This window comes from Hemitrygon akajei, chromosome 8, assembly GCF_048418815.1.
Source record: "Hemitrygon akajei chromosome 8, sHemAka1.3, whole genome shotgun sequence".
NCBI classification, from domain to species: Eukaryota; Metazoa; Chordata; class Chondrichthyes; order Myliobatiformes; family Dasyatidae; genus Hemitrygon; species Hemitrygon akajei.
In genome coordinates, this window is record NC_133131.1 from 16,940,275 (window position 1) to 17,001,222 (window position 60,948).

Sequence of the window (60,948 nt, forward strand, 5' to 3'; positions counted from 1 at the left end):
CCCTCCCATCGGTGCTGCTCTCCAGAGTTCAGTTGGTGGAAGATAAACTGGATTGTGTTTGTCTGTGGGCTTGTTCTTGCTAGCGACATGTATGGACTCAAGGACTTGGGCTATATATTTTTTTATTTGTATGACTATGTTTATTTCTATCTTATATGTGCTAAATGTACCTTGTGCTGTGCATGACTGTTAGTACTTTGATTGCACTTTGGCCTCGGAGTAATGCTATTTCGCTTGGCAATATTCGTGGGTGGTTGAATGACAATTAAGCTTGAACTTGAGCTGACTGCTTGGAGTTTCAAGCAGAGCGGTCCAGAGACGGTGACAAAAACCAATCCACCCACCTACTGGGACAAAAGCCCCCAGGGTTGTTGGCATCCAGCTGTGCATACAACGTCTCAGGCACATGAAAAGAGAAATTAGAGAGAGATTATGCACACAAGAAGCTAGAGGAACTCAGCAGGCCAGGCAGCATCTATGGAAAAGTGTAAATTGACAGGTCTCGGCCTGAAACGTCGAGTGTACTTTTTTTCCATAGGTGCTGCCTGGCCTGCTGAGTTCCTCCAGCATTTTGTGTGTGTTGCTGGGATTTCCAGCAACTGCAGATTTTCTTGTTTGTTTTTAGAGAGAAATTAGTTTCATTTGTCACAGGTACATCAAAGCATACAGTAAAAGGCACTGTTTTGTGCAGAATCAAATCAGAGAGGATTGTGCTGGGTACATGTTGCCACCCTTCTGGTGCCAACGTAGCATATCTGCAATTCACTGACCCTAACCGGTACACGTTTTTGGAATGTGGAACGAAACCCACGTGGTCACGGAGAGAGCGTACAGACAGCAGTGGGAGTCGTACCCCACTTGGTGATCGCTGGCGCTAACCGCGCCACTGGAGAACCCATCCAGTTGGTGCTTGGAGAGAATCAGTGGACGGGATTTCGGTTTGCCCAACAGGATTGCATCGTGAGTGCCAGTGCAGGTGATCTTTTAACGGAGTTGAAATCAAATCCCAACCTGGTTCTCTTTAACTTATTATCTAATTGAATAAAAGATTTGGCGTGGGAAGAGTGAACGCACGTGTACCAACTCTTTGAAATTTACTAGCATGGAACGAGGCCATTCAGTCCGACTCCTCAATACAATTGAAGCTCCACAAGAGGCTCCCACAGCCCTTTTGTTTGAGTTGCCTCATGTTCATGATGGTGCTGTGGTTACGTTGCTGGACTTGACGACAGAGTTCAAATCTCACCATGCTGATTGGGGGACTTGTTACTAAGTATAAACTTTTGAATTAAAAGGCTGGTGTCAATGGATTATAGTGATAACCTGTGCGTGGACTTGTGTACTTTAAGGAACTAAATTTATGACCTTACCCAGGTCTTCCCCATTGTAACTCATAGGAGTTCCCCTGCCTCTGGAAGATGTTGGAATTCAGAAGGGTGAGGGGGGATCTCATTGAAACCTTTTGAATGTTGAAAGGCCTAGACAGAGAAGATGTGGAAAGGATGTTTTCCATGGTGGGAGTCTAGGACAAGAGGGTACTGTATAGCCTCAGGATAGAGGGGCGCCCTTTCAAAACAGAGACGCAGGGAAACTTCTTTAGCCAAGGGGTGGTGAATTTGTGGAATTTGTTGTCACATGCAGCTGTGGAGGCCAGGTCGTTGGGTGTATTTAAGGCAGAGATTGATAGGTTCTTGATTGGACATGGCATCAAAGGTTATGGTGAGAAGCTCGGGAACTGGGGTTGAGGAGATAGAAAAAAGGATCGGCCATGATTGAATGGCAGAGCAGACTTGATGGGCCAGATGGCCTAATTCTGCTACTATGTCTTATGTTGGAATTCTGAAATAAAAACAGAGACACCCAGTAGGTCAGGCGGCATCTGCGGAAAGAGAAATAGTTAACGTTTCAGGTCGAAGATCTTCTGTCAGAATCCTCCCCTCGGTTCAAGGGTAATTAACACAGCACGCTGACTGCTTGGTTTCTGAGGGGCGCTCCAGAGATGAGAACATATCCCAGCCCTCACACCAACTGGGATTGGTACTCAGGTGTACATACAATGTCTCAAGCACCTAAAGAGCCGTGCCCCACCTGGAAAGTCCAGCCGAATCATGGTTGGAAGGCATCAGTAGACATGACTGGTGCTGCTGGTGATTCTCAAATTCCCACAATATAAAAAAACCTTCTTCCCTTTTGAGTGTCAAGTAGCCCGACAAGTTGGATGTGGTGGTACAGTGGTTAAGTTACCAAAGTGACAGCCTGAATTTTTTATCATTGATCCAAAGACATGAGTTCAAATCCCATCACAGCAGCTGTTGAAATCAAATAATTAAGGATTTAAAGGAAAACCCTGGTACTGGGACAGGTATCCATCAAACCTACTTGGTTCAGCAGCAACATCAGAGAAAGAAGTTTGCCTCTTTTACCCAGTTTGGTTTTCTGGGTGACGGATTGGAGATATGTCTCTGCCAAAGGAGGTGTAAGCCGTTTCTTCCCTCCACTAGCCTGTAGGTCACCCTTGGGCAAGGTGTAGCACCTGCTTAGCACCACCTCCCCCTCCCTGATCAGGGTTACATGACGCCATGGCAGCAGGTGGTGGATGGTCGTATGAACAGCTGGTGCACATCACACATCCTGGTTACGTGACCACTGATGCCAGGCAGACAATCTCTGAAGAGTATTGATAATGGCTAAGGCGACCTGTAAGACACTGTCCAGAAGAAGGCAGTGGCAAACTACTTCTGTAGAAAATTTGCCAAGAACCATCATGGAAAGACCATGAATGCCCGCCTCGTATGACATGGCGCATAATGATGATGTCATACAACATAACGCATCACTAACAAATCCAATTCAACTTATATGGACACACTGTCATGGTTGATCTGAACTGCCCCTCATTACAGGGGTAACTTAGAATGGGCAATGCATGCTGGTATTTCTCATGATGTCCATTCCCTGTGAATGAATAGATAAACATTCAAACTTTCAAATTTGACAAAGCAAAACTTCAATGATAACTATTTCTTTTTTGGTCACGCTGGCATTTTTTTTGTGGATTAGCATAACATCTTTACTAAGAGAGAACTTGTTGCGGGAATAGTGGCTTCATGGTTTATCTGCTGAGGTGCAGTAGTGTAATCTCTTTACAGCAACAGCGACCAGCGATCAGAGATCAATTCCTGCCGCTGTCTGTAAGGAGTTTGTACGTTCTCCCAGTGACTGCCAAGATTTCCTCCGGGTGCTCCGGTTTCCTCCAACATTCCAAAGATGTGCAGCTAGGGTTAAGGTTAATAAGTCGTGGGCATGCAAGGATGGCATTGGAAGCATGGCGACACTTGTGGGCTCTCCTCAAAACACAATTCTCGTTGACTTGATTTGATGCCAATGATGCATTTCGCTGTATGCTTTAAAGTTTTGGTATACATATGACAAATAAAGCTAATAGACAATAGGTGCAGAAGTAGACCATTCGGCCCTTCGAGCCTGCACCACCATTCTGAGATCATGGCTGATCATCTACTATCAATACCCGGTTCCTGCCGTCCCCATATCCCTTGATTCCCCTATCCATAAGATACCTATCTAGCTCCTTCTTGAAAGCATCCAGAGAATTGGCCTCCACTGCCTTCTGAGGCAGTGCATTCCACACCCCCACAACTCTCTGGGAGAAGAAGTTTTTCCTTAACTCTGTCCAAAATGACCTACCCCTTATTCTTAAACCATGCCCTCTGGTACCGGACTCTCCCAGCATCTGGAACATATTTCCTGCCTCTACCTTGTCCAATCCCTTAATAATCTTATATGTTGCAATCAGATCCCCTCTCAATCTCTTTAATTCCAGCGTGTACAAGCCCAGTCTCTCTAACCTCTCTGCATAAGACAGTCCAGACATCCCAGGAATTAACCTTGTGAATCTACGCTGCACTTCCTCTACAGCCAGGATGTCCTTCCTTAACCCTGGAGACCAAAACTGTACACAGTACTCCAGGTGTGGTCTCACCAGGGCCCTGTACAAATGCAAAAGGATTTCCTTGCTCTTGTACTCAATTCCCTTTGTAATAAAGGCCAACATTCCATTAGCCTTCTTCACTGCTTGCTGCACTTGCTCATTCACCTTCAGTGACTGATGAACAAGGACTCCTAGATCTCTTTGTATTTCTCCCTTACCTAACTCTACCCTGTTCAGATAATAATCTGCCTTCCTGTTCTTACTCCCAAAGTGGATAACTTATTCACATTAAACGTCATCTGCCAAGTATCTGCCCACTCACCCAGCCTATCCAAGTCACCCTGAATTCTCCTAACATCCTCATCACATGTCACACTGCCACCCAGCTTAGTATCATCAGCAAACTTGCTGATGTTATTCTCAATGCCTTCATCTAAATTGTTGATGTAAATCATAAACAGCTGTGGTCCCAATACCGAGCCCTGTGGCACCCCACTAGTCACCACCTGCCATTCCGAGAAACACCCATTCACCGCTACCCTTTGCTTTCTATCTGCCAACCAGTTTTCTATCCATGTCAATGTCTTCCCCCCCATTGCCATGAGCTCTGATTTTACCCACCAATCTCCTATGTGGGACCTTATCAAATGCCTTCTGAAAATCGAGGTACACTACATCCACTGGATCTCCCTTGTCTAACTTCCTGGTTACATCCTCGAAAAACTCCAATAGATTAGTCAAGCATGATTTACCCTTGGTAAATCCATGTTGGCTCAGCCCAATCCTATCACTGCTATCTAGATATGCCACTATTTCATCTTTAATAATGGACTCTAGCATCTTCCCCACTACTGATGTTAGGCTGACAGGACGATAGTTCTCTGTTTTCTCCCTCCCTCCTTTCTTAAAAAGTGGGATAACATTAGCCATTCTCCAATCCTCAGGAACTGATCCTGAATCTAAGGAACATTGGAAAATGATTACCAATGCATCCGCAATTTCCAGAGCCACCTCCTTTAGTACCCTAGGATGCAGACCATCTGGACCTGGGGATTTGTTAACCTTCAGTCCCATCAGTCTACTCATCACCGTTTCCTTCCTAATGTCAATCTGTTTCATTTCCTCTGTTACCCTATGTCCTTGGCCCATCCATACATCTGGGAGATTGCTTGTGTCTTCCCTAGTGAAGACAGATCTAAAGTACTTATTAAATTCTTCTGCCATTTCTCTGTTTCTCATAACAATTTCACCCAATTCATTCTTCAAGGGCCCAACATTGTTCTTAACTATCTTCTTTCTCTTCACATACCTAAAAAAAGCTTTTGCTATCCTCCTTTATATTCCTGGCTAGCTTGCGTTCGTACCTCATTTTTTCTCCCCGTATTGCCTTTTTAGTTAAGTTCTGTTGTTCCTTAAAAATTTCCCAATCATCTGTCTTCCCACTCACCTTAGTTCTGTCATACTTCCTTTTTTTTAATACTATGCAATCTCTGACTTCCTTTGTCAACCGCTGTGGCCCCTTTCCCCCCTTTGAATCCTTCCTTCTCTGGGGGATGAACTGATTTTGCACCTGGTGTATTATTCCCAAGAATACCTGCTATTGCTGTTCCACTGTCTTGTCTGCTAGGATATCTGTCCATTTAACTTTGGCCAGCTCCTCCGTCATGGCTCCATAGTCTCCTTTGTTCAACTGCAACACTGACACCTCCGATCTGCCCCTTATCCTTCTCAAATTGCAGATAAAAATTTATCATATTATGGTCACTACCTCCTAATGGCTCCTTCAAGATCGCTTATCAAATCCCGTTCAAATCTTTAAAGATGATGAGAAATCATATTTAGGCCTTACCTCAGATGTGGATTGGCTATTGTTTTGAGTTCTCTGTCTTATCTGGCCACTCAGGAACCAGCAGTTTGACCTCAGTCAGAGACAGCTGGGGAACAGACAACATTCTGGTGTCCCGGTGACTTGTGACACCCCCTCGAAGTTGCCAGAGAGAAATATCCCCCAGGCGTTCTTCTGAAATGGATGCTTCTCTTTGTGGGCCTTCTGAATGAAGAAAGCTGCATGAAGGAACATGGATGAGCATCAAGTTTTGTTGACTCATGAAAGCTTAAGGCGAGACAATTGAGTACAATACCGCACCTAGTCTTAAGTTTTGAATTATTGCCAAGATATACAGAAGCTTGTGTGATCTCTCAGCTGAAATATACTTAACATGAATGTCAGCCTTCCCTGGGTGCAAAGTGAGTGGTGTTTTGATAAAGAGACATTTTTGCATATCAGTACAAATCAAAAGGTCCAGAGGTTATGTACACTCAGTGGCCATTTTATTAGTTACACCTGTTATACCTGCTCGTCAATGCAAATATCTAATCAGCTAATCATGTGGCAACCATTCTATGCATAAAAGAATGAAGGCCTGGTCAAATGGTTCAGACTAAACATCAGAATGGGGAAGAAATGTGATCTAAGTGGCTTTGACAATGGAATGATTGTTGGTGCCAGATGGGGTGGTTTGAGTATCTCAGAAATTGCTGATGTCCTGGGATTTTCACACACAGCAGTCTCTAGAGTTTACAGAGAATGGTGTGAAAAACATCAAGTGAGTAGCAGTTCCGTGGGTGAAAACGCCTTGTTAATGAGAGAGGTCAGAGGAGAATGGCCAGACTGGTTCAAGCTGACAGGACAGTGACAGTAACTCAAATAACCACATGTTACAACAGTGGTGTGCAGAAGAGCATCTCTGAATGAACAACACATTAAACCTTGAAGTGGATGGGCTACAGCAGCAGAAGACCACAAACTTACACTCAGTGGCCACTTTATTAGACCCAGGAGGTATCTTATAAAGTGGGCACAGAGTGTACACTATATAATCAAAGAATTCCTGTGTTTATGGAAGGTTTTTTGAGTAATTCTGTCACCCCTTGGTTGTCTTTTGAAGAGGGAAGCTCTTGTTTCCTCATCACAAGGAACATGCTCAGAAACAACCCAACAGAAAAATTTAAAACTGCTCTGAAGCAAAGTTCAGATAAAGAATTTTGGCCAAAATGCAACAGTCTTTTTCCTTCCACGGTCACTACCTGACTCGGTGAGTTTCTCCGGCAGTTTGCTCTTTGCACCAGGTTCTAGCAGCTGCAGACTCCTGTAACTCCCCTTAAAAATGGTTTCTCTGGGTCTGAAAATGAGCAACACACTCAAAATGCTGGAGAAACTCCGCAGGTCAGGCAGCATCTATGGAAGTGACTAAAGATTCAGCATTTCAGGCTGAGATCCTCCATCAGGACACTGGAATTAATGATTTTGTGCTTTGGACATTGGCAAACAAAGAGCAGGCTAATAATCACAAACACGGATCTGCTGGAAATCCAAAGCAACACACTCAAAATGCTGGAGGAACTCAGCAGGTCAGGCAGCATCCATGGAAAATAGTAAACAGTCAACATTTCAGGTGGGCTGCTTTAATGACTATCGGCCAGTAACACTCACATCAACAGTGATGAAATATTTTGAGAGATTGGTCATGACTAGACTGAATTCCTGCCTCAGCAAGGACCTGGACCCATTGTAATTTGCCTATCGCCACAATAGGTCAACGGCAGACACAATATCAATGGCTCTCCACATGGTTTTAGACCGCCTGGACAACACAAACACCTATATCAGGATGCTGTTCATCGACTATAGCTCAGCATTTAATACCATCATTCCCACAATCCCGATTGAGAAGTTGCAGAACCTGGGCCTCTGTACTTCCCTCTGCAATTGGATCCTTGACTTCCTAACCGGAAGACCACAATCTGTGCAGATTGGTGATAAAATCTCCTCCTTGCTGACGATCAACACTGGTGCGCCTCAGGGGTGAGTGCTTAGCCCACTGCTCTACTCTCTATATACACATGACTGTGTGGCTAGGCATAGCTCAAATACCATCTATAAATTTGCTGACGATACAACTATTGTTGGTAGAATTTCAGGTGGTGACGAGAGGGCGTAGAGGAGTGAGATATGCTAACTAGTGGAATGGTGCTGCAACAACAACCTGGCACTCAACGTCAGTAAGATGAAAGAGCTGATTGTGGACTTCAGGAAGGGTAAGACGAAGGAACACATACCAATCCTCATAGAGGGATCAGAAGTGGAGAGAGTGAGCAGCTTCAAGTTCCTATGTGTCAAGATTGCTGAGGATCCAATCTGGTCCCAACATATCGATGTAGTTATAAAGAAGGCAAGACAGCGACTATACTTTATTAGGAGCTTGAAGAGATTTGGCATGTCAACAAATACACTCAAAAACTTCTACAGTTGCACCATAGAGAGCATTCTGACAGGCTGCATCACTGTCTGGTATGGAGGGGCTACTGCACAGGACCGAAAGAAGCTGCAGAAGATTGTAAATCTAGTCATCTCCATCTTGGGTACCAGCCTACAAAGTACCCAGGACATCTTCAGGGAGCAGTGTCACAAAAAGGCAGCGTCCATTATTAAGGACCTGCAGCTCCCAGGGCATGCCCTTTTCTCACTGTAACCATCAGGTAGGAGGTACAGAAGCCTGAAGGCACACACTCAGTGATTCAGGAACAGCTTCTTCCCCTCCGCCACCCGATTCCTAAATGGACATTGAATCTTTGGACTCTACCTCACTTTTTTTTAATATACAATATTTCTGTTTTTGCACTTTAAAAAAATATTTTGAATATATGTAATTGGTTTACTCATTTAATTATTTTTTAAATTTATTATATTTTTTTCTCTGCTAGATTAGGTATTGCATTGAACTGCTGCTGCTAAGTTAACAAAGTTCAAGTCACATGCCGGTGATAATAAACCTGATTCTAATTCTGATGAAAGGTCTCAGCCCGAAATATCTACAATTTATTTTTTTCCCATAGGGGCTGCCTTGTCTGGTGAGTTCCTCCAGCATTTTGTGTGTATTGCGGTTGGCTAATAACGCTTTGTAATATTTGACACCCTGCAATGTACATAATCACAGAACACTGCTAAGCACCTTTAATGCGTTGCCTTTACTGTATTTATATAGAAACAAAATTAAACTGTTGTATCGATGATTATCTTTCTGCATTTTTTATCCACATGAAAAGAAGACCCACAGAACTCCCCACCATGCGATTAAAGTAATTAACCCCAGTTCACTTGCTGCCCCTTCTTTTATATCAATGACAAATGGTTATTGAGAGCTCTGAAGAATGTGAGGGAAATTGTTTAACAATGGATAATAAATCAAATTTACACTGAATATCACAATAGACCTGTCCCTGGTGCATGAAATGCTTCCAGTGTGTTACCAACACCATTATGTTGGCAGCTAGATGATCTTGCTTACACCAGCAAATTACAACCATCCTATTTGAGTAGAGGTCACTCAGCTGTGATTTGGGCTTGGAAATTTCTCTCTCTGCAGGGCTGCTGACCTTTGAGCTGTGGGTGACTGGTGCTGCAGGACACGGGGCAGTCACTCAACAAAGCCAGATTTCAGCTGGATGCGTGCTGCCTTTCGTGCTGCGGGAGGGACCTGCCTGAACTTTTTGCTGCAAATATAAGACACGCATATAAGCTCTTCTTAGGTAGTTGTATTTATTGAGTTTTTGAAATTGTGTTCTCTGTGCTCATTCTGTTTATTTTTTATGCTGCACCGGATCTGGGGTAACAATCATTTTGTTCTACTTTGCACTTGCATACTGACGAATGACAACAAACAATCTTGAATCCTGACTTTCTATCAGAGTGATCAGGAGCTGGAGTAATTCTCACAAGATTACAGAGTGACATAGAAATCTTTTCTTCCCAGATCCCAAATAAGCACCCTTTGACACTAATCCCATTTGTTCTCCCCATATTACCATTAACTGACCCTGGATTCTGCCATTTACTTATAGATTATGACCAGTATGCCAATTAAGCTGCCAACCCAGCTTCTTCCTATTACATTTTGTATCTCCAGAACATAAAACTAATCAAAAGAGAAAATTGTGGAGACCAGGAGAACGGGTACATTCATTTCTTTACTTTAAGTGAGGCACACACTTATGGGTGGTGGCATAATGACGTATGCCATTCACGTACTTTTACATATAACCCATAATGAGTTATTTAAATGAGCAAAGAGAGCTTATTCAAACAATATGTTTACAATATTAATTATTACTGGAATATTAAATGTACAATGGTCCTCCCTGCTTAGCTATAAATGCCAATTCAATATAGAATGCATCTCAACTTTCATAATTATACTATATATAGACTATATAAAACATCCCCAGCATAGTAAATTTTAAATGGACCCATTCAGGTCTAAAGGTTTAATTGCTGTGGAGGATTTCTTACTCTTGTGGGATAACATCTTTCCTGACCAGAGAGGTCACTCTGGTTGGCATTTGAGACTTGTGGCTCTGAAGCAATCTCAGGATCTGGTGCCTTATCCTTGGTGCTTGTAAGAGTTGACCCTGAGACTGCAGGGAAAGGCTCTAACAGTCTCTATACCTTTCTTCTGGATGTGTTGGCATCCTGAACAGTTCATGACAAGCTGCTGAGTCTGCTGATCTATCCCAGGCCACCAGACCAAGCTTCAAGCCAACACTTCCATTTTGACCATGCCTAGATAACCAGCTTGTAGCTCCTCCGGCACTTTAGCTCTCAGCTTGGATGGTACGACAACTCTCAATCCCCACATGAGGCAACCTCCATCAAGTGCGTTCACTCAGCACTGGTAAAAATGGGGGAACTGGGATTTCTGCTGCATAAACCAACCATGTAGACCTGAGGCAGTGTGGGGTGGGTCTTCCCTGGTTTCCCTCTGGATCATATCTGCTGTAATAGGGAGATTTTCAATTTGCATTAGGGAGAATACGTCAAGCGAAGTGTCCTCTTTTGTAAATTGCTCAGGTATTTCCTTTTCCAAGGCTAAACAGGACAATCCATCAGCATTTCCATGGTTAGTCGTTCTCTTGAATTCAATCTTATAATTGTGCCATCGAAGAAACCAGAGCCCAGCTCTGCATTCGTGCCGCTGCTGTTAGTGGAAGACTCTTCCGTGGATTGAAAATGGACAGTAGTGGTTGATGATCAGTAAACTCTCTCCCATACAAGCACTAGTTGAAGGGTTTTATACCCCAAACCAGACTCAAGAGCTTTCTGTCAATCTGTACATAATTTTCTCTGCAGCGGTAAGGGAACATGATGCAAAAGCTATGGGGTGTTCACTTCCATCACTCATACCATGTGACATGACCGCACATATATCATCAGGTGAGGCGTTGCAGGCAAGCCTCAGTGGACCATGCGGATAATAATGTGCGAGTACAGTATCTGATGTCACCATTTCCTATATATTTTGGAAAGCCACCTCATACTGTTTTGTCCATTGTTACTTCTTTTAGATCTGATTTGGCTGGAGCCTGTTATAGTAATTTATAGATCCTAAAAAGCATCACAGCTGCGTCATGTCCTTTGACCTTCGGGCATCAACCACTACTTGGACTTTCTCGGTACCAGTGTAATCCTTATGGGTCAATGGTGTGCCCACAGTAGGTGATGCTTGGTTTAAATAATTCATGCTTGTCACATTGTGCTCTGAGCCCACAATGTTTTAATCTGTTTTACACTGTCTTGAGATTTTGGAGATATTCCTTGTCATTGCTACTAGTAACAATGATGTCATCCAGGTAACACTGAGTGCCTGGGCAGCTTTGCAGCTCCTGGTCCATAGCTTTCTCCCAGAGTTCACTCCAGAAAGGTTTGCAAAGATATCCTCTATCCTGCGCAGAGGTATTGATCTACTTTCCGTACTGGATTTATGGTGATCTTAACACCACAAATCCTGACAGACCTACTCTTCGTGGCTACTGGGACTACTGGCAATGCCCATGGGCTCCACTCAGCCTTGGAAAGAATTCCTTCAGCCTCCATGCAATGTAGCTCACTGGCTACTTTATCACGGATGGTATATGGAACTGGATAGGCTTTGTAAAACCTGTTTGTGCCATTTTTATTTAACACTATTTTACCCTCGATATGTTTGAGTTTTCCAAGTGCCATTCTTGAACACTGCTGTGGCATCATCCAGTACCATTCTTAATTCACCTTCAGTGATTCTATTGCAGTGGATGTGCCATGCAAATAGTGGTTGGAACACTAATCAAGTTGTATTTGTCTCAGCCAATCACGTCCCCACATTGCTGACTCTCCAGTTTTTTACCACGTACAAGTTCGATGTGACTTGTTGGTTGTTGTGTTTCACTGTTACAAATATCATTCCCACAGGAGTTATCTTTTCTCCAGGATAAGCCCTTAGTTGAATAATTGCAGGTTTCAATTCCTTTAGGTTGTTATACCGGGGATGGCAATGGGGACAAGCTCCCAGTACCTATTAAATACTTCCAATGGAGTGCACCTTAAGTAGCCTCTGACAATCACGTCCAGCTCCTGGCCTTCACGTAGTTTAGTTATTAAGCCTGGTGGAGCCATTTCTACTGACAGGAGAAGGGACAAAGGCAGGTTATTGGCGCCTTAAAACAAGTCGCTTCAGGCAGATGGGGCTCATCAGCCATGGTTCACAACTCATCTAGGAGAAGGAAAACTCTGATCTCAAACTTGTACTGCCTTGTGGCTATAGGGAAGGCTTTGAGGGAAAAATCTGGAGCTGGCGTTTTTAATGCAGTCCTACATTGAGTTCAACACTGACTGGCAACTCCTGCGACACTGCTGGTACCAAACTGTATCGGACTCTGCCGTTCCTTTGGGTTCATCAGATGCGTGGAGAGTTGGAGCTTGCTACATGGGCAAACAGAAAGTTCACTGAAGATGCTGTGGTCAAATCAAGACGTACAAAAAAGCTGGATGAACTCAGCAGGTCGGGCAGCATCCGTTGAAAGAAGCAGTCAACATTTCGGGTCGAAACCCTTCGTCGGAACTAAAGAAGGAGGGGGCAGGGGCTCTATAAAGAAGGTGGGGAGAGGGTGGAAAACCAATCAGAGGAAAGATCAAGGGGTGGGGGAGGGGAAGCAGGGAGGGGATAGGCAGGAGAGGTGAAGAAGGAATCTAAGGGGAAAGCACTATGGGTAGTAGAAGAAGGCAGAGTCATGAGAGGTGATAGGCAGCTAGAAGAGGAGACATTCTGATTGGTTTTCCACCCTCTCCATATTGTACTACCTGGGCTTGCATATCTAGGCAGCTAGGATGCATCATCCATGGCCAGCCTTGACCTACGGAGGCCTCACTCACTCAATTCAGTATCTTTGAAATGCCTTTCAAACTCATTTTGGGGAATGACTGAAACAGCCCAACCACTGTTCAATTCCATTTTAATTAATTTGCTGTTCAGTTCTGGTATAAGCCATATTGCTTGCCTATTGTTAGTTTTCACATTGTAAATTACAAGGCTACTCAGTCCTGTGTCACTCTCATCATCATCAGATTTTTCATCAACAGCGTGCAGATTAGAGCTCTTCTTGAAGATGCAACTTGACTTTTTATCTTTGTCTCTGCTGTGCAGTCCGTTTATTTTTGTCTGCCCAACGTGCTCTTCTGTTTTCTGTTTCCACATTGAAATTATTTTCACGTTCGCTTTCATTCCTGGCTGCAACTCATTTCTGTCCCCAGCTGCCATTTCCATTGTTACAATGATTTCAACTGCTGCTTTAACTGTGAGTTGTGCTTCAGTTGGGAGCCAGTTTTGAATGCTTTCTTGTCAGATTCCACAAACTAATCGATCTCTCGTTGCATCATTAAGTCCCTCACTGAACTGACAATTCTCAGACAATCTCTTCAATTTAGACATGTAAACTGAAATGGGCTTGCCTTCTTTTTGATTCTGCTTAAGAAGCCTAAAGCATTCTGCAATCAACGATAGTGTTGGTTCCAAATGTTCCTGCATTGATTTGATGATATCAGCAAAGCTCATTTCAGCTGGTTTGGTTCAATCATTTAAACTTCTGAGCAAACTGTGTGCCTTTCCACCCAATGCACCCAGCAAAAGTGGCACTTACTTTTCATTTGCTTCAAAATACTGCCTAATTTGCTCAGTATATAATATCCAGTTATCTTTTGTGTAATCAAATGCAAATATCTTTCCAACGTAGCCAGACATCTCTGCTCTTTTTTTCACTTATGATTATCATCACCCGGTACTCAATGTTTATGAACCCATGAATTCATTCGTTTTCTGCCTTTTTAAAAAAAAACTTGACATCATTCTCTTCCCTTTGTGTTACATTATCTTTAAACTCGAACATCTCACTTTTTTTACTTCAATGTCTCACTGAGCTTTATTTTAAACTCAATCATTTCACTGTGCATCAACAGGTGGGTAGCCATCTCCAGTTCATTTAAAACTTTCTCATCACCGCTGTTGTGCTTTGTAACTCCAAGACATACAACTAATCAAAAGAAAAACACGGTGAGGCCAGAACATAATACTTCCCATCCACCATCAGATTTCTGAATGGACAATGAACCAACTCTTTAACTGAATAACTGCTGCCTGAAAACAACAAATTTCCTGCCATATGGCAAAGATATTGAACCTGATTATGATTCTGTGTTTTTGGTATGTGAGAGGAAACTGCAGTGCCTGGAGGAAACCCAGTTAGGCAAGGAAGACGTGCAAACTCCACACAGTCAGCACCAGAGTTCAGGAGCCACTGGAGCTGTGAAACAGCAGCTCCATTAGCTGAGCCACTGTGATCCTTTCCTATCCTACCCAGTCCATCTCCTTCCAGCGGCAGTCGGAAATAATAACGGGAAAATCCAGAGGTTTCTTTCATTCATTGACAAAATGTGGATGGCATTGACAATGCCAGAATTAATTGTCTTTTGCTAATTCCCACTGAACTGAGGAAGGAAATAATGAGCCAACCACATTGGTGGATCTGGGATTCCTTTTAGACCCTCCCTAGCATAAGATAGGTTTTCATCTGCAGTCCAGTGGTTTAAACTTCACAATTACTAATGCTAACTTTTCAAACTATATTTTTAGTTGCTGTAATTCAAATTCCCCCCCCCCCCCCCCATTATGATGGGCTTCAAACTCATATTTCTGGATTAATGGTCCAGTCCATTGGTCATGGAATCTGGATACACTTACAGAAGAATAAGACCAACCTTGGGGGGTTTACCACAACAAAGACGGCACTCATGTTTGAAATTATAAAGAACTTACCAAAGAGAGTTATATTCCATGGAATAATATATGAGGGAGTATTAAGATGCTGGATGTTTTGAGGGTCCAGATCTGAGGTGGATAATATAACAACTTTCAGGAGTATAAATAGAAAAAAAAATGTGTTCCAGAAAAGAATGGTAAACTCCTCTGCAAATAAGAATGATTCTTCATCCATTATCAAATTGAAATCTGAGACTAATGGAATGTTGATAGCTACAGGTAGTAAGTAACACAGCAAAAAGTGCTCTGTATATTTAGGGTTTATACCCAGGAAAATATATCAAAACTGGGCACTTAGCACACAGAACAGGCTGGAGAGTTAAACAGTTTATTCCGTGTTTCCATGTTCATAACCACTGAGACAAACTACTCCACCAGAGAGATCAGCCTTGTGTCATGACAGAGAACACTAGTGTCTGCATTCACAGAAGGATAAGGTAATTCCTGATTTCCATGCCCAGAAGGGATGGATTAGAATGAGTCAACCTTAGTTTAGAACATTACTCTAAAGCTATGTTAAATCTATAACCACAAACCAGTGCATGTTACAGAGTATGAGCAGGAAATACAAGACTGATTGTAAATCCTCTGCACCTTTTACAATGAGTTTATCTTTCAATAGCAGGATGAGAAGGTAGAAACTTAACTCAACCAGAAAGTAAGTTCAACTAAGAGAGCTGAGAGTCTGTTGCTACTGCTTTTATGCACTAACTACACTTCTCCGTGGATTGTCACCTTGTCGTGGTGGAGAAGCTTGTGTGGTCCTGAGATCCCGAGAGTGATGCCGTCTGGAGCTATGCTCCTGGTAAGGGCACCCATGCCAATAAGGTCGAGGGTGAGGTCCCTGACAAAGAACAATCCAACCAAGACCTCAATGGTGGAACAGACGGATGAAGTTACTTCAAACTCAATGGCTGTGAAGGCGGATGAAGGCTGCAACAAATCCATCAGCTCCAATCATCGTGGTTTCCATGCCATTGGAATCAGTTGGTTGATTTGTGAAGTATCGTGTGCTCCTTGGAGTGCAACATCAAGTACACGTTAAACAAATACACGCACAGGCGTCTTCACTCTGTGATAGATCAACGGACTGAAGACCATCATCCTCGACCTCGAGGGATTGCCACGACGACGACTGACTACATCAGCATGGAAACCAGAATCAGTATATTCCAGGTTTAGATCTGTGCAGGATTAGTTCTAAATTCTTATGTGATTGATTTAAATTCTTTTCTTATTCTTTTTGGTTCTAGCAGAGTAGCCTGTTCCAAGGTGCTATCACAGCTGAGGCCAAGCTTCCACTCTGCAGGTATGTACAACCCCGAACTTCCGAAAACTCAGCCAGTCCTTATTCATAATTGAAGTCAGAATTAGAATCAGGTTTAATACCACTGGCACAAATTTGTTGCTTTGCTGCAGCAGTACAGAATTCTGGCAAATATCAACTGTTTATTCCTTTCCATGGATGCTGTCTGACCTGCTAATTTCCTCCAGCATTCCAGCAGAGTGTGTTACTTTGGATTTCTAGCATCTGTAGAATCTCTTGTGTTTACTATAAATTACTACAAGAAATATGTACATAAGTATATACATATATATGCATATGGATTGGTTCATTGTCCATTTGGAAATTTGATAGAAGCTGATCCTTAAATGTTGAGCGTGTATCCTCGGGCTCCTGTACCTCCCCCCTGATAGTAGCAATGAGAAGAAGGCACATTCTCTTCTCATAGATCAAACACTTGCAGAATTCGTATGTGGCAAAGAAAAATCAAGTCGCAAGCAATTAGTTCTGCTGTTGAGATTTTCTGGGTATGTATTTTTTTTGTCCTTATTACAGCATCTAACAGTCCCATGAATGATTGCTTCCTTTTAGTTTGTGCCACTGCAGATTATTCCGGGTTATATGACTCCTTCAGGTAATTCATCCTCTATGTATGATGAGCAATATTAAAGAGGCTGGCTAACATACATCCCATCAAATATAGCTTTATGGAGAAGAGATATTAGCTAATTCCATAATTGCCTACCATCAGTGAAAGTTAAAGTGATTTCTCCCCAACACATCTGCGTTGTTTTTTTTTTGCCCTGTCACCCCTACAGGGGCATAGGCTGCCGACAGCAGCTCATCAGTGTCTTCTGTCCTGGGCAGTCTTTCATGTTGTCCCCAGGCGTCTTCTGTCTCGGAAGATTCTTCCTCTCCCAGGGATGAGGTCTTTGGAGCTTCTGTTGGTGTTTCTGTTACTCTGGGTTTTTATGGGATGGGGTTGCTAGCTCCATGCCCAACCCTCCTCCTCCTGCAGCCAGGCTTGAGACCGTCCATGGTGGAATTAACTATGTTAAAAGTTGCTAATTTGTTTGTGGGCAATCAACATTCAAAGACTGTCACCCACAAAGGCGATGGATGTTCTCCTCAGGGTTTGAGGCAAACAGGGAAAGGCATTATCCTCATAGATTTTTCAACCCTGATCCTCATCCTGGGGGTGACAAGCTGGAAATGTGATCCAATTCTCAAAGTGACATTGTTTAGAACAGGGGGTCACCACCTTTTCGTTTAACACCATGGACCCCTACCATTAACTGAGGGGTCCGTGAAGCCCAGGTTGGCAACCCCTGGCTTAGAAGGATCAAAAGTGAAATATAATGCATGGTGTTGGCAACATGAAAGCAACAGGTGGGGCTCACTTTAAGGTAAATCTGCTCCAAAATGCACCTGATGGAAATCGCAATACATGCTGTGCTTGGTAGACTGTTTCCATCCAAGGGACACGCCCTTCCCACACCACCCTTTTCCTCAGGCAGAAAGAGATCATAAGGACTGTTGGAACCTGGTAAGTTTGCAATCCAAAGGTTCTCTGGAAGCCAAGAATAATGCATAAAACATGTTGGTTTTGGCTGTTTATTAAGTGTTATAAGAGCGAAGAACAAAGAGAAAAGACAAACAACAATGGAGCCGTGGTCACCTTAGTCTAAAAACTATCTCAAGCTAGAAAGATAACAAGACTTTGCATGACAATAAATAACCTATGCAATAGCCAGATTCAAGTGGCGTAATACCTGCTGCAGAGAAGCTTCTAGAAAAATACTAAATTAGCTGCACTACAGTGACTGAAAATTCACCAAACAACTACACCTATATGCTGTAGGTGATGATATAAAAATAGGAGCAGGCATGGGAAAGGTTAAACTATGAGAGAAATAACAGTTTCACACTCTAATCCAACAGAACCATGAGGAAATGAATCCATAAGACCATAAGACATTGGAGCAGAATTAGGCCACTTGGCCCATCAAGTCAGTTCCACTATTCAATCATGGCTGTTTCATTGATTACTGATTGTATATTGTGATTTGTCAGTACATAAATGTAAAGGAAAATGAAAAGATTGTTACTCTGGATCTGATGCAGCTTAAAAAACACAATAAGCATAAAGAACACAGTAAATATAAATACATAAGGTTAGTTTATATGCATAGACTGACTGTATGTCCATAAAGTGATGCTAGGCACAAGAGTGACTGTACATAAAGTGACTCTGACAGGAAATGATGAAGTAGTGTTGGTAGGGAGTGTGTCGGGATGGGTTTAACCCCGTCAACCCCATTATCCTGCAACCTTAATCTGGATATGGAATAAAAATTAGGGTAGCTTTATTTATTGTGCCTTTATCGGCCGATACCAACAACAGAGGATTTAAAATGCTTCAGCTAATGGATGAAGTGTTATATCTGCTCTATCGGTTGCCTTCAGGCAATTTAGAAGGAACATTACAATGTGCTGTCAGCCGTAGGAGGCCTTTGGTGTGGCGAGGTCTGTCTTGTAACTCTGTGACAGAACTAATGAAGACCACAACCAGAGTTTCAAGGTGCTACTTCTCCCCGTCATCCGCATTTAAATGTGTGCTCTATTTAATGGCACTGTCCACCGTTCTTTATTGAGTGACTAGTTCATAGAGGACCAAACTCATAATTCAGTTGAACTCGTTGATTTTTATTTACAGCAAAATCCCAATAAAGGTTATCACCAAGGTTGGAGAGGGTATTAACCCAATCAAGAAGAGTCATTTAATTCCTTCATGGCTTGGCTGCATCTCAGTGTCGACATTTCTGAACGTGGCAGATAAATAGAATTTGTTGAGCAAGACACACAAAATGCTGGAGGAACCCAGCAAGTCAGGCAGCACCCGTTGATGTTTCGCAGCCCAAAACGCCATTTATTCCCCTCCAGAGGTGCTGTCTGACCTGCTGAGTTCCTCCAGCTTTTTGTGTGTGCTGCTCAAGACTTCCAGTATCTGCAGAGTCTCTCGTGTTTAGAATTCGTTGTGCAGTTTGATCAAACGAGGACCTCCTTCCCCTCACCTACCCCCCACTCATACACAACCGGTAGATTCGCTCTCAACAGCTGCACCCAGGGTTTGTTCCTGAATATCAGTGGTTAAAACCATTAAACAGGGTCATGTTTTGTTTAATTTGTTAATCCCTATAAAATCTATCTCCTGCTGCCTTGAAATCAATTTATTTTTATGAGGTAGTTCATGCTGGAGCCCCGCCTGCCCCAAGATGGAATGCCTTAAGAACAGAATCTCTTTGTTGCCATCTATGTGGGAGTCCAAGACTGCTCCAGGAGTCACTGCTCACCTCACCTCTCACCTTCCTCCATTTAAAGTGAAATCATTATTCAGAAGATGCTGGCTGTCGGTCAAGCCCAGGTACTTTTCCATAAAAAGGAAAGGATTACAGTGGAACACACACTAAATGCTGGAGGAGCTCAGCAGGCCAGGCAGCATCTAGAAAAAGAGCACAGTTGATGTTTCAGGCTGCCGAAGGATCTCGGCCTGAAATGTCGACTGTACTCTTTTCCTAGATGCTGCCTGGCCTGCTGAGTTCCTCCAGCATTTAGTGTGTCTTGCTCAGATTTCTAGCATCTGCAGATTTTCTCTTGTTTGTGATAGGATTACACTGGATTCTGGTTAATTGGGCCTTTGGCTAATTGGGGCAACCACTTATTTGGGACAACTCGTAAAAAACAAAAATTAATTGAAAAAATAGCTGGATTCCCTTTGTTGATTTAGGACACCATGTCACTTAATTGGGACAGGAAACTGTTTCCGGACTACTATTAGTCACGTGCACGTGTGTGGCCGCTAGATGCCACACTATGTGTAGAGTGAACAGTTTTTAAATAGCATCATTTGTGTGTGTTTGTGTTTAAAAAGCAGTGATTTTTGTCACTGATAATTGTTGAGAAGTAAGCAGTAAGACAATTCAGAACTGTCTTACTCACTGTGGTTTCAAGCTTCCAGGCTTGGGGATGCTGGAAACGGCTGGGAGTGAAAATGAAACAATTTCACTACTTCAGCAAATTCGGAACTACCCTGAATTTGAAGGTGTCAACTGTCATTTTGAATGTTACAATGAAGATGAAGATTTGGAGGAGGCAATCGTCGAAAGCATTGTACGAGGGCAGTCCATTATCTGCACTAGGTATCTGCGCTGATTTTGTTCATTTCCAGTCAAAAGAACATGGCTGTGTACACTGGATGAACTCCTCTGCCGATAATCATTAGGAACTAATGCAGTTTTATACTACTGTAGTTGTATTGGCAGTAGTGTGCTAATTTGCTTTGTATTTCATTTAAATACACAATTTGTTACCCAGTTAGTCCTTTTTATACCTTTTTAACTATATCCATAGAACTTCGGCTAATTGGGAAAGCCACTAAGTAGGGCCAAGATATGTTCAGATGTGTCCCACTAACCAGAATCCACTGAAGCTAGCATGAATAATGGACTAATTAACTCTTGAGAAGGCAATGAATGGAAATAGGAATAGGCCAAGAAGCTCCTGAGCCTGCTCTGCTATTGACAAAGATCCATGGCTGATTGCCAGCTAATTTCTATACCTTTCCATTCGCTTTATAACATGGAACATGCAGCAGAGAACAGTACAGGCCCTTCAGCCCACGATGTTGTACCAACCCTTTAGCCTACCTCAAGATCAATCTAATGCTTTCCTCCCATCTAGCCCACCATCATCCATGTCCCTACCTAGGAGTCTCCTTAATGTCCCTAATGTATCTGCCTCTACCACCACCCCTTCCATGAGCCTTTTACACTCTGTGTGTGTTGGCGCATGGCCAAGAGGTTAAGGCGTTCGTCTAGTGATCTGAAGGTCACTAGTTTGGGCCTTGGCTGAGGCTGTGTGTGTGTGTGTCCTTGAGCAAGGCACTTAACTACACATTGCTCTGCGATGACACCGGTGCCAAGCTGTATGGGTCCTAATGCCCTTCCCTTGGACAACATTGGTGGCATGGAGAGGGGAAGGCCTGCAGCTTGGGCAACTGCCGGTCTTCCATTAAAAAAAAAACCTTGCCTAGGCTTGCGGCCTGGAAACTTTCCAAGGCGCAAATCCATGGTCTATCAAGACTAACAGAGGCCTACACACACTCTGTGTAAAAAAAAACTTACCTCTGACATCCGCCAATCACCTTAAAATTATGGTATTTCATATCAGCCATTTCCGTCAGAGCAGGCTGTTCCAGTTTTGCAGCTGGATCCATTTGCAGGATATCAGTATCCGAGACCACGCCCGCATTTATTGCCTGTCCCTTGTTATACCAGAGATAAAGTGCTGACCACGTTCTTGCTGAGAGAGTGACCTGCTAGGCAAATTCACAGAGCACTGCCCAAGGTCACTTCTGCTGACCAGAAAGGACAGCAGAATTCCTTTCCTGAAGGGCCTTGGTAAAGCTAGGTAATTTTGTATGTCAATCACCACATGTCTTCTACTAACAGTTCATTCCGGTCGTTTAACTGAATTTAAATTCCTCCACTCGATTTGAACTCGTTAGCCTGGGCTGCAGGAATATTGTTCCAGTAACATAATAATACAGTACTTACAGAATTTGTACTCGGGGAGCTATGACTCAAAGGTGAGAATGAGGGGGGCGGGGAGGGGAAGTGACCAATGTGACCGAGCAAGAACTGGCATCTAGTAAAATCTAAGTGCTTCAAAAAGATTAAGATCTCACAATTAGTTTTATTTGTCACACGTCCATCAAAACATGCAGTGAAAGGCATCGTCTTGCATCAATTCAAACCAGTGAAGGTTGTTCCGGGGGCGGCCTGAAAGTGTCACCATGCTTCCTGCACCAACGTCGCATTCCCACAACTCATTAACCCTAACCTGTCCATCTTTGGAATGAGGGAGGAATTCAGAGCAGCCAGAGGAACACCACGGGGAGAACGTACTAACTCCTTACGGACAGTGGCGGGGCATCGAACCCCTGTCTCACAGCTGTAAGACGTCGCCCTAACCGGTACTGTGCGGCATGAGAAAGAGGTGAGAACATTTCTAAGGCAAAATATTAGCGTCCTTGTTTAATATCTGCCGGGCATCTGGCTGGAAAACTGTCAGTGAGGCACATGCAAACACGAGGAAATCTGCAGATGCTGGAGATTCAAACAACGCACACAAAATGCTGGTAGAACACAGCAGGCTAGGCAGCATCTATAAGGAGAAGCACTGTCGACGTTTTGGGCCCAGACCCTTCGACAGTGCTTCTCCTTATAGATGCTGCCTGGCCTGCTGTGTTCCACCAGCATTTCGTGTGTGTGTTGTGTGAGGCACATGCACCTGATTCAGTAAGGAGACACACACCAGCAAAAAAACAATTCTCCAGGCACTTAAAACAGTTTTGCTGACTCTCCTTTATGGGAAAAGAACAAAAGGTACTTTCATTTGCAAAGTGATCTAACAACACCCTTGGGGGAGGCAGGAACATGAGGTCAAAAAGTTGTGACCAGGTTAGCAGTACAGGGAACAGAAACCAGGGACAAAAGAACAGAATGTGGAAACGCAAGAGTGAATAACAGAGCATGTTTCTTTGCTGTTAGATAATAGAACTTACATCAGAACCACACTGTGATGTGAGAGCAACTGCCCTGTTGAATGGATTGGGTGTCACAGTGGGGAAGAGGTCACAAGTCCACTTAGGCAGGCTAATTGGCAATTATGTGCATATTAAGTATGATAGCCTAAGCGAAAATAATGCCCTCAGAAGTGGTTGCTCCATTATTTTCCCCTTTACATGGTTCAAAGAGGCGATGGCATATCTGAAACCTCGCGCTGATGCGGTTCTTGGAACGCATCTTGGTGCAGGAGGGGAATGGGGAGGGGCAGTTTTCAGCGTGATTGATTTCTGAGAGAGTTGCTTATCACTGCTTTGAAACTAACAGAGAGTAGCTGAAAATCCCCATTGTAAATCTTAAAAACAGACACGCGTCGACAAAAGAACTCAAAGTGGTATTTGTCAGCTGCAAAAAAGGGGCAAACCAGATTCCTCAATGAAATGTTCAATTATAAGAGACGATAATTTTGATGATGAATATCAGACATAATTTTCTGGTAATTTACTGTATCACATTATTTGATAAATTAATTGCATGGAATCGGCCCTTCTGGCTCTTTGATCCACGCCACCCAGCAATCCTCCGATTTAACCCAAGCCTAATCACTGGACGATTTACAATGACCAATTAACCTACCAACCAATATCTGTGGCAGGAAACCGAAACACCCAGAAGAAATCCACATGTTCACAGGGAGAACGTCCAAACTCCTTACAGACAGCGGCGGGAATCGAACCCTGTACTGTAAAGCATTGTGCTGACCACTATGCTACTGCCCACCCCATCATCTTTGTGACTGTCATCTTAAATCAAACCACCCATGACTGACACAGGAATAGAAGATAACCTTATTATGAAGTCAAAGTAAATGTTTCAACCCCTCAACCATCGGGATCTTGAATAAAAGAGGATAGCTACACTCACTTGCCCCATCATTGAAATGTTCCTACAACCAATGATCTCACTTTAAGGACTCTTTATCCCATTATCTCATGTTCTCATTGTTTATTGCTATTTATTTATATTTGCATTCACACAGTTTGTTGTCTTCTGCAGTCTGGTTGATCTTTCATTCACCTTATTATAGTTATTATTCTATATTCTGAGTATGCCCGCAGGAAAATGAATCTCAGGGTTGTATGTGGTGACATATATGTACTCTGATAATAAAATTAAGTTTGAACTGTGAACACAAAATACTGTGCAGATGCTGGGATCAAAGCAACACGCTGGAGGAGCTCAGCAGGTTCAGGCAGCGTCCGTGGAAACGAACAGTCAACGTTTCCACGGATGCTGCCCGACCTGCTGAGTTCCTCCAGCGTGTTGTGCGCGAAGTCTGAACTGTGTATATATTACTTTGAAAGGGTAGTGGGATTCAGTTCTCTCGTCGCAGATGTGAAGGAGAATTTTTAAAAAATAATTCAATTCTCTAAAATCTCTGTTCAGAATTCAGAGCTGATGGAAAGGAACTCTGCAATTAGCTCCAGTCTCAGAGTGCTTGACAGTAAACGATGGTCATCAGTTCAATATTCGGCAAATATCTACGACACGTTCACTCTGAATCTGTTGCACTTTTTAACATGTTTCAATGGCGTGTCAGTAACAATTCCACTACATTAAATTTGGGCAGTGAGCGGCACAGTTTGGGTTGAATTTTTGGGGTCTTTGATTTTAACCACGCTCTTCCATCTGTTTGACGTTAAATGCAAATACTGCTACACGCCAGACAGATTACGTTGACCCATTAGGTTCTGAGGCCATTCATGCATCCTCCTTGCGCTGTGAGTCAGATATTTAGATTTATGAAGGGTCTTGGCCCGAAACATTGATCATTTATTCCTTTACAGAGAGGCTGTCTCCTCCAAGAGGACCACAACCCTGTTGTGGTTTGGAGGCTTGCGTGCCTCGATAACCCAGACAGCCATGTTGACTGGAATCGGGGCTTTATGTTTCGGCTCTTGGTAGGGTCACCCATGTATAGTACGGGGTTTCAGGGTTATGGGGAAAAGGCAGGTAGGTGGAGATGAGTCCATGGCCAGTTTAGCCATGATCTTATTGAATGGCGGAGCAGGCTTGATGGACCAGGTAGCCTACTCCTGCTCTATTTCTTTATATTCTTATGCCAAACAGGTCAAAGGGTGGAGGCCAGATTAAGAGTGGTCCTCTGGTCCTCTGGGTTTGGGGGTTCAGTTCAGGGCTAACAACACTGACTGCTAAAACAAAACTGTTACAGAAACAGCAGTGAAGAATCCTTCTACATCCGAGTGCAACGGTATTCCTGAGTCTCCACCTGGGACTTGCACGACTGACAGTAGTGAAACCAAGAGGAAGCTACTGACACGATGAAGGAAGCCCTGAACACCCCCAGAGATGGAGGACCTTCATTGCAACTCTAAGCATCAGCGGCGTAACGGGCGGTAAGTATTTAAGTAATAGATGCTGCCTGGCCCGCTGAGATCCTCAAGCGTTTTGTGTGTGTTACCGTGTATCTAGATTCATACTGTCAGAATCCACTGTCGTCAATAAGCCAAAATGTTAGCCAAGAACCTGTTGACAAATTGCCTAGAAGTTCATCTGTGGTGGGAAATTATAATTTTTCAGTGCTTGCCTGTTTTAATTCACTTCCAAATTTTATCCTCATAGCAATCAGTGAGATCAAATTTGAAAAGCAGTGCAGAATAACGATCACCACATTATGGTATGAATCTAGGTGAATGAACACTATCTTCTTATTCCTCTTTTGTACTATTTATTCTTTATTGTAACTTATGGTAATAAACGCCAGGCTGGATGGATGGATTGAAAAGGCAGGGGGTCGGCTCTGGACGTGAGGGCCAGGCCAGTCTGCCCGGTGCTCTGCGACATTTACTCTGCCGTGTGATGAAGTCAGGCTGAGGCTGTGGGCCTGCTCTGGCTGCCCCGGGCTTCGCGTCTACGGGCTCGCCTTCACTCTGAATGCTGTTGCTTGCTTTCACTGTTTGCACTACTTGTGTTTTTTTCCTCTTTTTTTCTCTCTCTGTGCATTGGGTATTTGTTTGTCTTTATTTAATGGGTTCTTTTGGGTTTCTTGTTTTGTGGCTGCCTGTGAGGAGATAGATCTCAAGGTTGTAAAAATGTAGAAATAATTTTGACAACAAATGTACTTTGAGCTTTGAACTTTAATTTTTTGTATCTTGCTGCCAGAAAACAACAAGTTTCAAGGCACATGTCAGTGATAATAAAATCAATTCTGATAAAACAATCAATAATAGATTAAGGTTTATTGAAAATCTATACAATAGACACGTCCAATGTTTGATGTGCGTTGCTAGACAAAATCTTTACAAAGGTTTCTCTTAGCACTAGTTTATGAAAAATATAAAAGGTATATCAGAATATTTGCTTTGCACAGTACTGCTGCAAAAAAAAATTTCGTAACATATGTGAGTGATGACAAACCAGATTCTGATACGGGTCTTTATTGTGGATTGAGAATGGGAAAGGGGCAGGGAGAGGGGAATCATGCTTGCGAAATGGGGAAGGGAGCAGGAAGCACCAGAGAGACATTCTGTAATAATCAATAAACCAATTGTTTGGAATCAAATTACCTTGCCTGGTGTCTTTGGGGCGGGTGTGTCTGCACCCGTGCCACCCTCTGCTCCTGGCACTCCCTCCCTAACAGCTGTCCCACACCCCTCCCACGGTGCTCCACCCTCACCATTCCCAACATCCTTTGCTCCTGCCAGATTGACTAAGTTGCTGACCGCTCCATGTTGACAAATGCAGTACTGTGCAAAAGTCTTGGACGTGCTTGCTATACATATGTGCCCAAGACTTTCGCACAGTACTACATTTTTATATTTTTTAGATACTATAAGTGCCCTTGGATGAACTTCTACAATGGAACATGGAACAGTGCAGTAGAGAAATAGTTTCTTCAGGCCACAATATCTGTGCCGTGTCCTGCGTCTGCACATGGTCTATATCCGTCGATTCCCAACTGGTTCACGTGTCTATCTAAATGCCTTTTAAAGGTTGCTTCTCTGTCAGCTTCCATTACTTCCCCTGGCAAAGCATTCCAGGTACCAACCGCTCTTTGTGCCTCCTAAATCTCCTTTAAACTTTCCACCTCTCACTTCAAAACTCCACCCTCTGGTATTTGACTTTCCCACCCTGAGAGAAAGACTCTGACTACCCTGTCTATGCGAATATGTCTGTGTATATGTCTATGAGGTCGTCCCTCATTTTCCAACACTCGAAATAAAACAATCCAAGTGATGCACCATCAATAACTCACGCTGAGACTTAGGAAGCGAGATATCGGCTTTTATTGACTGGAAGAATAAACAACACTACATCCTGGGGAAAATGAGGGAGAGCAGCAGCCCACAGTCGCCTTTATACAGGGGTCTGTGGGAGGAGCCACAGGAGCAGTCAGACAGGTATATCTAGTTCACCACACCAAGTCTGAATTATTTAGGGACTAATCAATTGTCTGCAGGCACCGAATATAATTTGCCTTTGGGTAGTACTTTTAAAGCAATGGACTAACAGATGGCTTCCATTTTTACAGCGTTGCCAAGTTGACTAAACTGTACCATGTGCTTCACAGGAGAATTCTAGATCGAAATTGATTGGCCCTGATTGTGAGCCAATCAGAGCTATTATTTGAAAATAACGTCAAGGCAAATTATCAGAAGCTGGTGCAGGGTCATGATCTGGAACACCGAACATCCCTTTGCCTCCACAGATGCTGCTTGACGCACTGAGGTTCTCCCGTGTTTGTTACTGTGCAGAGAAAATTGCTAACTCAGATTTCAGCTGCTGGGAAAACAGGTCCGAATGTTTGTTGATCCACTCACCTGTTTAAATATTATAAAACTAAACAGAGTAGCAGCAAATTCTTCATTTTAGGCACTCCATCAAGGTGAGAGATGACCTGCTCCCGATCAGGTTTTGTGGGCTTTCAGCAGACAAACTAGGCCAATCTGGGAATTGCAGATGTTTCCGGAGCGGGAGATGGGTGATAGGAATATGTGAGTAGTTTACTCCCGCCACCATTGACACTGGGCACCCACTTATATGGATATAAAGGTCACAATGTTATAAGACCGTAAGACCATAAGATATAGGAGCAGAATTAGGCCATTTGGCCCATCGCGTCTGCTCCCCCAATTCACCATTTTCCTTTCAGCCCCAATTTCCTGTCTTCTCCCCGTATCCCTGACATCAAGAATCTGCCTTAAACATACACAATGACTGGGACTCCCTTCTCCAATTTGGATGGTCTTGGGCTCGGAATTCATAGGGATCAGGGGGACTTTGACCCCATATAACCGGGTGTAGATGAAACCACAAGTACAGATACATTGTTGGGAATATCCTTTTATCCCAGAAAGAACATGTATAGTTTATTTTATTCTGATTCCTAACATATGTATAGAATATGGAGATCCACTAACGTTTTATCCTTGAGTAAATCTCCTTCATAGCGCTAATTTCTGAATTAACTTACTTTGCTGGAAGATACGACGAAATTCAAGCTGACACAGTCCGCTTGTAAAAAGTTGATGCCTTTAATGAGTCTCTGCAAGTCCAGCAAATCCGGCTGAGCTATGCAACAATAGCTCAATAGTGATTGTCAGAATCACGTGCACTATCGCTGATATATGTTGTGAAACTTCTTGTTTTGCAGCAGCAGTGCAGTGCAAGACATAAAAATTATTATTTGTTACAATGAATGGATAAATTAATAAGCAAATAAATAAGTAGTGTGAAAGAGGGATAATGAGGTGGTGTTCGTGGGTTCATGAACCGTTCAGAAATCTGATGGCAGAGGGATGGAGACTTTCCTAAAACGGTGAATGTGGGTCTTCATGCTCCTGTATCTCCTCCATGATGGTAGTAATCAGAAGAGGCCAAGTCCCAGGTGATGAGGGTCCTTAGTGATGGATACCCTTCTTCGACGGATGCTGCCCGACCTGCTGAGTTCATCCAGCCTTTTTGTACGTCTTGATTTGACCACAGCATCTGCAGTGTACTTTGTGTTTACTTCTTGGAACACTGTCTCCTGAAAGCGTCCCTGTGAGTGGGAAGGGGTGGGACAGTTTTTGAGCTGGCTCAGTCCACTGCCCTCTGCAGCCACTCTTGATCCTGCACATTGGAGCCTCTTCACTGATGGTCCAGAGATACAAGTCCAAATCTCATAAAGGCGCCTGGGGAATTTAAATTCTGTTAAAGTGAAATAAATTATGGATTTAAAAACCTCTGTCTGCAGTGGTGAGTATTTGAACTACCTGGTTCATTGATGCTCTTTAAGGGAAGGAAATCTGTCTTCTTCACTTGTTCTGGATTATATGTGAATTCAGCCATCTCTGTTGTCTCCGTCCTCTGAAATGGTTTCAATAACCATTTATTGTAAGGGAAAATAGAGATGGAGAGTAAATGAGGGTTTTACTCATTGAATAAATAAAAGAACATTTTTGCTTGCTAAAACAAAGTTTACCTTCATGAAAGAATTGCCAGATAACAAGGTTTTTGTAAGTATTATGAACAGTACAGTGTTCATACTATCTTTCAAAATGGCTTTTGAATTAATTTACAAGGTTAGTTGAGTTTTTGATTACATTTCAACGCCAGCACACTTGGAGTATGACATGGCTAAATGGGCAGACGGTGCCTGGGGCTAAAGCAACAGGCAAAGCTTGGATACCTTGATCTGTAATTGCCCACTGGAGAATTTGGGGATGCCACTGCAGATTTATGCTGCCCTCTTGTGTCTCAACATTCCAGAGTTATGAGGACTTGCCAGTGTTCCCCGTTGCACCTTCAAGTCAGCATTAAGTGAGTCTGTGATGTTTTGTTGCTGCTGCCGTAAATATATTGTACTCCAGTCTATAAATGTGTCTGTTGTTTGTGCTGAGGGAAATCACCCCGCTTATAAGGCTTCAATGTTCAGTTTCATCATTACCCCCCGAGAAGTGAAAAATATGTCCATGTATTGGTTGTTCATGTATTTGGTAACACTTTTCATCTGAAATGAAGTTGCACAGGTACAGAGATTCTGCTGCAAAGTCATTGTTGCAATACCCTACTGTAAATACATAGGGAATGCATCCGATATCTACAAGCACATCACCATTTCTTCAAAATATTCCAATAGCAAATGGGTATGTGGAGTAAATTATGTTCTTCTCAATTGCTGTGAAGTTCCATTTATCAGGTAATGTTCACTACTAAATTGAAGTATTAAATTCATTAAGTTTAGTCATTCAGTTATAAGCAAACAGATGTGTCGGCCTGGATTGTATAGGTCTGAAACGTTGACTGTTTTACTCTTTTCCATAGATGCTGCCTGGGTTGCTGAGTTCCTCCAGCATTTTGTGTGTGTTGCTTTGGAAATCAAATGACTGATTGCACGCATTTCAAAATTTAAGAAACAATATAGATCTTGCTTGTTGTCTGGTTCATGACGAAGTGACATGTCAGCCAGGAATACAAGTTTCTGCATTTCTATTTAGAGAACTAGGTTAAAAGTAACCAATTTCAACACGTGTACATTATTTTGGACCAATTGGTGAGAATGAGTGTTTGCAAAGACTTCTCAGAACAGGACTTATTGTGATGTCCTCTAAAGTGAAACATCACGTCAAAACTATACTGTCTATTCTTGCACATTCAGATGGGTGAGGGCATCTTAAACTATTTTGAGTTTGAAACATTGTGGAATATTGGTTTTCAAGTGTAAATTATTATTCTTTGGACGTTTTTTGAACAATATCCAGCAGGGATGTAGATTATGTAGAGAATTGTTCTAACGAAACATTCAAGAACGGCTACTTCCCCTTAACCTTTCGGTTCTCGAACTAACCGGCTCACTACAGCATAGCAACACTAAGGTCACTTTGATCACTTTGTACTACGATGAATTCTGTTTTTTTTTTGTTCTGATGATGTACAATTTATGTTTAGTTTATGTTTTCTTGTGAACGCTGCTCATCTGATTCTAGGTACCGGTAATACTACTTTCAAGTAAGTTTTCTTTAACACCTCCGCATACACGTACTTGTGCATACAATAAACTCGACTTTGACTTCAGACTGCTCAAATAAAACTCATCCTATTCCTACTCCTAGTTAAGGAGATTTTTAAAATCATTAGTACAAACAGAATGTGGATTTTATATTTATCACCGGTGTTCATTCTCCATAAAGCCAAGAAGAACATGCCGATGCACTGTTCCTTTAATTCCAGGCTTGTGGGGACGGTTGTCGATCACAGATCAATCGCTGAGATCGGCGATCGACGTTCCGGACTGCGCAGTGTGCATGGCGATGGAGGCGTTAGACCTGTTCCGAGCGCTGGGCGCCGGCGCCACGTTTGACTGGAAGCGGTTCGGCCGCGACGCCGAGAGGCTGAGGGTGAGCAGCGGGGTTTCGGTCGGCTGGTGCCTTCGCCCACTCTGTGCGGGGGGTTTGATGGGCGAGCGGCGGGAGGGTGTTAGCCAAGGCCCGAGTCCACCTACTGTGCGTCGGCACGTTCCCCCACTGCGCCCCGACACCAGAGATCAGAGGGTCACGGGATAAAGGCTCATCTAATCCCGGCTCCCCTGCTCCTCTCTGTTCCCCCATTCCCCACCAGCTCGGTATCGATTGACGGCAGGGTAGGAGGCCGTCCGGCTCATGCCAACTGGACAATACGCTTAGTCCCACTCCCTTGTAGCTCTCCCACCTGCACCAGGGGTAATTTACAAGTAGCCGATTAACCCATCTGCACACCGTTGGGATATGGGAGAATCCCTTGATGGGGAGCTCATGTGGTCTGAAGGAGAACGGGCACACGCCAGGAAGAAGCAGTATTGAATTCGGATTGCTGGAATTATGCTGTGCCTCGTTGCCCTGGCCCTTCCCCTATCCAGGAAACCAAACTATCCACTGCAGTCTTGAGTATGTTCAGTGTTGGCTTCCAAAGACGTGTGACAGGGCAAGACGTTCTTTGTCTCAGTGTTAAACGGGAAATACCTTGAAGCTATGCACATTAAATATCACAAAATTCTTGAAGGGTTTGACAGGCCTGATGGTGCGAGGATGTTTCCTCTGGATAAGTGGACTGGAGCCCGGGGTCACAGTCTCAGAATAAAGAGTTGCCTGTTATGACTGAAGTGAGACATTTCTTCACCCAGAGTTGGGGCATTGAGTACAAGAGTCAAGAAATTATATTGTAGCTGCATAAAGCTCTTATAATTTTATACATAGAGCATTGTGTTCATTTCTGTTCATCCCATTACAGGATGTGGAGGCTTTGGAGAGAGTATACGGGAGTTTCACTGGGATCTGTGAGTGTTAGCTGTAAGAAGAATCAGTGGCTGAGGGGAGACGTGATTAAAGTATACAAAATAAAATTGAGAGGCATAGATGGGGAGGTGGCTTCTTTCCCAGGATAAAAATGTTAAATGCAAGCAGGTAATAGCTTTACTCTAAAAGGAGGGAAGTTTAACGGAGACTTTTTAAAACAGTGGTTGCTTTCTGGAATAAGCTACCAGAAGTCCTGATGGAAGTAGACATAATGCTGACATTTAAAAGGCTTTTGGACAAACACACGAACAGGAAGTAAAATGAAATGATATTGGTCATGTAGGCAGGTAGGATTTGTTTTATTTAGCATCATGGTCCAAAGGACCTGTTTTATGTTCCATGAATCTTTGGATGTCTCAGCTTGAAAGGGCTGGAGAAGCTTAATCGTTGATTTTAGTATAATAAGAGGTTTGGAATTCAATATTCAGAGATGAGATATAAAATTAACCTTATTCGTCACATGCACATCAAAACACAGTGAAATGTGTTGTTTGCATCAGCAGCCAACACATTCTGAGAATTGTGCTGGGAAGACTACGAGTTTCACCAATGTAGCATGACTACAACTTAACCAGTTCTAACCTGTATGTCTTTGGAACGTGGGAGGAAGCTGGAGCACCCGGAAGAAACCAACGCAGTCAAGAAGAGAATGTACAACTTGTAGACAGTGTCAGGAGATGGGAAACAGAGGCTGGAGGAACTCAGCAGGTCAGGCAGCATCTATGAAAGTAAATAAACCGTCGATGTTTCAGGTTTAGACCCTTCATCAGGACTGGAAAGGAAGTGGGTAGAAGCCAGAATGTTCTAGCTTCTAACTTTATTCTAGTTTCTTCCCCTTCCCAGCCCTGATGAAGTATCTCAGCCCGAAACATTCAATCCCATAGATGCTGCCTGACCTGCTGAGTTCCTCTAGCATTTTGTGTGTGTTGCTCTGGAGTTCCAGCATCTGCAGAATCTCTTGTGTTTATGGCAGAATATAGGGATAATCCATGATCTCCATGCATGATGAAGTGGGTTTGAATAGTCTTCTCCTAATTGTTATGTTTTTAGATAGATAGATACTTTATTCATCCATGGGGATTCAATAACCCACAAAGGTAGTGGACAATCCTTAAGAATATCTGCACAAGTATTGCATATTGTGGCCATCATTCCCATTAAGATCTGCAGGAGGGAATTTATTTAAGACCATAAAATCTCAGAGCAGATTTAAGCCATTTGGCCCATCGAGTCTGCTCAGCCCAATCTCCTGCCATTTCTCCACTTTGCATCTCAGGATATCGTCTGGATTAACAGTCTGGACATCCAAATGTAGGTTTACACGTTACATACAACAGTCCTTTGAGACTATTGAGCCCATGCCAGCTTTACAAGAATAATCTACACTCCTATTAATTTATCTGTTTGGTTTTACAGTATTTCTCCTTTTTAACATGGTGATTGAATGTAATTCCATGCCCTCCTCTCCGGTAGTGAAATGTCATGTCTGTCTATCAAGCAAAACTTCTTTCCTTCAGGCCAGCTCAGGTTCCTTAGCTGGACGCTTTAAATAAGCTTGCAATGCTTCTTGACCCTTTCACCTTTGGGAAACAGTTGTTTACTCAGTTTTATCACATTAAATGCCGTTTTATGTTTTCTTCAGGGAAACCAATCCAAGTTTAGCCAATCTGTAATTGAAGTTTATGCCTTTAAATTTTGCAGTCTGGAAACCTGAAACATAAGCTGAAACTCGCAGTAATGATTGGCAGGTTAGAAGGAAGAAGCAGTTAACCAAAAGTTCTTAACATATATTGATATAAATCCTGTCCATTGTTCACGTTTTCAGATCACGAAATCAAGCAATGCTATCTTAAGTGAAACCTCTGCAGACCTTGACTTTTTTAAGAATCAGCATACTGCAAATAGAAAGCTAGTGGAGAATATTTCGAAGAGCAGGGGGCAGAAAGACCGTTCTGATGGAGAGTGTGAAGATCTCTGCATCTTTACATCCACAGGAAAAAGAAAACTTGCAATTAATGAATCAGAAAAGAGCAAAAGGAGCAAGAAGGATGCCAAAGGTATGCTGTGTCTCCTGTTGGAGAGTAATTTGTCTGTAGTATTACGAACTTCAAAATCTATGGGGTGCATTTCTTTTCATAATGAATAATTTTCACTCTTTCACAAAGAGGCACATAGTGATCTTTTTGGGGGTTTTAATGAGTGTATTTCAGGATGGCAGATGTATAATAATTTGCACAGGTATGTGTCAGGTCCTTGCCCAAAATTCCTTGCTGTTTGCTCCCTCTTGACAAAAATACTGAAGTGTTTGGTAGTTTGCTCTAATGACCATACTCTGCTTGAACCATGATATTGTCAACAAATAATTTGACGTTGGGTTTATGACATGAAATTACAAAGCAATTGTGCACTACTTGTCTAAGAAATGGTTTTTTTTATCAGTTGGCACTAGATAGAGCTTGGTTAGTTATTTGGCTAACTGTTTTAACCCTCCCTGACTGGAAAGACAGATTCCAGATGTAAAATATCTTTACCATGGTTGTGATCAGTTTACAGTACAGCACAGATTGTTTATATACTATCCTGGTTCAGCTAGAAAAATCGGGGAGCAGAAGACCCTTCAGCCCACTAAGCCTTTTGTGCTGTTCGATTATGATCTTGCCTGCTCCGTTAACTCAATTCTATATTCTAGTCGTCACCAGATACTCCTCAATACTTTTTCAAGTCAAGTCACTTTTTATTGTCATTTTGACCATAACCGCTGGTACAGGACACAGTAAAAATGAGACAACATTTTTCAGGACCATGGTGCTACATGAAACAGTACAAAAACTACACTGAACTACGTAAAAACAACACAGAAAAAAACTACACTAGGCTGCAGACCTACCCAGGACTGCATAAAGTGCACAAAACAGTGCAGGCATTACAATAAATAATAAACAAGACAATAGGCGCAGTAGAGAGCAGTAAGTTGGTGTCAGTCCAGGCTGTGGGTATTGAGGAGTCTTGATAGCTTGGGGGAAGAAGCTGTTACATAGTCTGGTCGTGAGAGCCCGAATGCTTCGGTGCCTTTTCCCAGAAGGCAGGAGGGAAAAGAGTTTATATGAGGGGTGCGTGGGGTCCTTCGTAATGCTGTTTGCTTTGCAGATGCAGTGTGTAGTGTAAATGTCTGTAATGGCGGGAAGAGAGACCCCAATGATCTTCTCAGCTGACCTCACTATCCGCTGCAGGTTCTTGCGATCCGAGCTGGTGCAATTTCCGAACCAGGCAGTGATGCAGCTGCTCAGGATGCTCTCAATACAACCCCTGTAGAATGTGATGAGGATGGGGGGGTGGGAGATGGACTTTCCTCAGCCTTCGCAGAGGCTTTTGTGTCTAGAAGTCCTTAAGTGTGTTCAGCAAAATTGGCATGTGGATGTAAGGAAGTTGGAGGGATGTGGACATTGTGTAGGTAGGAGGGATTAGTGTTTGGGAGTTTTTGATTTGTTTTTTAGCTAGCTTGGCACAAGACTGTGAGCTGAAAGACCTGTTCCTGGGCTGTGCTGTTCTATGTTCTAGAGCCTTCTGTAGCAGGAGGAATTTGAAGAACTGTCTGCTTGTCCTACTCCCAAATAGCTTTCAGAATATATTCAGTGGCCCCCTAGTTCCATGCACCCTCCTTGCATCCAGCCTGTTGAGACTTGTCAGAACCTTGTACGTTTCAATGAGATGTGTCACTCTTCTAAACTCCGGTTCTGTGTGACGGTGCTTTTACCCACTCTACCATTGTTAGCAGAGTTTCATTGTTTTAAAAGATTTACTGTGCAGTGCTTAGATGCTTAGAATAGTTCATCATTACGAACATTTCGATTTAACATCTTATGCATTTAACATTTTTAGAAAAAAATAATCAGTTTTAAGTGTTTTTCGGGGTTATGCTGTTTAATTTTTCCTTTGTGATTTCACTAGACTTGCCTTTGTGAATAAGCAATCTACTGTTAAGCCTCGTCCAATGTAATTTCTCATACAGAAGCCGGGATAGTTTGGGGAAAATGTTCTTCTAAATCCTTACAGCTTAAATGAAGGTTGCTCAAATCTATGCAATTGCATCAGAGCAGTTAATCAATCCAATTCCCTTGCTTATTTCTCTGTGATACCCATGGCCTTTGGGGACCTGGGCATGATTTGCAGTAACCAACCAGCATGTCTTTGGAATGTGGGATGAAGCTAGACCAAACTGTGATCATGGGAGAGTGTGCAGTCTCCACAGGGCCAACACTGGAGGTCAGAATTGAAGCAGTTGGCAGAGCTGTTGAGTAGCAGTATGACCTGCTACATCGCTGTGCATCCTTTCACTCTGTCTGAAGCCAACGATGATCCTAATATCTGAAATTCAGTGAAGCCTGACATTAAAGGTGTGTCTCAGAACCTAGGCGCACTTTGATGGTTGAATGTGCTGAACCACATTTGGCAAGTATTCTAAAAATCAACATAGCAGTACTCCCACTGTGTCAGACTATATGATTCCCCAGTTTGCTACCTTCTGTACTTAATTGTACTGTTGACAGGAACAGATTTAATTATTGTGGAGTGCAGAGAATTAGAACAGCAGCTGATTGAATTATCTTACTAAAGAAACCTCCTGTGTTTCTTGGCTGCTATATCAAAAGTAGTGTTGACAGTTAATATTGCAGTTTATTGTCCACTGAGCTGTTCACTCAAGGGGAAGACAAAACAGAAAGGAATACTAAAAATAATCAAGATTCAATGGCATTTCATTACTTCAGTGAAGAGGACATCTTCAAAAGGCAATGTCTGAAAAAGACAGCATCTGTCATTAAGGGTCCCCATCACTGAGGACATGCTCTCTTCTTATTGCTATCATCAGAGAGGAGGTACGGGAGCCTGAGGGCAAACACACTCAAGTGTTTTAGGAACAGCTTCTTCCCTCCACCATCAGATTTCTGAATGACAATGAACTGACCCATGAATACTACCTCAATATTTTTCCACTACTTATTTTTTGTTTCTTATTGTAATTTATAGTATTTTTATGTATTGCATTGTACTGTGGCTGTAAATCTGAATTTCAGGACATATGTCAGTGACGGTAAATCTGATTCCGAGTAGAGTTGAGTGGTTTTCTTGGGTTTTCCTTAATTTCTTTTTTAAAATTCTGTGGAGTTCTGAACATTGCTAATGTTGGCCCTAAAGTTTCCTGTTCTGTTTCTTTTTCCTCCTCACATCACTCTCACTCAAATATAAGACGATTTTCCCAGTGTAAAGGATGATGAAGGTATAACATCCTCGCTTGAATGCAAGATCAAAAGAAGTCCTGGCACAGAACTCAGTGCTGAGCAACTGGAACACCAGCGACGAGAAAAGGTTTGTCCTTTGTCCATTTCTAGGGAAGTGCCTATTTGTTTGTTGCAGGAAGGATAATTGAAAAATCCTACAGTTAAATCTTGCCTTTATTTGTTTTCAAGATAAACAAGTTCCGGCGGAAGCATCGGATCTATGTGGATGGGACTGATATCCCTGAACCAGTCGCTACCTTTGAGCAACTCCGTCAAGAATACAAGGTCCACCCGAAGATTATTCAACATATGCAGGAAGCTGGGTTCCAACTTCCTACTCCGATACAGATGCAAGCCATACCCATCATGCTACATGTAAGTGTTTTGTTGGTTCATATGCAAAACAGGAGTCTTGGTGCAGACCGGGCAAGAAAAGAAATAGAAATCAGAGTAAGTCTTTAGATCCTTTATGATTGTTCTGTTGTTCAATAAGATTTTGACAGATCTTAGCACTATTTTCCTGAACTGACCCTCGGTTATTCTGATATCTAAATGTCTGCTGGGTGTGGGGTGGAGATGCGTCTCTACCAAAGGAGGTGTAAGACATTCCTTCACTCTGCTAGCCTGCGGGTCACCCTAGGGCAAGGTGTAGCACCTGCTTAGACCCCTCTTCTCCCCCCCCCCCCCCCCCCAATCAGTGTCACGTGAAGCTATGGGAGCTGCTGGTGGGTGGTCACACAAGCAGCTGGTGCACATCACGAGTCCTGGTTCTGGGACCACTGACGACAGGCAGACGATCTCTGAAGAGTATTGATAATGGCTGGGGTCACCTGTCTTGTAAATCCACTGCCCAGAAGAAGGCAATGGCAAACCACTTTAGCAAAATTTGTCAAGAACAATCATGGTCATGGATATAGATGAAAGACCGTGATCACCCCAGTCATATGACACGGCACGTAATGTTGGTGATGAAATATCTACTGATTTCTGTCTTGAACATGTCCAGCGGATTATCTGACTGCAAGCCAGATCTTTCTTAAACACAAAGTACACTGCAGATGCTGTGGTCAAAGCAACACATACAATAAGCTGGAGGAACTCAGCAGGCCGGGCAGCATCCGTGGAAACGAGCAGTCAAAGTTTCGGACCAAGACCCTTCGTCAGGACTGAAGAGGGAGGGGGCGGAGGCCCTATCGGAAGGTGGCAGGAGGGTGGGAAGGAGAAGGCTGGTGGGTGTCAGGTTAAAAACCAATCAGAGGAAAGATCAAGGGGTGGGGGAGGGGAAGCAGGGAGGGTGAAGAAGGAATGTAAGGGGAAAGCACTGTGTAGTAGAAGAAGGCAGAATCATGAGAGAAGTGATAGGCAGCTGGAGGAGGAGGCAGAGTGAAAGTGGGATGGGTGAAGGGAGACGGAGGGAATTACCGGAAGTTGGAGAATTCAATGTTCATGCCAAGGGGCTGGAGACTACCCAGACGGTATATGAGGTGCTGTTCCTCCAACCTGAGTTTGGCAGTAGAGGAGGCCATGTATGGACATATCCGAATGAGAGTGTGTTCACCTTTCCTGCCTATCCCCTCCCTGCTTCCCTTCCCCCACCCCTTGATCTTTCCTCTGATTGGTTTTTAACCTGACACCCACCAGCCTTCTCCTTCGCACCCTCCCCCCACCTTCTTTATAGGGCCCCTGCCCATTCCCTCTTCAGTCCTGACGAAGAGTCTCAGCCCGAAACGTTGACTGCTCGTTTCCACGGATGCTGTCCGACCTGCTGAGTTCCTCCACCTTGTTGTACAGATCTTTCTGAATATATCTGATCTTGGCTTGGTAGAGTCTTAGCACGTTCACATAATGCTGATGAGTAAGAGAATGGAGGATTCCTATACCAGCCAGCAGGTCTGAGAGTTGTGCTGCAAGTTCACATTAAACAAAGTTGAGAATAGGAACTTTGTTATTACAATGACATCACATTATGATATCACAATTTCACACTTGATATTCATGGTCAGGGTATTGTAGGGCTGCTGTTAAATCAGGCAACTTCATTTGATTGAAGTTATCATTAAACTTTATTCCACAGCAATAAATTCTTGGCACTTTGCTTTAGTCTGAGTGATCCCAAGCTGCACTGATTTCTTTGGGTCCATTCTATTTGTATTTGTGCCCTTATTAACATATCTGAGGTTGATAGAAAAAAGGTTGTAAGAGCACAATGTAGAGGAATATAAATGTTTATGCTTTCAAGTACCTTTCAACATTCAATAAAATCATGCATGTGACCCAACTTCATATCTACAGCACTGAACATCAACAAAGCCATGATCCCCCACCACACAATATTACCTGCACCCCTTCCCCAACAATCAAGATCCACAAGAAGACCTTGTCGACATTCTTGATGTTATCCTGAAACTGTTTATGTATCTTTCATAGAATCGTGAAATCCTGGCCTGTGCCCCAACTGGATCAGGAAAGACCTTGGCTTTTTGCGTTCCACTCTTGACGTGTCTAAAACAGCCAATGAACAAAGGCTTCAGGGCATTGATCTTATCTCCTACTCGAGAACTTGCCAGTCAGGTAAGTGTTGGTACTAGAGAGTTGGTGCATGATTCTTCAATGCAGCATTTAGTTATTTGAGACACACAGTGAGAGACAGTTGACAAAATGCTGGCATTATTACTCTCAAGCCAAGGCAGGCATCAGAATGCACTCTTTGATCTTGTGAATGAAACAAGTTGGACCCGACTGTGGCAGGGCAGATTAAATTCTGAGACAGTAATATTGAATTTCTCAGCATTGCCACCAGTGTTTCTTGAAGTGCGTTGCATTAAAGTTCAGTAACTGGCTGCATTGTTTCTGCGCTTCCAGCAACCAGAACCATGCAAATAATTTGATTTTTCTTTTTCTTTAAGGTATTTCCTCAAATTTGAAATCTCTTTTGTTTTATCTCTCTCTCTGCCTCTGAACAGCCTCCAACCCTAAAATTGTGTTCTTAAACCTGGTAGCTTATGATGCGAACCTATATCTATTCCTCTCATTGTTGGTCACCTGGCCTTGATCTCTGCAATACTGTCCATTAACCTTCATGCCTATCAGCCTTTTAGTCCTAAGGCTGATTCTTAAGGGAAATCTCTGTCTATACTTTTGGTCTCTTGTACTAATATCTATTGATTTGACTTGTGTTGGTTATATCTGATGTGTTCCTGTGAAATTCCCTTGGACATTTTATGTCATTTAAAAGTGTTATATAAATTGAGTTGTCCTATGTACATTTCCTAGTCATCCAAACTTTAATCTGTACATTCGTGAGGAAGAAGCTGATCTTCATGTACTCTGGACAAGAAGAATTCAACACTTTCCAATATTGTGACTGTTGTTTTAAAAATTTGACTTTTTCCAGACTCATCGGGAGCTAGTAAAACTCTCTGAAGGTATTGGTTTTAGAATTCACATGATCAACAAAGCAGCTGAAGCTGCCAAAAAGTTTGGTCCCAAGACATCAAATAAATTTGGTGAGTAATGTTACTTATCTCTAACTTAAAAGATTAAATTTGGTGGGGAAAAAGATGGGTCTAACATCAGGATTGATCATTCAGCTATGATGGAATGGCAGAGTAGACTCGATGGGCCGAATTGTCTAATTTGCTCCCATGTCTTTTGGTCTTATGATTGGATTCTAGTTGGTACTATTACTCTTGAAGGATGATGAAGTATTGTAAGAGTTTTGTTGGGTATTAAAAGGATTTTGTTGAGTGGAATTTGTATCTCTGGAACTGTCTGCATTTAAAATATTTCATTTTTCGTAATGGGGTAAGAATAGTAGTAAGTAGAAACAGAAGGAAGTTTCATCAGCAAGTGTTCTTGTAAAGAGGCACTGTTTCTAAATACCAGTAATAAGTACACTGGTTCATTTTTTTCTGATTTTAGCTACCATGTTTATTGAAATGCTTTTCTTTGTCTTCAGATATTTTGGTGACAACTCCAAACAGACTGATTTACCTGTTAAAACAAGAGCCCCCAGCACTGGATCTCAGCAGGTTTGTTGTTCTTTTTTTCTACAAGTTTATTTGGAATCTTTAGTTTGTGCATCAGGATTAGGCACAACACAGAAAAGGCCCTTTGACCCCATCTATCCATACTGTCCAAATGCCTGTCTATAGTAATCCCATTTGTATACCTTTGGCCCACATCCCTTCAAATGCATGTTCCTGTCTCAATGTACTGAATAGTAAAAGCAGTAATTGTACTTGCCTCTACCACTTACTCCAGCAGCTTGTTCCACTCTTTAAGATACCTTTTAAATCTCCCCCCTTACTGTAAGCTGATGTCCTCTAGTTTTAAATTCCCCTAGCCTGAGGAAATGGCTATAGTGTCTGCTTTACTTATGCCCCTCATTATAACTTTCTATAAGGTCACCTCTTGGATTCCCTCACTCCAGGGAAAACAGGCACAGCATATTCAATCTGTCCTTATAACAGAGGCAATGTGCCTGTGACTGCATTCTTTCTGCAGTGTGGTGATTAGAACTGCACTTGATACTGCAAGTGTGAACTAACTGATGATTTGTACCATTGTAGTGTTATATCTTGGCTCCTGTACTCTGTCTTGGCCAGTGTGATTGAGCATATGCCTTAGATGCTTGTTGTTGGGTTACTAAAGCTAATCCATCAGATGTAGGAGCAAAATTAGCCCATTCAGTCCATTGAGTCTACTCTGCCAAACCCTCTGTATTTTGTTTATGTTTTAATGTGGGCTACTAAATCAAACACAGAAGTTATTGCATATTACGGTGATATGTATTGGTGTTTGTTGTATCACATGCCATTACAAGTAATAGAATTTCCTCATTTTCTTTTGCTATGAAACCCATTTGTAGCTAAATCAGACCAGATTTAATTGTTAGTCTGCTCAGATGGTTGACATCATTTGCAGTGGCAGTGGGTGTTTGACAGTCAGCTTCTTGGCTTGAAAATAAGCAATCAGTTAAATATAACCACCTTTAATTGCTAGTGTGTGATGCTTGCTTAAGAAGTGCTGTATTAGTAGTCAGAGTAAGAGCCAATGGACTTATCTGAGATGCCCACAGTCAAAGATTCTACCTATACTTTCAGACCGGACTATCACGAGAGGCATGAATTGGTACGTATTACTTTTGAAGCTATCCAGTCAGCCATTCTCTGTAAAAGAAGGAGAGATAGCTGAAAGGTCAAGTAAATGTTAAATTAAGGGCTAAGAGTTAGACCACTGGACCGTTTCTAAATATCTCCATTGACATAACTTGGTATTACGACTTGTTTGTTTCCACAAATTAAATCAGTTGCGTATTTTATGTACCATCGTAAGATGAAAATCTATTAGCAGCTTTCTCAATATTCGGAGGAATACTTAAAACAAACTTTGAATTTCATGTTCCATAAGCATTTAACAAATTATGAATGCATTATGACGGAGCGAATGACTCCTAACATCTTTTTTGGGATTTTGAAGTGGTCCATTGCAGGCAAGTATTTCTTCAGAACAATTTTCTTGCAAAGTTGTTGAAGTATAGGTTCACTTAATAAATGTAAGTGTATTGATTAGAATGTAATCTGTTGCTCAGTAGGTAGTGATTTAGTTGCCTCACAAGTGGCATGGTAGCATAGTGGTTAGCACACTTTACAGTGCAGGTGACCCAGGTTCAATTCCCTCTGTTGTCTATAAGGAGTTTGTATGTTCTCCCTGTGACCGCATGGATTTCCTCCCACAGTCCAAAGACGTACCAGTTGGTAGGTTAATAGGTCATTGTAAATTGTCCTGTGATTAGGCTGGGGTTAAATTGGGGATTACTGAGTGGCACAGCTAGAAGGGCCTATTCTGTGCTGTATCTCAAAACATGTAAAAAAAAAGCATTGATCAGCAGTTCATTCATTTTTATTAAATGCTGGTTTACTGTACACTAGCAGAAAATAGAATGATGAATATTACACTAGAGAACTTCACTTTAGGTCTTTAGCCCTGCTTGTCTTCAGATTTGCTTGTATAACAATTATTTCCATTGTCTTGAAAAACAATGCTCTTTACAAGGTACAGACAACCTTGTGTTACAGCCAGTTGGGTAACAAAAATTTATCGTTACGGAATTTGCAAATGGCTACCCAAAAATCTTTGAAAGAGATACAGAATAAAATGTGCTCTTACAGAATTTATATGTAGATTAAGTAAGCACAACAATTATCTTTTCAACTCATTTCTTGATGCATGTGCGTATGACGCAGCTTCACGTTATGGAAAATCATAATACAGACACCTTTCTAAGAAAATAAACCCCCACCTTTCTGTAGTGCAGGGGTTGCTGGGATTGAAGATGGTACTCAATTTTTGGCTCAATTGGCTTTAAATAATATATAGCGTATGTTTATGTTGGCTAACATTTAAATAGCTTAGTGAAATGTAAGGTAAAATGGTTCTGATTTCTAAAATGCTCCTATCGATGAATTGCAGGGTGGAGTGGTTGGTTGTTGATGAATCGGATAAATTGTTTGAGGATGGCAAATCTGGATTTCGAGATCAGTTGGCCACTATCTTCCTGGCCTGTACTTCTCATAATGTGCGGCGAGCTATGTTCAGTGCCACATTTGCGATGGATGTGGAGCAGTGGTGCAAGCTGAACTTGGACAACGTGGTTTCAGTGTCAATCGGTATAAGGTAAGGAAAGGATTACCATTGGAATGTTGTCTAGTACACTAATTACTAACCTGGTTTTAGTCATACTGGTATGCCCATGGAGACCGTCAAGTACCTTTTCACTAATCCCAGTGCTTGCTCTGTAACTTTCTATGCAATGGCAATTCAAGTGCTCATTTAGATGTTTTCATATTGTGAGGGCACCTGCTCCATCTCTCATTCAGGCAGTGTGTTCCAGATTCCAGCCATTCCCTAAGTGGAAAAAGATTCCCCTGTTAACCTCTCAGACCCAAGCCTATCTCTAATTATAGATATTTCTGCTATGGGAACATACTATTTACCGATCTATGCCCTACATTAGTTCCTCATCTCAGCAGCTTTTTTTGCTTCAAGTTTTTAAAAAACTAATCTGTCTGGTCTCTGCTCTTAACTGAGCCACTGCATCCCAGGCAATATCCTAGTGAAGCTTTACTGCACCCCCTCCAATGCAATCAGGTCCTTCCTGTATTCCAGTGACCAGAAGTGTATATAGTCCTCAAACTGTCGTCTAACCAATGTTTTATAAAGTTGTGCCATAACTCTCTGTTTCATATGCCTTAGATTATGAAGACAAGTATCCCATTTGTCTTCCTCACTATCTCATCTCTGTACTACAGCTTTCAAGAATTTTTGAACTTCTACACTAAGGTCCCTCTGTTTCTTAGTACTGTGGATTCTGGTTAGTTGGGCCATCAGTTAATCGGGGCAGCTGCTTACTTGGAACAACTCTTAAAGAATAAAAACTAATTGAGAAAATAGTCGTGATTCCCTTCATTTATTTGGGACAATATACCGCTTAATTGGGTGAAGAAACTCAACATTTTCTAACTAGCATCAGTCGCGTGGCTGTTAAAGATACTACACAGTGCTTAGAGGAAACACTTTTTGAGTAGCATCAGTTGCATGTGTTTGTGTACAAAAGGCAGTGATTTTTGTCATGGATAGTTGGCGAAAAATAAGCATTGAGACAATTCAGAACTGTTTTGCTCACTACAGTTTCAAGCATTCAGACTTGGAAATGCCAGAAACGGCCAGGAGTGAAAATAAAACAACTTCACTACCTCAGCAACTTTGAACTATGAAGAATTTGAACGCATTGACAATCTTCTGGAATGTTACCTTTGGTCCCGACCGGACATTCAGCTCTCACCTGTGGCTCCAAGTAGCTGTTTGTACGCTGCAGCGGCCACACTCGGGTACACCACTTCAACAGGTGGGCTAAAACAGATGAGGGTAGCCGGCGGGTCTCATACCCCAGTGAGACAGGACATGCCTATCCTAGTACGCGAAGTCATTTCCAGCGGACTGGGTGGATGAGATTTACAGTGAGATCCAATGGCCAGGAAGGCAGTTCTGCCACGCTACATGGAGAGCGAAGTGGGTGGTGAGACACAAAAGAAGTCATCATCCACTGCAACCAGGGAAGATCCCAGATGTGATGTCTAGTCGTCCCTCTGGACCCAGACTTCTGAAGTCGAGAGAGTGGAACCGCCGCAGTCCAACAGTTTTTCCACTTTAAAACTCTCCTACGCAGGTTTCCTGCCATATGACAGTCAATCACCAATAGTATTGGTAGTGTTCTAATTGGTTTTATATTTCATTTAAATACATAATTTGTTACTCAGTTAAATGATAGATTGTCATTTTAGCTATTCCCATGAAACTTCAGCTAATTGAGACAGCCGCTTAATTGGGCCAAAGTGTACTGGTCCCAATGTGTCCCAATTAACCAGAATCCACAGTACTTCCAAAGAGCCTGCCTTTCATATTATGCATGTCCTTCCTTTATTAGTCCTCCCAAAGTACATTTTATATTTAGAAAGATTTATTATGCTTTTATTTTTTTTTCTCTCTCTCTGTTAGGTTATGTATTGCATTGAACTGCTGCTGCTAAGTTAACAAATTTCACGTCACATGCCGGTGATAATAAACCTGATTCTGATTCAAGATTGAATTCCATCCCACCCAGCAGATCAGCTGGCAGCCATGTAATGAGAAACAGTTAAAGTTTCTGGTAAAAGGTTCTCTTTCAGAACTGGAAAAGTTAGCTTCAATTGGAGAGAAGTTGATGGAGGGATGTGTAGAACAAAGGGAGTATCGGGATCTGATGGATCTTGACGTAGCTTTTTGGGAGATTTCCAGCACCTGCAAAATCTCTTGTGACCACATTAAGCTTGCTTGTTTCTGCAGTATAATAGAAAGAATGAAAGTACAGTTAGACAACCTAAGCACAAGATTCTGCAGTTGCTGGAAATCCAGAACAACACACACAAATTGCTGGAGGAACTCAGTAAGTCAGGCAGCATCTCTGGAAAAGAATAAAAAGTTGATGTTTCGGGTGGGACCCTTCATTAGGATGGGAAAGGAAGGGAGGAGGTGAAGGAGTACAAGCTAGAAGCCAGGTGGATGGGGGAGGGGGAATGAAGCAAGAAGCTGGGAGGTGATGGGTGGTAAAGGGCTGGAAAAGAAGGAATCTGTTAGGAGAGGAGAGTGGACCATGGAATCAAGGGAGCAGGGGGAGATGACAGGCAGGTGTGGAGAAGAGGGTGACTAGAGTGGGGAATTGAAGAAAAGGGAAGGGGGAGAGGGAAAATTACCGCAAGTTGGGGAAATCAATGTTCATGCCATCAGGTTGGAGGCTACACAGACTGAGAATCTGATTTGAGTTTAGAGAGTTACTGTGTACCCATTTGGAAGGTAAGGTATTATTTTGCTCAATGGTAGTAGGCCTTGTTGCAGCAGACTACGAACAGAAAGACTGGAGTGGGAATAGTGTGGTGAATTTAAGAAGGTGATAACCAGAAGCTCAGATTTGATGATTACTGCTTAGCATCTGTTCATTCTGTAGGAGTAACACTGAGTTTCCCACCTCTTCATTTACAGCACATTAAACCAACAATGAAGCTTGATTTGCTACTAAATGACTCCACAGAAACATTTGGATTCCTATCAGAGAGATACTACCTTTGGTTTATATATCTCTTTCCTACTGAAAAAACTAACCTGTATTTGATGAACACAATATTCTGCAAATATTGGAAATCCAGAGCAGCACACACAAAATGAAGGTGGATCTCCGCAGGTCAGATCATAAATGCTGCCTGATCTGCTGAGTTCCTCCTGAATTTTATGTGTGTAACTTGTATTTGTCTCTTTCCCGGTTCTCACAATGATCCCAGACCCAAAAACTAATTGCTTCTCCACATCTACAAATTCTGTCTGACATTGAGGAAACATGAGAGACACAAATCCTGAGGGATGGTCTCAGCCCAAAACATCGACTGTTCATTTCCGTCCACAGATGGCGCCTGACCTGCTGTTCCTCCAGCATTTTGTGTGTTGTTTTCAGCAATTTTGTTTTTATTTCAATGGCCTAGCATCTGCTGTTTTCTTTGATTTTTTAAAAAGTTCCATCTATCATTGCTCTACCTACCTTTCTAAGTGATCAGTATCTTATTGTAGCTTTAGACTATCCTTGCCATCAGTGGCAGTACCAATTTTCATCTGCAAATTTACTAATCATTCCTCCTGCATTAGTTTGTTAATATATGGGTCCCATTGCTGATCTCTGTGGTGCAGAGGCATCATAATAACCAACTTACACCATCACACTGTTTCCAAGTTGTTTCTAGATTGAATTTGCTGTGAATGACCCGAAAACCTTTGGACCACTCTCCACACAGTACCTTACCGAAATCCATGAACGTGAAATCAATATCTGCTGCACTGTGCTGATCAATAAAAATTTTTATTAGTTCATCAAAAAAAATCAATTAAATTTATCAGACAGGATAGTCCCCTATCAAAACTATGCTTGCTGATTTATAAATTAATCTCTGCATTTCCAATTAATCCTGCCCTTCAGTTTTTTTTCAATAAATTTCCTATGACTGGCATTGACATACAATCAATAACCTTGCTAATCTTTGTTGTTCTTCAATAACTATACCATGTTTAATGTCCTCCAATAAATTAGTACTTCACTTATGGCCAGTGAAGACTTTAAAATCCTCATTATAGCCCCCATCATTCTCCTCCCTTGCCTCCCATAGCAGCCTAGGATGCATCTCAACATCCTCTACTGCGGTTTACCTGTTGGTAATATTTGAGAGATTACATTTGTTGTATACTGTAAACATAAACCACTGTTCAGCTTTTGAAATGTGCATAAAGGTGAAAACAGCTCTACATATAATATAAAGTATATTCAATAATTTTCTTGCAATCATTCAATTTTTAGCTCAGCCCATCTTCCTGCCACCTTAACAGTGATAGATTTCTTCTTTTTCTTACCTACCACGCCATGAGCCTCCACATTCAGCATGTTCTCCACAGCTTCCATCATCTCCAAAGGGATCCTACCACCAACACATCATTACCTCCAGCCTTCTCTCTGCTTTTTGCAGGGATTATTCCCTCTGTGATTGCCTTGTCCATTTGTCACTTCCCACTAATCTCCTTCCTGGCTAATACCTACAAGTGGCCTGCTGACTCACCTCCTTACTCACCCCCATTCAGGGCCCCAAATAGTCCTTCCAGGTGAGGCAACACTTCACCTGTCATTCTGCGGATGTTGTCTATTGTATTCAGTACTCTTTAACGCAAACTCCTCTCTATTGGTGAGACCCACCGTAAATTGGGGGACCACTTCATCGAGCACCTTCGCTCTTAACTGTCAAAAGCCGACCTTTCTGGTGGCCAAACATTTTAATTCCCTTTCCTGTTCTGACATGTCAGTCCATGGCTTCCTCTTGTGTTATGATGAGGCTCCCTCAGGGTGGAGGAGCAATACCTTGTATTCTTTTTGAGTAGCTTCCAACCTGATGACATGAATATCAATATCTCCTAGTAAGAAAAATTCCCTCCCTCTTCCCTCTTCTCTTCCGTACTCTGGCCTCTTGCCTTTTCTCATCTGCCTATCATCTCCCCTGGTGCTCCTTCTCTTTCCCCTTCCCCTATGGTCCACTCTTCTCTCCTAATAGATTCCTTCCTCTCCAGCCATTTACCTCTCCTCCCCACCTGGCTTCACCTATCACCTTCTAGCTATCCTTCCTCTCTCCCCCCCCCCCACCTTTATTCTGACACCTCCCCCTTCCCTTCCAGGTCAGATGAGAGGTCTCGGCCCGAAATGTTGACTGTTTACTTCCATAAATACTGCCTGACTTGCAGAGTTCCTCCAGCATTTTGTGTGTGTTGCAATCAATTTTAATTATGGTTTGATTTAATTAAAATAATTAAAAGTTCAACTGAAAATTTGACATTGCCAATAGATATTTGTGTTTTGTGCAATTCACTCCTTTTTAATGATATTATGCAGTATAATATACAGTATTTCCTTATTTTGACTAGAAATAGATATACTGTGTAATCTCTAGACTGCTTTTATTCGCAAAAAAATGTTTGAGTTGTTTACTGGATGTTTTTCTTTAGCAGAAATGATTGTAAATTATATCAAGCAAACACAAGTGCTTAGAAGGTCTCGTACATACTGAGAAGTAAATGGCTGTTTCATCGTTTTTGTTCAACAGCTGATCACTTGCAGCATTTTCTGTTGTTTTTCAGATTTCCAACTGTTGCACTCTAAATAATGCTGTTCTATTAAACATGTATATTTTTTCCTTGTAGGAACTCTGCTGTGGAGACTGTTGAGCAGGAGTTACTTTTTGTTGGTACTGAAAGTGGAAAATTGTTGGCAATGCGAGACCTCATTAAAAAGGTATATAATGTTTGAGATAATAAGCCCCATATCACCAGTATAACTGCTACCTGCACGGCTCTTCAATGCACAAGTTTAGAAGATCTTCCATCTGAATTGCAATATTCATGTTTTAAGAAGTCATACGTGTACTGCTAGAGTCTTAGTCAGGATTGAATTAATTGAATAGTGTTAGTGATGGGTTGTAGCAGAGTGGCATTGAGATATTGAGCCCAGGCTGACATTGAAACTATTAATGTTATCGGCAAGTAAACAATGACCAGAACTAAAATACTGCCCTTCTTTAAGAATATTTCTGATTGTAAAAAAATCCTATTTTGGAATCTTTCTTGGATTTTCCAGGTACTTCAGGGCATTGTGTACATGTGTAGTTTCACCACTTTCCTCTATGTGGCACCAGTTAATAACTTTGACATCTCAACACTGTAGTGTCTTATTTGAAGTCACTTCAAAAAAAAGTCTCTCTTCTTGCCTTATCAAATATTCCTACCTATCACTTCAAACCCTATAAGAGTATATACTCATTTCGTGCTTGCTGTCTTTATGTGATACATACTATGAGCAGGTGCTCAATATTCAATTGAAAATAGCAGATAGTAAGTGTAATTCAGACCTCTTCCTTTGGGCTCAATTTTCCATTCCTGCCTCAAATTCTAGGAAATGGTCAGAGCACTTTTGTTAATTGGGGCTATCACTGTTCCAACACACAGCCATCTATTTATTGGGAAAATATTGAAAATTTTGTGTAGGGGTGGAGAGAAGGCAGGTCCGTGAGGGTTTGGCCGGGTAATGGTGGTTGAGTATTTTCCTTCATTACGAAGACAAGTTTCCCTTGCTGGGCAGTGTTGAGTTTCCTGCTCTTGCATTAATCTTTAACTATCAATGCTTGCATGTCAAGACCAGCTTACTGTCAGCAAATGTTTTGTACCACACCATTTGTAAGGATGAATGTGTGGGGTTCTCAGTATTATATGAGTGCTTCCTTGCTTGGGGATGCAGCCTGCGATTGTCACAGTGTTAACTAAGCCAACTGCATTAAATTGTGAATCTGCTAAACTGTGCTTATTTTAAATTAAGGGTTTTTCACCTCCAGTGCTGGTTTTTGTTCAGTCCATTGAAAGAGCAAAAGAGCTCTTCCGTGAGTTTATCTATGAAGGTATTAACGTTGAAGTTATCCATGCAGAAAGAACACAGCAACAGGTACTAGCTTTTATTTTCTTGTACAAGGTTTGAAGGAATATAACTTAATAAATTATTAGATAATTTATAATAGGTAATTTATTAGTTGCAAGAAAATAACATTTATTAGATATTAACCATTGACCATGTTAAGTATTTCAAATTGTCTTTGGGGGACTGAATAAAAATGAAATCTTATCTTTGGCATTAATATGGTATTGGTAATTCACCCACAACACAATTTATAGGAAGATACATTGCCAACTCAATTGAGAATACTGATGCATGAAGTTAACATGCTTCAGACCTTCAATGGGCATGGATTAACAAGACCATGTTGGATCAGGCACACTTGCCTTCTCTGAATGCTTTAGGTTTTGGTCACAGTTGTTAGAGATAAACTATAATATCTGTTTTCATTGATAAGTAGCCTAGCTCATTATTAAAATAATATTTTGGTTTCGGAAAGCATCAATTTCTCTTTATTCACCCAATTGAATCCATAAAATCATTCATTGAGGAAGACAAAAGCCTTTACCTTGTAGGCTGGATTGCTGCTGTGTGAAGGCAGATTAGGTTATCAAAGCTCTGATTTTTGTTTAAGAAGCAGGGTCCATTTTATTTGTTTTTGCATATTGCCTACTTCAACTCAATAGGTGAACAGTAGTGATGAAGAAAATGTCCTGCTGCACAGTGTTGTGCTTTGGTCATTCAAGTGATTCTGTGGGTAAAATTTATATCAGAAATTGGAATGTGAATTTAGAGTTTTTAATTAGCCTATTGGCTGAGCTATGGCGTTATATTCCTACGTTAGGAGAAAAAAAAAGTCAGCAGTGAAAATCTCAGAAGAAATTATAACTTGATGTAATGTTTGGACAGCTTTTAGGTCAGAATGGATGAATAACTTGGGACTGAGCAGATCCCCCTTATGTATCCCTTTGCACAAAGAACTTCAGGAAAGAAGGTGCTGCCTAGATTTGTGTATGTTTGGAAATTGGATGGAATTAGTCTTTCATGTTTTAAACATTCTATCTTTATATATCAAGCTAAAGAGTTATCATGGCACTGATGAAGTCATTTGGCCCATCAGTTCTGTGCTTGCTGTCTTTAGGGAAATCATATTCCTTGTTTTCATTCCATGTGTGTCACAACTCGTAAAAAGGTTTTGTGGATTTGAACTAGTTTGCTCTCTCTGTGCTTGGTAGTAGCAAATGGCTTGTTGTAGTCTGTCTCATTGTCAAATATCTGTTTGTAATTTATTTATTTAGAAATACAGCATGGAGTTAGGCCCTATCGACCCTTTGAGATGAGCCCCACCGGCCCAGCACCCCCGATTCAGCCACAGCTGATGACAGGACAGTTTACAGTGACCACCTACAATCAGTACGCCTTTGGACTGTGGGACGAAACCCACAAATTCCACGGGGAGAACATACAAACTCTTTAGAGGTGGTGTTGGAATTGAACTCCAGAACTCCCTGAGCTGTAGTAGAGTTATGCTGACCACTACACTAAAGTGACGCCCATTTGCCAACCTCAGTCACAAAATGTTAGTTAAAGTCTGTCCCAAGCCTTATAGGCTCATCAGGCCAGTGTTTATGTCGGTTTCCGTGGCGTGAAGTAACTGAGAGTACTGAAGAGACTGTTTTCTAACTTAAAGCTAATTTGTATTGCATATCCAACAGCTATGTCTAATACAAGATTAATGAAATCTGGGGTAATGCTTACTTGAGTGAGGAACATTTGTTGCCATTACATGTTTTATATAAAGCTACAGGTGACCCCTGCATTACAGGTAGAGGGGTTATGTTTTGAGAAGCTTTATTGATTTTGCTGACATGAAGCTACAACATCTATGTATGCATCAAGAATAGCAAGTTGGAAAAATTTGTGTTTTATTTACATATTTTTCCAAGAAAGCATTTATTCTGCATCTCAATTTTTTGGCTAGTGACTTGTGAATTCTGTAAGGGCAAATTTCTGTACCCTGAACAGCAATAACTGTATTTGCGAGTGAATTGTGCCATTCTTGGTATTACATAAAATTATAGTCAGATCCCACTTGAGTTTTCTGTTTGACACTCTATGGATCTATTTCAGTAACATGTATTTTTTCTCCCCCATCAGAGAGATAATGTTGTGTTCAGCTTCAGAGCAGGAAAAATTTGGGTTCTCATCTGCACTGCACTCATGGCCCGAGGTATCGACTTCAAAGGAGTGAGTTTAGTCATCAACTATGATTTTCCAACCAGTGCCATTGAATACATCCATAGAATCGGTGCGTATGAAATTTTTCCTCGTGCTTTGTTAAATAGCAGTCGTTTGAAGAAACTATATACTGGTTAGCATGAGGGTATTTTGAGCTTTTTGTAGATGGATTTGTGTCTTGCGGTAAGTTGAACAAAGTTGCACACACAAAATGCTGGAGGAGCTCAGCAGGTCAGGCAACATCTATGGAAATGAATAAACAGTCGACGTTTCAGGCCGAGAACCTTCTTCAGGACTGAGAAAGAAAGGGGAAGACTCAAGAACGAAAAATGCAGGGGGAGGGGAAGGAGGCTAGCTGGAAGGGGACAGGTGAAGCCAGTTGGGCGGTAAAGGTCAAGGGGTGGAGAAGAAGGAATGCGACTGGAGAGAAGAGTGAACCATAGCAGAAAGGGATGGAGGAGTGGACCCGGGGGGAAGTAATAGGCAGATGAGATAAAGCATCTTGTGCACTTAAGAGAGCCAGTGAAACTCAAATTTTTTTGTAGGAGGTTTCATCTAAATCACAAAAATTGTATACTGTACCAGATCTGACCTCTTTCAGAAGTTCCAGACCTCTCGCAACATTCTCCATCCCACCTCCAGAGCACACTTTATCATGGAAAAAGCTGACCAGTTGATTTTAATTACCTTCATAGAAGAAAATACATAGGTTGATAAAGCCTCTTGATAGTTACACAAATAAATATTTGTTTATTTAAATAAAATAAACCTGTGTCTTAGCACTCAGATCTGCAGCTGGATCTTCAACTTCCTCACAGACAGGACCCAGGCTGTAAAGATAGGGGACAAGCTCTTCTCTACAATCACTCTGAGCACCGGTGCCCCACAAGGCTGTGTACTCAGCCCCCTGCTGTACTCACTGTACACCCATGATTGTGTAGCCAAGTTTCCATCGAACTCAGTATATAAGTTTGCTGATGACACTACAATTATAGGCCATATCTTGGGTAATGATGAGTCTGAGTACAGAGAGGAAATTAAGAACCTGTTGGCACGGTGCGAAGACAATAACCTATCCCTCAATGTCAGCAAGACGAAGGAATTGGTTGTTGACTTCAGAGGGAGTAGTGGACCGCATGACCCCATCTACATTGGTGGTGCGTAGGTGGAACAGGTCAAAAGCTTTAAGTTCCTCGGGGTGAATATCACAAATGACCTGACTTGGTCTAACCAAGCAGAGTCTACTGCCAAGAAGGCCCACCAGCACCTTTACTTCCTGAGAAAGCTGAAGAAATTTGGCCTGTCCCCTAAAACCCTCACTAATTTTTATATATGCACCATAGAAAGCATTCTTCTAGGGTGCATCACAACCTGGTATGGAGGTTGTCCTGTCCAAGACTGGAAGGAACTGCAGAAGATCGTGATCACACAAACCATCTTCCATCCTTGGACTCTATACCACCCGCTGTCGGAGCAGTGCTGCCAGAATAATCATGGACATGACCAATCCAGCCAACACACTTTTTGTCCCTCTTCCCTCCAGGAGAAGGTTCAGGAGCTTGAAGATTCATACGGCCAGATTTGGGAACAGCTTCTTTCAACTGTGATAAGACTGCTGAACAGATCCTAACCTGGATCTGGGCCATACCTTCCAAATATCCGGACCTGACTTACACTACCTTACTTTCCCTTTTCTATTTTCTAATTATGATTTATAATTTAAATTTTTATTATACGTACTTCAATTTGTACTTCAGGGAGCACGAAGCTCAGAATCAAACATCGCTGTGATGATTGTACACTCTAGTATCAATTGTTTGGTGACAATAAAGTAAAGTAAAATTATGTGAAAAAGTATCAGGTTGCTCACTTTCAGGAAGCTGATCATCTCTTGTGTGCGAGATTTATCTTGTTGAGTGTTTAATCTAGTATTATTGGTAAATATAGTTGTCATCCAATTTATGAAGAAGAGAAAACCATTTTTGAAAATTACTTTTACCATCCATACCTGAGGGAATAACTGAACAGTTTGGTCTCAGGTGTGTGGAGATGTCACAAGGAACTCTGTTTGATTCCCAAGGGAACGTCCCTGCAAGCTGATGACACTTCTGTTCAAGCTTCTGCTCATTTTCACTGCTCAGTGTTTCAGTTGTAGACAAAAATAATAATCCTAACATTGTTGAAAGCAAGATTTCTAATGTGCTATTTTACTGCTCTTCAAAACGTCGAACATTGATGTTGATAATACATGTCGTTCTACTGAATTATAATCTGTTTAAGCATTACCAGAAGTTGCAGCAGCCAGCAAATTTGATAATAATATGAACAAAATCATATTTGAAAGTAGAATAGATGCAAGTCCAAGGCATCTGTTGGCCCATTGGGCTCAACCATCCTATGCGGACAGTCACCCCATAACGATATTCATCGTTTCCAAGGATTTGTCTACGAATCCTTATAAGATTTTTTTTGTATAAAGATTTTGCTGGCCAATTTGAAAGCCTGTACCACCACCACCTTCTGTTAATGTAAGTGTCTTGTGTTTACCTTATTGCTGTTTATCTTCTATCCATGTCCTGCAGTGTTGCCTCCATTGCCTGTCAAATTTGAAAATTACTTCCAGTCTTTACTTGTAACTCAGCCGTATGTCACACAAGAAAACTATTTTGTGGCCCTTTTCTACATTGCCTGGGATTTTCATGTATCTGCCTCACTCTGTTTTTGTCGTATTATACAGTGATGTGCTTTTGACAGTTTGGATGAGCACACGTTAAAGTTCCAGCACTAAAGCCTCTAAGTTGTTTTTCAATCCTACAGAATGCAGTCTTTCTCTATTTTGTTATCATTATGCAAAACTGCCTTTTATTCTGCTTTGACAGTTTTCTATTTCTGCCACCTTACGTTGTGTCTGACGCTATTTTACAATACATGAAAAGCCAGTAACCATTGGTAACATATGTTCTGTTATGACTAGGACGTACTGGAAGAGCTGGTCACCAAGGAAAGGCTATTACGTTTTTCACAGAAGATGATAAACCACTACTGCGAAGGTCAGTTTGGACATAAAACTTCAGAAAATTAGGTGTTCTGAATTGTCAGAGGAACGCTAATCCATTTGCTGAGTACGCAGAGCAAAAGCACACCTATTTTTATGGTAGTTTTTTTAAATAGGAAAGTTAATATTCAGTATGGTGAAAGGCATAATAGAGCTGAATATTTGCCTCACTATGATCTTAAGCTGTTTTTATATATTGTTCATGCTCACTGACCAAATGCAAAACTGTTACTCACATTGTACAAGTACTTGATATTTTAAAATTATTACCTAAAATGAAAATACAAGTATTCTTTTTAATTAGAAAGCAATAATGTCAGTGAATTGCTTTGTGGATTTTATATGGCAAGCCAACTGTAGAGTAAATTGCTCGAGCTGCAGTTCCCACCCACACTCCACAAGGTGCCGAGTGTCAGAATGTAACTGATAAAACTAGGGAACACCAACTATAACATTTTTGCTCTGTGTTTGCATGGAGAACTTGTATTTTAGAGAAATATTGTTAAGTTTTGTGAGGAACAAAATAGCTAATGTTGGAATTCTCTAATTTGTTCTCTCTTGTGTGAGTTTCTGTTGCACTATTTAAGTTGCTTGCAATGCTAGCAGCCAAAATCAGTGTTTATAGTGAAGAGTAAGGACCTCTGCAAATCCAAGGTGTAACTCAAATAACTTTAAACCTACGTGGGAAGAGGCTGGCTCTAGATTTGTTTTCATTGCAGTTTCTTAATTTATCAAAACATTTGGCAACTGGTCATCAGTCCATATTGCATTCAAAAATAATGATTATTAACATATTTGTTCTGATCACATTAGCAAGATAGTACATTGTTGAAAACAACTCAGAAATTGAGTAGCTTGGGTGGTTGATGGTTGGGTTGAGTTGTTCATGCCGCTTTACAGCCAGTTGGTGCTGATGATCCTTGTGAATAGTTTTCTCCCTGTTTGGCCAACAAAATACTTGGGGCAGTTCATTGTTTCTTTCATGATAGAATGCAGGAATTTGATGAATACCGTAGTTTTTTATACTTAGCAGTGCTTTTAGAGTGTAATTAAATTTTTCAGAAATGTGGTTTTTTTAGTTTAATATTGTTTTCTATTTATTCAGCATAGCAAATGTCATCAAACAAGCTGGCTGCCCTGTACCAGATTACATGATGCAAATAGATAAATTGCAAAGGTAAATGTCTGTGATTTTATTATGTATTAAGATGAGGAATGCTGTTTCTAGCTGTCTTGAGTGAGCGGTCAAGTTTGCTGGATTGTTACCGACCATATTTGGCAAATCGGATTAAATTTGTTGCTACTTCGAGTTTAATAACTACATTATCATTTAGAAATAATTATGTAGTTCCCCACAAACACAACGTTCTTGAATTTACCCAGAAATATAACATAGTGGATGTTGTAAATTTGAACTAAAAAGAGAAAATGACAGCATTAGCAGGTCAAGTGATACCTTTGAATGCATGGGTAACATTTCAACAGTCTATTTGAACAGTCTTTACTTTGCATCTCATTTTTGTGCTTCTTCAAAAATGAATTTACGTAGTCACATCAGCAGAGCTAAAGCAGTCACTGAAGATGTGGCAAGAGTAGATGGATGGGCAGATGTAGTTGGGTTGGTAAATGGCAGAAAGGGTCCACATATAGACAGTTCCTTCTCCATTCTTAAGGCTGCAAATTAAAGAAATAACTGGGTCTGCTCAGCAGTATTTCTTTTAGGTACCCTGCTATTGCAGCAAGTGCTTTTTTAACTGAACAGCTTTGATCTAAAGGTTCCTCTGATTTTTGGTATTTTTCCTTTGAATACAATGATAAACATGTTAAATCACTTACTAAAAAGACATTTGCAGAATTAACAAAAATGATCTTGAAATGCACTCTGATTTTATTGATCCTTTATTTTTCATTCCTATACATTAGAGCATCCATTGTCCAGAATAAGAAAAGGCCACATATAAATCTATTTCTGAATTATTCTTCCTTCTGATTGCTGTGCTTTATTTTTTAAAATTGTGTTTTAATCACATTGTATATTATTTTCTTCCATCAATCAGCATGATCTCATTGTCTATCCTAAGTAAATCCATCCTCACACTGAATGATAACAACTCAGTCTATTTCCATATACAACTTCCATTAGAAAATTTGGATAATGCACCAAATAGATGGCAGTCTTTACACTGCAGAAGACAAATGGTTTAGGAATGTTGTATCTTGACCTCAGCATTATTGAACTGGGACATCAAGGCTGTATCCAATAATTGCAAAGAAAGGGAAGGTGGAAGTTGGGTTCTCTGAAGCTGGTCTATTCAACAGCATTGGTACAAAGCTGCAATCTCTGGAATGGGCTTGAATGCATGTCCTTCACATTCTTATTCTGTTTTTAATTTGTTGTTTCAGGTTTTGTACTGATTTTTTAAAACCTTGTCCATTAACAGTATGACTTTGTAGTAATAGCTTCTATCCTGCCCTCATTGCAGTAAACAAAGAAAAAGGTTGATCAAAAATCCAATCAAACGAGCCACCATCAAGACCACACCAAAATACTTCCTAGAAATGGCAGCCAAAAAGAAGTAAGGTTTTTTAAAATTTTGTTTTTTATTAAATTGTCAACAAATAAAGTACATTAAGTTGCTTAACAAATCAAGTAATTTCTGAAGTAAAATTCCCGTACTGTTCTTTGTGAGCCTGATGCCAGACTGAGTATTCAGAAAGCTTACTAACCAAGGTACACTAGTTGTTCTTGTACCCTAATTTATATAAATTCTGGTCTGGAAATTCATTTATAAGGACTGGGTTGTATTTTTTTAAGTGAAGCATTTGAATGCTAATTGGGTAAACTCATCTTTAGTTATTTTTGAATTCTTGTCTCAAAAGATAAGTCTACTGTTCTGTATTCATTTTAATACTTGCAATTTGTACAATCAGGACTCTGCGTACTATGTTAGAAGTGTTATTACATTGTTAACGTGAAAATTTAATTTACTGTGATGGTTTGGTATAAAAGTGCTCTGAATTTAGTCATCCAGTTTTCTTATTATGTTTTAGTATAAATGTTATTTGAAAACTTTTGAAATAAAGGAAAATGATGGAGCTGCTCAGCAGATTAGGCCAGCACCTGTGGAGAGGGAAACCAAGCTACTGTTTTAGTTCATCACAGTTTTTGCATTTTATAACAAGAAACATTTCCTGAATGAAGCAAGTTCGATAATTTTGAACATGTAACTCCATACAGCACTCATTAACTCTAGTGTAGTTGCTGAGATGCAAATGGTAATTAGTAAAGGGAGAACTAGTGCATTAATTAAAACCCAGGAGGGTTGTTGAAGAAGTAATTGTAAATACATATATATAAAAAAAGAATGAAATGTTGCAATATATTTCTTGCTGTGTCTCAGGATCCCAGTTAGTGAACAAGCACTGTTAATTTTACTGTTTACAGAAAATTGATTCAGAAGAGTAAGAAGAAAAAAGAAAAATCCCAGAAGACGTCAGTCACCAGTTCTTAATAAGGTTCCACAAGACGGCCAATGATGTTGGAAATGCTGAAGGTTTTATAGCCATATGCCTTTTGTGCAGACTGTGGTTGATAGCAGAACTGCTGATGCATGCTCTGAATTCTCAAGAGTGAAATGTCACCCTTATGTGGTCTCTTCTATATTGTATGTTTAAACTGTTCAGAATTAACAGGTGCTACAATATCACATACCAATGAGGATGTGAATTTCACATTCATTTTTTTCTGACATAGAGAATTACAGTCCTGATATATTAGATTTATACTTTAAATTATTTTGGTAAGAATTTGTTGTATGTGAACATGTGTATACAGAAAAGCTATGACAGGTGATTTATCATCAAAATGTCATATTTTTTAATTCAAGAATACATAATTGTTTGGAGCAAAATTGGCCTTTAACAGTGCATTATATCATTGTATGAGAAGGATTGTAAATAAAACTTTGTATTTCATAATCGTCAAAGCTTTGGATAATGTCTCTCTGATCTTTCATTATGGTTAATACAGGGACATGAAAGTGAATGTAGAATCAAAGAAGCTAGTTTCTTAATACCTCCAGTATTCCTCTTTGTACTTTACAGTTTTCAATGAAAATATAATTATTTATAATCTATGTGGAATTTATTTCCCATCACTGGTTTGTCATGTCATCTTGACAGCGCACATGAGTCAGTGTGATGACGTGAGTCTGATGTCTCATAGAAGACAGTTTGGGTAAAGAAGTTTCATTACTTTAAAAAATAATCATAAACCAGGTAGCTTTTTCCAGTGATCAAACAACTTCACAGTTACTTTAGTGACATTTGCTGCCACTTACACTCTCCAGGGAGCCCCTATAAAAAGCTATTTTTGTCACCATTTAATTTAATTTACAGAGTCATTAAATATACCATTTATCTCAGATAATTTAATAAGCTTTC

The 60,948-nt window shown here is 41.4% G+C and overlaps 1 protein-coding gene across 2 annotated transcripts; it reads left to right on the plus strand.

Annotated features, from left to right (window-relative positions):
• The first annotated feature begins 25,350 nt into the window (after positions 1 to 25,350).
• ddx52 (DEAD (Asp-Glu-Ala-Asp) box polypeptide 52) lies at positions 25,351 to 60,491 on the plus strand. 2 transcript variants are annotated; one of them, XM_073053349.1, is made up of 16 exons: positions 25,351 to 25,460; positions 31,276 to 31,442; positions 34,201 to 34,432; positions 37,621 to 37,739; positions 37,841 to 38,026; positions 40,079 to 40,222; positions 41,046 to 41,157; positions 41,610 to 41,682; positions 44,126 to 44,329; positions 49,973 to 50,063; positions 51,141 to 51,263; positions 53,370 to 53,520; positions 56,425 to 56,500; positions 57,611 to 57,682; positions 58,989 to 59,081; positions 59,951 to 60,491. In XM_073053349.1, exons 2-16 carry the CDS (start codon positions 31,350 to 31,352, stop codon positions 60,015 to 60,017), a joined length of 1,836 nt encoding a protein of 611 aa, XP_072909450.1. In that variant the 5' UTR covers positions 25,351 to 25,460; positions 31,276 to 31,349; the 3' UTR covers positions 60,018 to 60,491. The 2 variants fall into 2 exon arrangements, with proteins under 2 accessions (XP_072909450.1, XP_072909451.1); XM_073053350.1 differs by lacking the exon at positions 25,351 to 25,460 and having other exon boundaries at positions 31,255 to 31,442.
• Positions 60,492 to 60,948: the final 457 nt, after the last annotated feature.

Excerpts from the sequence above, each read along its gene's own strand:
- ddx52 (XM_073053349.1), top strand. The coding sequence starts at position 31,350 with ATGGCGATGGAGGCGTTAGACCTGTTCCGAGCGCTGGGCGCCGGCGCC. Across the intron at positions 40,223-41,045 it reads CTCGAGAACTTGCCAGTCAG|ACTCATCGGGAGCTAGTAAA; the intron begins GTAAGTGTTGGT and ends GACTTTTTCCAG. Across the intron at positions 59,082-59,950 it reads GAAATGGCAGCCAAAAAGAA|AAAATTGATTCAGAAGAGTA; the intron begins GTAAGGTTTTTT and ends TACTGTTTACAG.